At 41.5% G+C, this 69,506-nt stretch overlaps 1 protein-coding gene, 2 long non-coding RNA genes and 1 gene segment (V, D, J or C); 3 read left to right on the top strand and 1 right to left on the bottom strand.

Annotated features, from left to right (window-relative positions):
- Positions 1-4,887: 4,887 nt before the first annotated feature.
- Positions 4,888-22,260, top strand: LOC124524868 (T-cell receptor gamma chain C region DFL12-like). The segment is given in 6 exon segments: positions 4,888-4,998; positions 5,257-5,578; positions 8,721-8,794; positions 16,115-16,444; positions 19,609-19,656; positions 21,664-22,260. Coding segments are annotated over 6 exon segments (1,012 nt in total).
- A 13,390-nt stretch (positions 22,261-35,650) lies between these two features.
- On the bottom strand, positions 35,651-40,064 carry LOC124524280 (STARD3 N-terminal-like protein). The gene is made up of 4 exons (XM_047096451.1): positions 39,906-40,064; positions 39,674-39,791; positions 37,642-37,737; positions 35,651-35,712 (listed from the first exon to the last, which is right to left on the bottom strand). The coding sequence occupies exons 1-4, from the start codon at positions 39,996-39,998 to the stop codon at positions 35,666-35,668; spliced, it is 354 nt and encodes a 117-aa protein (XP_046952407.1). The 5' UTR covers positions 39,999-40,064; the 3' UTR covers positions 35,651-35,665.
- Positions 40,065-47,526: 7,462 nt separating this feature from the next.
- Positions 47,527-50,011, top strand: LOC124524031 (uncharacterized). Its single transcript, XR_006965151.1, has 2 exons — positions 47,527-47,684; positions 48,916-50,011. It is a non-coding gene; the product is annotated as an uncharacterized LOC124524031 (long non-coding RNA).
- Positions 50,012-57,671: 7,660 nt separating this feature from the next.
- Positions 57,672-68,032, top strand: LOC124524028 (uncharacterized). Of its 2 annotated transcripts, none has more exons than XR_006965149.1 (2): positions 57,672-58,060; positions 67,742-68,032. It is a non-coding gene; the product is annotated as an uncharacterized LOC124524028 (long non-coding RNA). The 2 variants fall into 2 exon arrangements; XR_006965148.1 differs by lacking the exon at positions 57,672-58,060 and adding an exon at positions 60,354-60,414.
- The last annotated feature ends 1,474 nt before the right edge of the window (positions 68,033-69,506 follow it).

The raw sequence follows: 69,506 nt of genomic DNA, 5'->3' as shown, positions 1-69,506 counted from the left end.
TACAGTGGTGACGGGAGGGAAAGAGGCCATCATCTATGAGACCTTGAAGTGACAAAATATTATGGAGCCATTAAAAACATGTTTTTTGGATCAACTATAAGAACCTGGAACATATTCACCACATATTCAAGGAAAAGGTTAAACACAGAACTGGTTTATGTAATATGCTTTCAAATACATAAAAAGAACTAACGCAAAGGAATTCTTCAAAGTTTAAAGAGTGGATGTCTCTGGAAAGAGAGGTGCTTTTAATTCTTCTTGGTACATTTAAAGACTTTTTAAAATTTAATAAAAATCTATTATGTATACATAATCCTCAATATTTTATTGATCTATACATTTAATAATGACATTGTGTATATAATAATATAGAATATAGCTATATATACATATGACACACTTAAAATTGTTATATATTTTTCATTTTCTGTGTAATAATATTACTACTCTGTATCTTCCATAAAAAATACAAACTAAGACACTACAATTAGCCATAATGGTTGCCATGGAACAGGAAGTCAGCAAACTATATTCATACCCAGCAGCCCCTAGTTTTGTAATAAAGTTTTACTGAAACACCACCTTGTCCATATGTTCATAAATTGTCTATAGTGACTTTTGCACTAAATGCCAGACTTGAATGGTTGCAACAGAGACCCCAAAACCCTAAAATGTTATCGTGTGGCCCTACACAGAAGTAGTTCGTCAATCACCTCCATAGAATGATACACTGAGAGTGACATTTATTGTTACTATAGGTTTCCCTATTTCTTAGTGTTTCTTCAAAGACCCTTCATTACATAGCCACTCTCCCCATTTATGAACTTATTCTGAATAAATTGTATAACATATCTCTGACTTATTTTCCTTATTTTAAAATGGAAACATGTTAACCTGAAAGGAGGTCCTGAGAGAAGTAACGTCAATAATGCGTATAAAGTTCTCACGACGCTTGGAGCATGCCTCATGCTCAATATATTGGGGCATTGCAACGATTATATGGGTTATTATTGCCTATTTGAAAATGAAATCATTTGGATGTGTATTCTAACTTTTTGGTGCCCAACATTTGATTCGTGGACCATCAGCCTCCACTTCACCTAGGAGCTTGTTACAAATGCAGAAAATCAAACCTCAGCCAGGCCTCCTGAATGCCGATCTCGTTTCACAAGGTTCCTGCAGGCTCCCTGCGTACTTCACAGTCGGAGAAGTCAGGATCTAAAAGTACAGGGTCATTTATGAGTAATACAAAAGGGTTGAAGCTGTATCAGCTTCTCATTACCCTCCCGGGGGTGTCCATGGTGGGAAAACGGTGAAGTTAATTCATGTTGCACCCAAAATATGCGACACTAGGTGTCTACCAAAAATAGGGACTTTAAGGAATAAGGCTGAAAATACTAGCTTGAGGGGCGCCTGGGTGGCTCAATCGGTTGAGCATCCGACTTCGGCTCAGGTCATGATCTCACGGTTGGTGGGTTCGAGCCCTGCGTCAGGCTCTGTGCTGACAGCTCAGAGCCTGGAGCTGCTGTGGATTCTGTGTGTGTGTGTGTGTGTGTCTCTCTCTGCCCCTCCCCCCACTCGTGTTCTGTCTCTTTCTCTCTCTCTCTCTCAAAAATAAATAAACCTTAAAAATATTAAAAAAAGAGAAAATACTAGCTTGAAAATATTGAGAAAAATAAAAGAATAAAGAACTGCATATGTGATCAGCTCACAGATATGTGAATGATATGTTAATAAAATCAAGGTAAATTTAAGAGTTTTAAGAGTGGTAAAGCCTGTTGTGGATAATATTTATTTTTATTTTTTGCACTTCTTCTGATTTTTAAAAGGTTTACAATGATTTTATATATAATTTCTTATGAAACATACACTGTAAGATGTGTACAAGGGTATACTTAATTATTTATAAATTTCAGCTATAAAAACAATAAGTTCAAAATAAAGCTAAATCGTATAAAGTCTAAGTAAATGACCACTTAAATTATATATATGTATGTGTACATATAATTTAAATTTATATAGGTGTATAATTAGTTTTTTGAATATAATCATATAATTTTATGTGTGTCTGTATATGTATATGCTGTGGAAGAAAAACCATAAATAAATGTACCGCACTGAATATGGTGTTTGCCCTACAGTGGTATAGTCATGGGAGACCTATGTTGTTATCATTGTGTTTTCCCTTTTTCCACAGGAGTTTTTCACTGAGTTCCCAGGGTCCCGCAGATACCAGCTTTGTGACTCTGGATACATGAGTTAATATCTGTTTGGTGCATTTTCTACATCTGTACAACAGACTATAAGGTCTTCAGACCTTTGAGAGGAGAAAATGAGATAACATACATAAGGCACAGCGCCTAAAAGATAGCAGATGCTCAAAAAATAGTACTATTAATGTTATTCCATACCAAAATTACTTCTAGAAGATCTAGGTATTGACATATTCATGAGAGAGGCTACAAGGTCTAGGCAGACTTCAAGCCATGACCCAGTCTACACTCTAGTCTATCTGGTGTTGTCCCAAACAAGTGAATGATAGGACATTGAAATTAGGATTTTCTGACATTGCATCTGTACTGTGGGGGACAAATTAAGTTTTTAAATGCATTCTACTGCTCACGCCTTTGGAATTATTGTGGCATCCAAACAATATCAATAGGGATCTCAGTATTGGATATAGTTATTGGAAATTGCTGCACTGTTTCACATCACTCCGCCCTGAAACCAGAAGGTGAAAGGTTTCATACTGAACACAAAAGGCGTCTTTTCCTATGTACTGTATGCAACCCTGGGAGGGGCACAGGGTGTGCGAAGGAAATAAGGCAATCTCATCATCCCCAAACCAGCACACAATCAAGGCTGTCTCCCCTGATTTTCCACGCACCCCCGGGGTGTCCTATCTGGTGTGCAGCCAGCACGGGGTGGCCTGTAGAGACCATGTGACCCACCTGGGTCAGATCACACCCTTCCCCCCCCCCGACTGAACCATCTGGTCATCAAGCTTTTGTTTTCCTGCCTCCTCAGCAAGATGTCAGTGTTGGAAGTACTGATGTTCTCCTCCATCTGAGCTCAGACCAGCTCCTCACTCGTTTCAACTTTTGGTGGGAGAGCAAAGACATGATTTAATGGTGCATCTTTAAAAAGCAGGTGTTCAGAACTCTTTGTTGAGCCCAGTTTGTGTTTGACAGTTTAAGTTGGAGCGATCTGAAATGCTAATCTTTCTGAGAAATATAGAAAAAGTCCAAAGACTGCCTAAGATGATATCCAGCCACTCGTACTGGTTGAAGAATAGCCTGACAGATTTTTATCAACCATGAGGCTCTGTCGCCAAAAACAGTGTTCCCGGGTCCATTTTGACCTTGAGAATAAATCCGCAAGAAAAGGAAATGTGGGTATTTACTACTGTGTCAGCTGGACACATAGGTCAAGAGGTGCCCGGACAACCCACACGGAACCTCTTCTCAGGTCTGTGTCTACCCACATCCTTCCCTATGTGAGCACCGTGGCCAGCTTCTTGGCTTGTGCTCAGGGCTGGCCTCCACTTCCCAGGACGTCTTCCTCAACCTCTGAAAACTCAGACTATGTTCAACATCTGGACCAAGTCAGATAACTGTCTGGAGATTACCCGAAAGTTTATGTTGCTCAAATCCAAAGAAGAAATCACTGAGTGCCAGGAAACATGTTGCCGATATCACATATATATTATATTATGTATATTATGTATACATATTACATATATATATATACATATATATATAATGATCACAACATTTTTGCAATGTAATATTCATTTTGTCCACTTTATTTTTTAATTTTTTGTTTATTTAGTTTTTAGACAGAGAGACAGAGCATGAGCAGGGGAGGGGAGGGGCAGGGCAGAGAAAGAGAGACAGAAACATAGAATCTGAAGCAGGCTCCAGGCTCTGAGCTGTCAGCACAGAGTCGGATGCAGGACTCAAACCCACGAACCGTGAGATCATGACCTGAGCCGAAGTTGGACGCTTAACCGACTGAGCCACCCAGGCACCCCAAGGTGTGTTCGTTTTCAAACACAAAACATATTTATCTCAGTATCTACTCTACCACACAACGTGGCCAGCTTCCAGCCAGACACCCAGAGGCGTAGAGCAAGTCAAGAGGAAACACAGTGTGAGGACCCAGACCAGTCACCAGAACCAGACTGAGACATGACAGAAGATGTTGGAACCATCAGGGAACTTAAAATAATTTTGATGAACGCTTTAAAGGATCTAATCTAATAGGAAAAGTAAACAAGATGCAAGATCAGGCAAATCATTTCATTAGAGAGATGGAAAGAATCAAAGGAAATGCAAGGAAATAAATCAAGGAATCAAGGAAATAAATGCATAGGATGCATAAAATGCAAGGAAATAAATCAAAGAATCAAGGAAATAAAAAACACAGTGACAGATATGAAGAATGCCCTGAAAGGCTCATCAGTGGATTTAAGAGAAATAAGGAAAGACTATGGGCCACTAGATATTACCCAAATGACAATGGAAAGATATGAGAGAGAAAGAAAGAATGACAGAGAGAGAGAGAGAGAGAGAGAGAAAGAGAGTGACAGACATAGAGACAGAGAGAGGAAGCAGATAATTCATAACTCATAGAAGAAGAGAACTGTAAGAATTACCCCCCACCTCCCACTCTCTGATTTGAACTGGTGAAGGACAATAGTCCTTTACCAGGAAAATGGCTTCTTTACATTAATATCATTGGATAACAAATGCACAGTAATGAGAGAAATCTGCTGATAAAGCAGGTTAGTAGCCTTATTTGCAGGATGATTTGGGGTAAATTCTGTCGGTCTCTTCCTCTGGTTCTTAGCTGTGTGCTCAGAGCACCACTTCCTCTTACGGCAACAGCCACCAGATCTGCGCTGTGATCAGCCCCGTATTCAACCACCTCTCCTGACAAGTGCTGGCAGAATGTGGCTCCTGTCCTGGCTGGTCCTGGTGGCCTCCCTTTGCAGCTGTGAGTGGCTCTACCCACGGGGCATTTCATTCAGTGAAGAAAGGTGATATTAAGCATCGACAATGTAGTGGCCCATGTGGGCAGAAGGCCACCCACATGGTCATTCAAAGTAAACTACAAATTTCACCATGACCTTGAATTCTTCCGGAAGAAAATGTTGACCCCCTGACCCCAAGCTTTTCATTAATGGGGAAGAAAGGTGTATTATTTCAATGAATGTCTAAATTTTGCTAATTGTTGCTTTGGTTTTTCTTTCAGATACAAATGGAGGCATTTTCATAACACAATTCATACCATCCATTACCAAGAAAAAAGGAAACACAGCATTTTTAGAATGCCAAGTAAAAACGGGTGTCTTAAAGAAAAACGTAAATATACACTGGTATCGACAGAGGCCAGACCAGCCTCTAAAACGCATTCTGTATATTTCCTCAAATGAAAATGTGGTCCACGAACAAGGTATTAGTGAGGAAAAATATGAAGCCAGGAAACGACAGAGGGATTTGCCAGCGAGCCTGAGGATACACAAAATTAGTGAGGACGATGCTGGGCTGTATTACTGCGCCTGCTGGGATCCACTGTATGGAAATGCGCCAGTAACACTGAACAAAAACCCTCCCATGACCCCACACCCCTGCAAACACATACACACGCCTTTCTGCCTCCCACAGGGACCTGGCCACTGTCTCTACAGGACTTGTCTCCTGCACCTGTGTCCTTAGCAAGGTCTGTGCTAGGAGCCCAAGGATGTAATCTGATGTTTCTTCTAGTTAGGTCACTTTATCGTCTATTCTTATCACTCCTGGGGACTGGATGGCTTTTGTAAGTGTCCTGAATTTTCCACTTCTCCGTCTATGAGAAGCTTCCTGGGAAGGAAGCCATATCCAATGTGCAAAATGGTTTGCTGGTTTTAAATGAATAATGAATGAATGAATGAATGAATAGGAGAATGATGAAAACCACAAGGACTTTGTTGTTTTTCTTTGTTTGAGAGAGAGAGAGAGAGAGAGATAGCATGAGCAGGGGAAGGACAGAGAGAGAAGGAGACACAGGACCCAAAGCACACTCCAGGCTCCTAGCTGTCAGCACAGAGCCTGATGCGGGGCTCGAACTCATGAACCTAGAGATCATGACCTGAGCTGAAGTCAGATGCTTAACCAACTGAGCCACCCAGGGGCCCCCATAAGGCCTTTGGAGTGATAAAAACCTGGATTTGAATTCCCGCTCAGCCACTTAACTGACAGCACGATCCAGGAACGTTACCAGATCTTTCTCATAGGGTTGCTGGGGACTGAAGGAGGTTCCACACAGGACAGTTCGAGCACAGGGTCAGCACATCACAGTGTCAGTTCCCATTACAACCGAGCTTCTTCCCTGAGCCATCTCAGCTAACAAAGGAGCTCAGGGGCTCTTTAAAAGTCACATCTTACATCGTCCTCCAAACAACAGTAAAGTCTGCTTTATTTTGAAAAGTTAAGAATTGTGAATTCTTCCTCCAAGATTTTTCTTCATTCACAGCAGAGTATAGAAACGTCATATAATCTAAAGCAATAACTACATTAATTATTAAATTTCAACAAGCTTTGGGAACTTTCTACAAACTAATGATCTATAAGATGTCCATGTAAATGTACATACTTCTGCATAATGTTTTGAGGTTATTATCTCATTTCTTATTATACAGTAGTAAGAGTTTTCTTCCAATTCTCATGATAGCTATATAGCTGCCACACTCGTGAAATTTGGTGAAAAATCTATAACTCAGGGATGAAAAAGAGCTCAAGGGTACGTGTGTTTGAAGCAAAACCTAAAGGAAAATTGTGGAGGTATTGCCCCCAAAAGGAAGATAACATTGAATTATTATTACATAGTTGTCTTGGTGAGGTGCTGGGATCTGTTGGTTCTTTATACCAGGGACATAATAAAATAACATTGAGACAGGTCTTACAGAGAAGCTCTTTCATTGGTTCTAAAACAAACTTTCCTTTCACGTCCTGGCCTCTGAAGAATGAGGCCTGGCTCTGCCTTCCCAGTCCTGATTCATGCCCCCCTCTTAGAGTCCATTCTGACCAACCACTGGCAATGCCAACCAAATGGATTTATGTGGGTCTTTGGCTTGGGCTTGTATGTTGACTATACCCCTTGCTTATCTTCTTACTGTTTTTATGTCTACTTACAATTTATTCAACCGCCTCTGATTTTACTCCTTTGGTTCTCAAATGGAGCCACCAAAATGAGAATCTCTCAGGATCAACTCTCCTCTCCCCAAACACCAGACAGAACAGTTGACATGTGTTGCATGTACTCTGGGGATTCCCTCAAGTAGACCCACTGGTAACAACGAAAAGAAGCAGGGCCCCTGAAACGAATCCTATATCCAATCCTATTAGCCAATATTACCTGTAAGACTAGTCCAATTCTGGCTTGGACACAGATAAGAAAGAAAATGGAGGCTTTTACCTGATAATCAAAAATGTCCTGAAGTCCGATAAGGCCACCTAATATGGTGCCCACTGGGATCTCACAATATCACAGAGTCAGAAGGACCTGTAAGAAAACCTTCTCTATTACTAACTCTCAACTTCTTTCTCACTTGAGCAACCACAGCCCAACCTTTCCTGTCCTTAGTCACAGATTATGAGCTGTTAGAACAGCAAGGGCCCTTTGGACATACAGAGTCCAATGCCCACACAACCAATGGGGATGCAGAGACCCAGTGATGGCAAAAGCTCGGCCAGAGCTAGTTAACCACAGAGAGACAGCTACAAGTGCATTTCTGAAGCTCACAGAATCACTTCTTTTTTTCAACATATCAGAGAACTGGATTTTGTTTTCAAATTATGGTTTAAATAGGAATCTAGTATTTCATGGAAGAAAGACTTCTACAGATTTCTTCTTTTATTTCGGGGGGGGGGCGGGGAATGCCATTACACAAATTATTTCTCATTTTGCATTGTGTGGTAGAGAATCATGTTGTCAAATGGTAAAAGTAGATGATTTAAAACTAGAGACCACTGTTCACATTTCTCAAGTATATTTCTGTTGGTACTTTTGTATTTTTGGTTACTAAAGAGTTTCCTCCTTTAGAAATACAATCCCAGATTGCTAACAGAGCCAGTCTGGTGTTTCTGAGAAGAGAAGGGCTTTTCCTTTGATGTGATCTCTGAGTAGTTTCACACACTTGAACACCTGGAAATCAAAACATCTTAATTGACTGAACACTTTTCCTGGTAATTTAATTTTTTTTAATGTTTATTTTTGTTTTTGAGAAAGAGAGAGGGAGAGACAGAATCTGAAACAGGCTCCAGACTCTGAGCCATCAGCACAGAGCCCGACATGGGACTGGAACTTGGCAAAGGCAAGATCATGACCTAGGCCAAAGTCGGACACTCAACCGACTGAGCCACCCAGGTGTCCCTCCTGGTAATTTAAATGAATAGTTGGATGACAAGTTACTCCCAATCTCTCTCTCTCTCTCTCTCCTCTTTTTACTTGTGCTCTAATTGTTTCCATTTTCTATCAGCACTTTCTGTAATTACTGCCTCCTTGGAAAACAGAGATTTTTATCAACTAATCTGAGAAAAACTTATAAAATGTCAGACGCCATGAAGCCTATATTCAAGGACTTCCAAGGGAGTCCAGAAGATCAAATTGCCAGGACAAGGTTTCTACTTGCTGGTCATGCCATGAGGCTCAGGACAAGGCTGACGTTTTTGTAGAAGCTCTAACCAGTGTGATGAATCAGGCTGGATCAAGATATTTGCAGAAGGAACTAAGCTCATAGTAACTCCCCCGGGTAAGTAACTTTGTTCTACTTTGATCGTGTGAATAAAAAACCAAGAGATGCTTTTTAGAGAAAACAAATGATCTATATGATCAAGTCAGCATACAGAGAGCCATTTTGCAGCTACTGGAAACTCTGTATGGAAATGAATTACTTTGAAAATGGCTTATTTACTTACCTGCTTGCAAGTAAACTGAAATTCTATGTTTTGACAATACGCACATGCACAAATAGACCAAGGCTTGAAATTAAAATTATTTTTAGGATGGTGTCTTTAAACCCTTGGTGTGAGTTACGGGTTCAAGATGCTCTTCTTATAGATGGTCTCTTTAAGAGAAACACTTTGATTAAGTACCTCTAGTATGAATTCTTAATGAGTAGTGCTTCTTTCTCTAATAACCTGCAAAATCTGTGATTGCTTTGGATCTCACCCTTAATGCAGTGCAAAAATTTTTACTCTTATAGTAATTGACCATAAAATATCAACAACCCTTCTTATTTTATTACTCTGGCTTCTTAGAGGGCAGGGTAAGACTATTAAAAATCCGTGCCATTGCGAGTCTTGTGATATTTCTTAAAGATGGTCCAGTTGAATGGAACTATGAACTCAACAAATCATTTTAGCTCCACAGTCCGTGAAAAGAGTCTGTCTGCAGGGCTTTACATTTTCATTTGTTCATTTGTTGTCTCAGCAAACACTTATTGAACACAGTTTCTATGCTGGATGCCAGAAAAGGGGTAAAGAAGACACAACCCCCAAACTCGAAAAGCTTCTAGTCTACAGGACAACTATTCTAGATTGTGCCATCATTGGGCCCTATGTGTTTCGGTGTGTGGCTGTAGGAGACACAAAACGTCTTGGAATTATGAGCTCTCTTGCTTTTTTAATTTATAATACCTATTGCTTACAAAATCCATACATTTCGTTTTGTGGAATAATTTGATAAAATGGCCTGAAACCATCCCATTAAAGAGAATAATAATATTAGCTAAGATTCACTGAGGGCCAGATACCATGCTGACCAGTTTCAGCGCCTTATCTCATTCATTCCTCAACAGCCCTATACAGAAAATCGTCTTTTTCCAAATTTGCAGATGGAGAAATTAAGGCTTGAAGAAGTTCAGTTATTTGCCTTAACTCACATGGCTTATTACTATGTCATAGAGGGGGATCCGATAGAGACTTGTCCATTCCAAAATGCATGGTCTGGACCATGATGTGATATTAGAAACATGAAGCCATGTTTTTATAATCTGATATTTACTCATCTGAAGCCTGACTTTTTAAATAGATTCTTTAGTTGAATGCTTAATTAGTAATAGCTCAATTTGTATTACTCCTCATGCAGAAAATGATGCTTTTGCTTCTAATCATGGCATTATAATCGCCTCTCTCCTCCACAAATTTTCAAATAAGTCACGTTGAATACACGTTCAAAAATTGGATTTTCAAAATGTGATTCTTAGGGTATTGCTATAAAATGACAAGTCCTTTCCACACCATCACATTCAGTCTTCTTTCCACATCGGCATCAAGTGTGCCGGAAACACTGACTGGGGCAGGAGAGCTGGAGCAGGTGACCTACACGCAGGACTCGGCTGCATGACCCAAAGCTGCCTTTCCGCTCAGGCTGGGACAGCGGCAGAAAGACCAGACCAGACAGGATCCTCTGATGAACAGCTCAGGATTTTAGATGAGTTCCCTGGAAACTCTTGGGGTAATTTCAAGTTCAAATAGGTAGTCCTTCAGGAATAAGTAAGTTATTATTATAATATTTCATTATTAATATTTCAGACTCTGTAACAACTCATCTGGTCTACTATCAGGGGCGACAGGATTCTGGAAAGAACTTTACAATCAAACAAGATAACTACCCCCTCAATATGTAGAAATTTTAAAAAAACTATAAAAATATTGAACACTCATTTATTAAATACTTTTTGGTTCCTCTTTGAAAACAAAAGAAATGATAACCGCAAGTTATACTCCGGTAAAAGAAGGGATATCATACAAGAAAACCTTTTAAGGGAAGAGATTTGAGCATCAGGAAAATAGTAAGAAAAGGTAAAATCATACTTTTCCAACTTGTGTGACTGAGATGGAAAGACAGAACCAAGCTGACCAGGCAGACAGAGGTCAGTTCCTCAATTCTCGACTGTGTTCATATCTAATGTGATTTTGTTTGAGTTTCATGTTTGTTTAATGGTAGTGGGGCCCATTTTTATGTCTTTATATAAACCTTGAAAAAATATGGGCACAACCGTAAAACTGGCACAAAGGGAGATTGTATAAAAGCTCTTCAGACAGTGTGATCGGTCTGGCTATTGCGAATCCAAGTGTTCGGTCCTGGCACACTGCTCAGGGTTATAGGAACCTTTTCTTTCCATTCTTAGTAAAGTGCAGGGAGGGGAGATGGTGATGCCAGTGCTGGCTCAGAATTCTAGGATTTGGTCCCAGTATGTTCACAGATAACAGCAGGATCCTTGGAGAGTTTGGAGACTCTGCCCCGATCCTTGGGGGTAGTTGCCACCTGATCTAGCGTGGAGGACATTCACAAGGAGCTAACTGGCTAGAGCAACTGGGGGTTTCTAAGGGCGGGGGAGATGTTAGAGCCATTTGGGATTTCGGTCTTGAACGTCTTGTAAAGTTTGTGTATCTTATTTATTTAATTCCAAAAATAATCAATGGAAAAGAAGGAATAAAATATTGCTGAAATTTCATTTTGTCAAAGGATGATTACCATCAAGTATCAAAATATTTAACTGCATAAACATATGCAAGAAAGTTAAGCTCGGTTTTTCCCCTCTAAATGCAGTATACTGTATTTGTTCATTCTTCGTTAGCCTTAGAGGTGAAATTTTGCCTGATGAGGGAGAACATCTCACACAGATGTTTCCAGAGCACTAGGTCTCATCAAATAAAAATTTTTCAAGAATTTTCACAAAGGTGGTAAAACACTGAAAAAATGAAAGAAGTGATGTGGTTTTTTTCCACAATAGTTGTGATCGTAGGCACAAATGAATTCATAAACCGAAAAGCAAGTTTTTGGTCCTCTTTTTTCCAACTGACTACACAATCCATGTAAATTCTAGCAACCCAATTAAACAATGGTGACAGACGTATAATGCACGGAGTCCTGAAAAGTGTGTTTTAAGAGGAGTGTGGTGCAGAGAAAAATCTGGACTATGACTCTGGATCTATCACTTTCTGTATAACCATTCCTTAGCGTTTAGATTTTGATTCAGTCACTATTGCTTTCTTAAAATTATAAAAATAATACATATTCATTATGAAAATAAGAACAGAGAAAAAAATAATGAAAACATTAAAAATGTTTAGTGACACTTATTACTGCTAATATTTGCTGTATTTCCATCCATTGATTCTGTCCCTGTAAATGAAACAAACCCTAACGCACAAATCATTTCTCATTTATTTCAACTGCCTATTTCCAAAATCTATTTGAGAAGGCCTAAAATAGAATACACAAGTACAGTGAGGCCATGGAATAAAAAGAGAGGATCAAAAGCACTATGGAGAGCAGACGAAAAAGGTCTGGGATTTCCTAACAGAAAGTACAGGGTAAAATTTAATGTTCAAAAGTAGGGAAAAATGTGGTGGAGTCCATACTTTATATTATCTGATAAAATGAAGATCACCAAATTTTCGTATTTGTTATGTGTTTCCCGCCATAAAATGAGAAAAGGACTTCAACGCGTGAGTCCTTTAGGAGGAATGTGAAGTGAAATAGCGGACATTACTTTCCAGGTCCATCTTCTAAAATGAAGAAATGGTCTTTAAACAAAAGCATTTCATGCTACCGCTGCATCATTACTGTGGGCACCATGACATTGAATGTCATTCACAGATGGTGACCTTCAACAGACACACTCAGGCACCAACAAGTTTGGCCTTCATGCTCATATTTATCAGAAAAATGTTTAAACTTTTTAAATATAGCTAGACCTTTAAATAAAGTTAGAAATGTCATACATTTGAAATACATTTTTGTCATTGACTCCGAGTCTAAAGCTCTCTCTTGGCCAGCAAGAGAGAGGACGCAGAATTAAAATGCGAGAGATGGCTCATGTCCGGGAAAAGACATGAGCCCCGAATAAGGATCCTTGCCCTGTATTTATTAAGATCAGAAGGCTTACAAACATGATGGATGTGCACAAAGAGACAATGAAACTGTGAACCTTAACTCGTGGCCATGAGGGAAAGGGGGTTTTGAAGACATATGGGGTTTGGGGTTTGGGTCAATATAAAGCAAAATCCTGGCACTGGGCAGATGGGCAGATGGTTGTTAACGGCAGACAGGAGGCGCTATGTCTGCTTATCTTAGCTACCCTAGGGGCTAAGACAGAGCATGTAACCTCAGGGTTAACAAGGCACCTTTTCTTTTGCTAATCAGCTCTGCCCTGGGCAGCATCACCTCCAACACACCAGTCTATAGTCCTCTGTACAGTTTTACCTAATTTGGTCCTTCCCTCCTGTGAAAGCAGCTTTCTGCGATAGTACTAAATTGGGGGGCATTTTGGTCCTGAATACCTAATCTTGCTTATCTCATATACCTTTGTATTGGGGGCCTTTGCCCCCCTCTCTATCCTGGGGGCCTTGGCCCTGCCCTACTTTATTCTGGGGGCCTAATCTTATCTACCCAAGCTTGGGTGTGAGTAACCTATGGCTTTGTAATTCTTTATGCCTTGTTAACCCATTGGTGGTTAACCCATTAGGGAATTCCTAAACTTATTCCCCACACATTTTAAATATGAAATAGCTATAATTATTTGTTTAATAAAGGAAAAATTAAAAAAAGAACAGAATTAGATCAACATCAATATGCAGGTTCGAAGTATCACCCTTGCAAATTGAAAATGTAGTTGACACTTTAAAATTTATTTTAAATTTAATAAATTTAATTTATTATTTAATTAAATATATATTATTAGATATAAATTTAATAAATTTAATTTATTATTAAGTTTAATTTAATTTAATAAAATTAATTTATTTAAATTTATTTAAAATTCATATGGATGCATCTTAAAATATAAATAACTCAGGCTACTTAACTCAAATGTATTTTATGGTTATGAAAATAAATGTATATAAATCTACCAGACAGGCTTATTTATTTTAGAATCTGGTTTCTATTTTTGCATCATAAAAATGATCTTCATCATAAAAATCACTGTTAACAGGTTTAAAAAAGAATGTTGAAGGAAAAACTATGTAAGATAATTACCCAAAATACAGGCATGAGCCATATATAATCAAATGGATGCTTTAATGCTCAGTTAATTATTCCATTGAGAAAATTGTGGAAGTTCAAGATTCATTTTATCTTGAAAACAGCAAAACATCAAGAATTTGGTTAAGGAAAAGGGACAGAGGGTAAAAACAGTATGCTACCGTCCAGAAATTTATCAAGTTCATCATTTGATTTTTGAGTTCTTCACTATAGTGAATCAGAAGCGGTCCAATAAAAAACCCCACAAATTTTCAAAAATGAAAATTAGTTTCTTTAATATATTGACTAGAGGCTAAAGTCATTTAAATATCATGTACAATTGAAAAATTAATCTTGTCTATCTAACATGCTTTTTACACTAAAAACAAAGTATGTGGTTGGCAAAATATACGATGTCTTACTGTTATAATCAATAAAATACATATGCACTACAAGCAAGATGTGTAAACTTAAAAGAAGCACATTATAGGGGTGCCTGGGTGGCTCCGTCAGTTAAGCATCCGACTTCAGCTCAGGTCATGATCTTGCAATCCATGAGCTCGAGCCCCACGCCGGGCTCTGTGCTGACAGCTCAGAGCCTGCAGCCTATGTCAGCTTCTGTGTCCTCTCTCTCTGCCCCCAACTCACTCGCATTCTGTCTCTGTCTCTCTCAAAACTAAATAAACATTAAAAAAAAAAAAAGAGCACATTATGACCTAATTCTACCTACAGCCTAAATAAGAACTCATCGTTTGCTTACTGAGTTAGTATAAAAATTAGGAGCTTAGCTACACAGGCAGAAATTCTCAAGAATCTTTTTTTCAAAAAAAAAAAAAATAGAAAATGAAGAAAAAAAAAGAGAGTATATTAAGAACCCCCTGAAAAGAATTTTTTTTTCTGTTCTTCTCAGATGAACTCTTTTCTTAAGAAATTGCCCATTGAATTATTAAACTAATACCAAACTAGCCCAAAAAGAATATCAGTAAAGCACCTGCATTTCCGTTGGAAATCAATTTTAAAATGGTTCCAACATTTATAATTATAACCATTAAATCAGCAGTAAATGTATCAAGTAACGCACCAACATTCAAATGACATGTCCCTGAATACTATGATTTTTGTTATATGTTTTGACATTATGTATGCAGGAAACTCTGGAATCATAACAGGTAACATTACACCAGTTACATATTATTCAGCAAGTGAAATCACCAAATATTGTGAGTTACAAGTTCAGCAGCTTTCTAGGACAGATTCAACTTAGAAGGGAGACTCCGAGAGTCAAAATACGGTGTTCTCTTGGTCATATATAAACTTCAGATGAAATGCTAATAGGAAATATGCTTTCAGTGAACATTTTCCACAGCAAAACAAAAGTTCTGATAAGGGTGTTACTTGATAAGGCTTTAATATAAAAGCATTTCTGAAAAGAATCAGTTTTGAAATAGCACTTTTGGATATATTGCGACTTTGTTTCTAAATTCAAGGTGTTGTAAATAATTTGGAAGTGCAGCTTTAAACATTGCCCTACACGAAGTCCTGACATGGTTCAGACGTGAAAGTGAGATGTTCTATAATTTTTTTTAATGTGTATTTATTTTTGAGAGAGAGACTGAGTGCAAGCAGGGAAGGGGCAGAGAGAGAGGGAGACACAGAATTCGAAACGGGCTCCAGGGTCTCCACAGAGTCCCACTCTGGGCTCGAACTCAAGAACTGCGAGATCACGACCCAAGCTGAAGTCCGATGCTTAACTGACTGAGCCACCCAGGGTCAACTTGATAGGTTGTCAAGTATGCCTGGAAATATTTCCCATTCAAACAAGCGATTGTGTATTGTTTAAAAAAATTCCATGTTTTAATCCCGACTCTGCCACTTAGTAGCTGTGACTTTGGGCAAGTTATGTAACCTCTTGACCCTCTTTTTCTCATGGAAACTAAGAAGCTAAGCAACTCAGAACCATTGTGGAGGAAAGGCCACCATAAGCACTAATTCTATGGCAACTTTTCCTTTCTTTTACTATGTTCCAGGTGGTTCCAACCACACAATGTTTCCATTTCTCTAACAATAGCTTTAATTGCTATTCCATTTTCTCCAACAGATAAAAGCCCTGATGAAGACACTTCCCCCAAGCCCACGGTTTTTCTTCCTTCACCTGCTGAAAGAACACTCCATAAGACTGGAACATATCTTTGTCTTCTTGAGGATTTTTTCCCTGATGTTATCAAGGTAGATTGGAAAGAGAAAAATGGCAAAACAATTCTGAAATCCCAGCAGGGAAACACCGTGAAGACTAAGGACACATACATGAAATACACCTGGCTGACTGTGACAGAAAAGTCAATGGGTAAAGAACACAAATGTATTGTCAAACACGAGAAGAATAAAGGAGGGGTTGATCAAGAGATTCTGTTTCCTTCAATAAACACAGGTATGTGTGTATATACCAGTAACCCTTTTGTCAAAGGAAATATCCCACCTTTGCTGTCAAATATTAATGAAAAGAAACAAATAGAAATCTTTCTTAAATGTTACTTTTAATGGTAGCATAAACGTCCTGCTATTTCCCCATAGAACTAAAATAGTATTGACTTTGTAACATACAAAGAAAAAAAACAAGAAAAATTCATTTAGCCTTTCTGACCTCAGTTTCATAAACCAAAATGTTAAGGTTACAGTGATATTTTTAGCGTCATTATATGAATTACATGAAACAGTACATGCAAAAGCACCTAGCATCCTCCCAAACAATAAACGCTCGAAAGAGAGTCCACTTTTAAGGATTGTACTTGATGAGGAAATTAGAACAATTATACATCTTTAGGAATGTTCTACTCAGCAAAGTCCCTCTCACTTTAATCTTGCTCTACTCAAAGTATAACCCATAAACAATGAGTCATAGGCGACAAAATGCTGTTCATTTTGTGGAGACAGATCGCGCTCAACAAAAATAGTAAATTGGTTGCTGAGGTTTTAGTATGGTCTTCTGTTTCTCATATTTGAATTTTACATACCACTCTAAGGTGAAATTTGGTAAGTAAAGACTGTGTGAGGCTAATGTATACAAATATTCTTCCATTCTACACAATGGATGTATTTCTACCCCTGGGAAATGCTGCCCAGCAAACATTGCAGAACGAGTGTGTGCCAGGCCTGGAAAGGATGCAGGATGGACCACTGTCCCCAGGAGGATCACTACAGTAGAGTGAATACACGTTTCCTAATCACTCACGGTCACTTGTGATTCAGCCATGGTGTCCCGTAGGATCACCATTGGTACAAATGCTGATCATTTTTCGATAGCGTGGGCACCCGGCTGTGATCCAATAACCATTAGACTCAGAAGTCAAGTCCTGAGCCTTGACATAACAGACCAAGGCCCCAGAGGGCCCACTGGACAGAACCAGTTTGTACCTTTCCCTATGGTTACCAAGCCCTTTGGAAGCAGGGGGAACACGCACGTAACTAAATGTGCAAAGACCTTTGCTGTGTACCGCTTGAAATTGTTGAAATGAATCTTTATCTTCTTGGATCCTTAGTGTTTCCAATGATCAAATTAGGGTTGAACATTTATCTCTGCTTTCTCCCTGGCTGTGATGAAGAAGAAATACAATCATGTCAGTGAAAATGCTTGCTTTTGAAAATATAACATGAATGCATTTATTCATGTGCTTCTTGTATTTATGTGCATCCTCTCCTAAAACTAACTGAGGTAAGAGTGCAAACAGCCCTAATTTTTTTAAATTTCTACAGCTAAGAAACAGAGGAGGCAAATGAGCAAAGCACAAGTTTAATGTAACCACTGTAATCCTTTAGATGTTGGTTTTTATAGTGATCAAAGTAAAGTAGAGTAAGTTCCATGGTGATGATTATCGAAAAGGGAGAAGTTCCTATTTGTGAGATGTGTTTTACTTGGCACTTAATTTTGGAAATGCATGTCTCCCAAGGTCTTCTCAATGGAACAGAGCTAATCAGGGTATTTCTGTTAATGCCATTCTACAGCAAATTTTTAATGCTGATTCTAGTAAGGTTTTTTTGTTGTTTTTGTTTTTGATGAAAGCTAAAAATATATAGAACATGGAAACATGAATCCATGAAATGATTTGGAAGAGATAAAACTATATGGTCTAAGTTTTCAACCAACCTTGATTGAGAAAGTGAACCTAGGGTACACACACACAGATTTTACTTTGGAAAATTGTTACCTTAATGTTTCTACCTCAATCAATTCATGGTGATAAGAGATTTTTCTTTTTCTTTTAATGAGTAGAGCTACTGTATGGAAAAGAAAGAGACTTTTAAGACACTTTAAAGTCCATTTTTGAGGGTATTTTAACATGTAAACATGATTACACAAACATTTTTATTCCTGTGATTTACCCCAAAGCCTATAGCTCAATTTAGAATGTAAGAGCGCCCAAAACAAGATGGTGTGGAGTGAGTAATTTGCATGCCAGAACCGTATCTGTATGGACAAGGACTCATCAAGCAGAAAAAGGATAAACCAAAACATGTTAGGGCTGTCTGTCCGTCCAGCCAACAGTCGATGATCTTTTTAAGGGATTTTGTCTATGTAACTTCAGTTTTTTTTGTTTGTTTGTTTGTTTGTTTTTTTGTTTTTTTGTTTTGTTTTGTTTTGTTTTTTTTTTACACAGTAGAGAAATACAACCCTCCCCTCAGGTTTTATCTATTCAGAAAACTATGATTACTTGGCCAATCTTTCAGCGCGCACTGAAACGCTGAGCTTTTGCTTTAGCTCATCTAACCCCCCACAACTGCCGTTTGAGTGCTGGCTCAGCCAGTTACTGGCATGGCTCTGGTCAAGTTACTTAGACTCTCTAAACCTTATTTCCTGTTGTGTAACATGGAGTCCTCCAAATTCAGCTCACATCGGTGTGACTGGGGGATCAGATGAGATAATGCATGTGAACCTTTCACACAGTGCCTGGCACAGTTGTAATCACTCGATAGGTACCGGCTTTCATTAGCATTGCTGTCACACCCACGCATACCACGGGGGTGTGCATGGTTTGGAAAGGGAGGGCCTCTTGCCTTTACTTAGGTGAATTTACCTCAACCAGACTCCTTCCAACATGTAAAATTCTCCTGTGGAGTCTAGGGTTAGATGAATTCATTTTGTAGCAACTCCGCATGTCTGCCGTGGGTGCTGAGGATTGCCCAGTATTCACTATTTCCGGTTATTTTTCCAGTCAACAAATACTTATAGAACACCTACGTTGAGGCAGGCTCTGTGCTAGGAGCGGTGAGCGCAGAAGGAAAACAAGATAGTCTCAGACATTACCTTCTAGTTGTGAGAAAAAAAAAATGCATCATTCATGAACTTCAACATCTTCATGTGCGGAAATAGAATATGTGAATCGATCTACTGAATTACATAGTAACGGAGCAATCATTCCAGAAATTGTGGGGATCATATATGTCTAGGCTCTCTCCTCTTGGTTGCCAAATTGTATGTATGTATGTTTGTATGTGTGTATGTCTGGAAGTATCTATCTATCCATCCACCCACAACTCAGACACATGTCAAATAATGGATATGAACAATTGAATAATACCTTCTCTATTTTCTTTTAGAACTCCCTGCTATTAATTCTACAGAAGCTTCGCTGAAAGATGAAAATGGTAAGTTTTTGTATGTGTGTGCCTTTATGTTATGCTATAGCATTTTTTCCTCCCAATCAACTTAACTGTTGAACTTCCTGGACTTCAGGTAGAAATCTCACAATGGCAGGATCTTGCAAAATAGACTGACTGATAATTTAAGTCAGTCCATCGTTTCCCAGGAGCCATCTTCACATCTTTGTGGGTTTGGGATTGAGAGGACTATATAACTTAGGGGTGCAGTGAGGGGCTCCGAAGTCTTTCAGCAACAGATTTCACTCATTTCTGTGGTCCTTGTTTCTACTGTCTGAGGAAAACAGGATATTGAGTTGCTTTTTTTTTTAAGTCTTTGTTTTTGTTCATAGTTAATAACATGAACTGATATTAAGAGGTTCTTGTACAGAAGGCATTGTGTTACTGTGAGTGCATTTTGTTTAATTCTCCTAATACTCACTATGAAGGATTTCATTCACATTTTACGCATGAGGGCAATGAGCTAAAATGAACTAAGTCCCTTGCACCACACCGCACAACGGGATCTGAGGCCTCAATATGGACCATCTCAGTCAACAATTGATATGCTTACTTAGTTTGCTATTCTACCTGTAAGATGTAGTCACAGAGCAAGAAATCCCAAAGCCAGGCACCCTTGGGGATGGGTGTGAGTGCAGGGCTTCAAGGGCCACAGACTGGACTTTAACCCCAGTCTTTTAATTATTTGTGCATGAATATGGGTACATTACTTGCATTTTCTGAGCCAACCGGGAATAACACGAACAACACCTCAGTTATGAAAGACATAGGGTCACATGTGGCAAATGTCTAGCATAGGGTATCTCATTTACCTGACGCATGGTAAGTACTGGTTTCTGGCCCTTTCTCCCATGTATGTATAAGAAAGTGATGAGGAGCATTGTCTCCAGCCCTGCCGATCTGCCTTCCATGTCCAATATCGAGGGGCCTCTGGACCTTAGGTAACATATTACCTGACCAAAGGCATGGAGCTATGAACACATCATCTCTCAGGGTCCCTTTCCACACACCAAGGCCTAACTTGGTTCTTACCACACCAAGGTTCTTACTCTTTGGAGACTACTTTTTTCCACTTTATTTCATATTATTATTATTTTTAAAAAATTTTTATTTAAGTTCGAGTTAGTTGACATACAGGGTAAGAGTAGTTTCCGGTGCACAATATAGTGAGTGGTTCAACACGTCCATACATTACCCGGTGCTCATCACAGCCAACACCCTCCACTAAAACCTCCCTTCCAACCTGCTATGAACACAACCAAATTTCCATGGACTGTACCGTTAGTAGGAACTTCATTAATGAACAATGTGTGATGACTAAGGTGCTTCTAAATCAGCAATTTATCTTTGCACATATTCTTAACTGTTTGTTGGGGGTATTTGTAACCTGTGGAGGTGCAGAATCAGAGTAGGTAAGAATGTGTTCTCGAACATTATGTTGCTGGGATTAAAATCTGGCTTGTATTTACTAACTGTATGACATCAGACAAATTCCTTCTCTGTCTTCAATTTATCTGTCAAATGGGAATGAAAATAATAATCTCTTAGGTTATTGAAAACTTAAGTAAGATTAAAGCTTTACCCTAAAAACTCTCAAATCAAATGTTTGGCATTTAGTTAGTGGTTAATGCATATTAGCTATTATGGTAACTTATAGACAAGGTGGGGGTGAAGAAATGGCAAAAGCTACTGATCACAAATGCTTTTTGCAGGGTGACTCATTCATCTAAAACATAACCTTGCTTTTTAAGACTTTGGAATGTACTAAGTGAATTTCACAGAAGTTGTTGATTCACTTGACCCGCAAGCTGGATTCTGGGTTGTCTTGGTGGTGGTGGTAGGGGTGACAGTGGTATAGACGTTTACTGTTGGGTTGGGTTGGTGCAGGAAAGTCACTTCCACCCAGGTCATCAGAATTGCATAATACGACCTACCTCCCATTAATAAGTCCTAGCCTTTCAAAACAACAGGTGAAACTAAAATAGCTTCTTTTAGACCCCCTACAGCTGCAGCTTGTGACCAGCTCTGCCTACTACACCTACGTCATCCTCCTCGTCAAAAGCGTGGTCTACACCATCATCATCGCCTACCGTCTGCTTGGGAGACCAGCACTCTGCCGCAATGAGAAGAGTTCCTAACCCATGGTGGCCCAAGGCTCCACTTTTCTTTACTGGCTACTGTCGCTAGCGGTGTCTGCTGAGGCTCTAGCAGGGCTTTCTTTCTGGGTTTGGGTTATTTCAGTTCACATGTCTTTTTCTATGTGTCATCATTGCAGAACAGGCTTACAAACCGCCGGGCAAACAGGAAATGTCACTCTGCACCAAGAACAGACTCTGCCATGAGTCAGGGGCGGGGCCGGGGGGCACACATGGGGGCTTCAGCACCGCTCTCTCCTTCACGCCCACCAGCCCGTCAGCCACCCAGCACCCTCGCCTCTGAGTACAGCCGGCGTGCAGCTTCCATCGCGGCCCCTGGGGCTCTGTATGCAGATAACTGCCTGGAGGCCTTTTATTTTACATACATGGAAGCCTTCATCCTTGCTGCCTGAACTTTGTGCTGTTTTTCATAATAGGCACAATAAAAACAATCAAAAGCCTGCATTTGCCTCTGTGTGTTTTCATTCGGTGAAATATTGCTGAGAGTCCAAGGCCATGGACAGCATGGCAACTGAGCCTTCACATTCAGCATTGATGTAATCATGGTCAATTCCACATTTCTAACTCTTTCCCTGAGAGAGTCCTTGTGATGCCTTCTTTGGGGGCACTGGCCCCAGGGGAGCCACAGCCAGCGAAGGTGCCAGGTTATTTCTCCTTCCAAGGGCAGCAGATTCAGACTCACTTGGTTTAAGACATTCTGGTGGTGACAGTATCATATGTCATGTGACTGGCGGGTGTGTCAGACCTGGACCCGTGTCATACGTGCACCATGTTTCCTGATGTCACAAGAACCGCATGAGAGCTGCACTAACATGGGAAGGGAGGGTGCTGGAGGGGTTAAGTGCTTGGACTCTGGACCCCAAGTGCCTGGGTTTAAATCTTGGGTCTATAGCTATTTGAATTCCCTGTGCCTAATTTTCTCATTTGTTAAATGGACTTACAGTGACACGTCTCCTGGGGTTGTGTGGATGCGATGAGTTAATTGTGCTGGGCACACACAAGTCCTCAAAAGCATTAGCATCTACTGTTAGTAGCTCTAGTTTAGAAATAATAGAGAACACATCCTCACATACACACACACACACACACACACACACGCAAATTATGTGCTGAGATTTACATGCAATACCATAGTGCCATTTACACCCATCCCAAATGAACTCAAATGCCCAATAAGAAAGCAAAAAAATAAACTAAATGATGTTGTATGATGGATTATTATGCATTTACCAAAAAGTGTATATTGGTAAAGAAATGGAAAATTAATCAGAGACTGTCACCGAAGGGGCGGCTGGCTGGCTCAGTCTTGATCTTGGGGTCATGAGCTGGAGCCCCACATTGGGTGTAGAGATTACTTAAATAAATAAAAACTTAAAAAAAAAAAGAAAGTGCTGTTGAAGAAGTATTCATGGCAGGACCATACTAAAATTGTTAGATACCTTCACATGGTTCCAAAAACCAAAACACTTTAAACATCAAACTAGGAAATCTTGCTTCAACCACTGTCTCTACCTCCTCACCTCTTTCAGGGTCACAGTTTTGTTTCTTGGGCATCTTTCCAGTTTTAATGTATACAAATATGAATTTACATACAAAATTAATAAATGCATACAGATCTAATGTTCTTCCTTCTAACACACAGGCAGAACACAACTTACATTATTCTGCACTTCTCACTTATACATCCTTGGGCCCTTTCTATGTCAGTATACAGGGACACTTAGCGGCACAGTATTTCGCTAGTGAATGTTTACCTTATAAAATACTTTCTAAGATCAGTACCCTGTGATCGACCAATGGATTATTTCCTACCATTTGCTATTTTAAAATATGCTAAATTGGGGCGCCTCAGTGGTTCAGTCCATTGAGGTCTGAATTCCGCCCAGGTCATGATCTCACGGTTCCTGGGTTCGAGCCCCGTGGCGGGCTCTGTGCTTACAGCTCAGAGCCTGGAGCCTGCTTAGGATTCTGTGTGTGTGTGTGTGTGTGTGTGTGTGTGTCTCAAAAATAAATAATAAAAAAATTAAAATATGCTGAAATTATAATATTGTTTTATGTCACTTTGGACATGTGTACTGGTCATTTTGATAGTTATTGGTGTCTTGCCATCATGTGAGTACCACAGTGTAGATGAATGTTGGAACAGTACAGTCAAACATCAGGATTTTGCTAATCTGACAGGTGAAAAATAGTATTGCATCATGGTTTTGTTTTTCTGTCATGAGTATAGCCATCTTTTCATATATTGAGTTTATTTACATTTCTTTTTTTGTGTGCAATATTTGCCCACTCCTTGACTATGGTTTTTACTGAGTAATAACACTAAGAAATATGACACTCATTTATATTTGTGTGTTTATTTCTACAAACATGAGTGTAAAACAAAATGTTCAATGTATGGTAGGTGGGTGAAGAAATAAGTGATTGTTCATTTTTTCCCTTTTCTAGTGAATCCTTTTAAAGTAAAAGTTTTGACATATTAGAATAAAACAATGTCTCATTTAAAATCGGGAAGGATTTTGTGTTTATTTACAATCAGCTTCAGTTTCTGTGAAACAGGTGCTTTTGGAGACCAAGTAGAGGTGGAAACAGCACAAGACCCACCAAATACAAAAAAGAAGGAAATTTAATTTTCATCCATTCCTTCATTTTCAGGGATTTCAGTAGGCCTCTTTAGACCAAATACCTGGGCCTTTACTTAGAGATCTGGAACTGATCTGCAACTGTTTCTGTGTGTGGAAAGCACAGAGACAAAGGGGAAACTAGTAAATGACCCAGAGCCGTGTGGGTTGATTTCAGGGCCGGGTACTCCTAGCCAGTGTCCCCTGTGGCTTCCAATCCCCTCCCTTCCCCAACCTGACCTGGGCAGCCCTGGAGTGCAGACAGGGGGAGGGCCGTGGTGCAGGGGACAGTGTGGGGGGCAGGAGGGCGCTGGTGCGGTGGTGGGGTTTTCTTTTCTCAGGCTTTTCTTGTCTATTTGCTCTGTCAAATGTGGTTGATTCGTGGAAAATGCTCGAAGTCAAACCGGCCCCTACTGGTTGGGGCTGTGCAAGGGGTAGTAGGTTTTGTCAGATAAAATAAGGGCAGTTAGACCACAGCCAAGTTTGCTCTTTTCCACAAGGCCACGGCTAATGAAAAGAAAATATCCATCTGCACAAACGTAGGACTGCTGTCAAACATACTCCTAGGCTGTGGTCGAGGGGTTCCCCTGTTTTATATCAAGTTCATTCCAAGTAGCTGCTTCATGAGTTGGGAATCGTATGACCAGGACTGTTGAGACGCTGCACCTTCAGTCCAGTCTGATGCCTCTGTTCTGCGGGGAGCAGCCCGCAGACTTCTAGTATCCCGAGCTCCTGTTTTATATCAAGTTCATTCCAGGTATCTGCTTTCTGAGTAGGGAATTGTATGGCCAGGACTGTTGAGATGCTGTTCCTTCAGTGGTGCAGTAGGTTAAACGTCAGACTCTTGATCTTGCTCAGGTCATGATCTCAAGGTTTATAAGTTCTAGCCCCGCACTGGGCTGGGCGCTGATGGTGTGGATCTTTCATGGGATTCTGTCTCTCCTCCTCTCTGGTCCTCCCCATGTGCTTGTGCTCTCTCTCTCTCTCTCTCTGTCTCTCTGTCTCTCTCTCTTTCAAAATAAATAAATAGACTTAAAATTTTTTAAACCATTTTAAGACCTCCAGAGATACACGTCTTTAATTGACAAGAGTTCAGGTTCACAAAACTGTAATTGTAAAGTCAAGTTTTACTTTTACTTCTTGTAGGAGGAAGACCTTTGGTTAACTTGTGGTAACCTATCAAAATGGATGTCCCTTCTGTACTACTGAAAAATTGTATGCAGACTAAGAATTATTATCTACTGCTCCTCTTCCTCCACCTCTTTGCTAAGAAGTTGGCATGTATTTTTTTCAACCGCAAATAACTGTGAGCTTTGGCACAGTCTAATGTACCTAATTTTAAAAATCGCTGTACCCAGTGAATGAGACCGGTGGGGACTTCTTAATGTCAAAGATTCCAGATGGTCATTGTTGTGTGCACAGTGGCCAGAGAGTGCTGCTATAACCACTGTGGGTCATGCCTCATGAGTCTTATATTAATCATACATGTGACTCTGACATTTCACTCTATAATGGTTTCTTTATGAAATATCTCTGAGGAAATAATAAATAATACTTGCTTTCCATTATGTACCTTTCCCCCCTAAAAATAAGGGCAAAGTCTAAATGTCTGAGAGTAGAAGAAAAAATTAAATAAGTGTTATATTTCCACAAAGTATGTTGCATCCACTAAAATTATATTTATATAGTTTAGAACAGCATAGGAAATGCAAATTTTATAGAATAAAGGCAAATATGTAATGAAAAAATGATATAGCATAGAATCATACTTATGATACTAAATACAGTAAACACATATATGAAGATCAGAAAGATGAGAAGAAAATAATAACCAGATGACTTAAATTGGTTCTGGATATTCTAAAATACGTACAAAAAACTGACTTTATAATTTTTAAATTATAATTATTAAGACAGGGTGGAAATAATATTGGCAGTATGGCCACAATGATGTGAAATTTCACACAGAAAACTAGCAGGAGACAAACTGAACTGTCAATACTAATGTGGCTATGGAATTTGAAGGACATGTTCTTTGCTGTTCTGCGTACAGTTATTTTTTTTTATTTTTTAATATTTATTCATTTTTGAGAAACAGAGGGTGAGTGGGGGGTGGGGGGCAGAGGGAGAGGGAGACACAGAATCCCAAGCAGGGTCCAGGCTCTGAGCCATCAGCACAGAGCCTGAGGCGGAGCTCAAACTCACGAACCACGAGATCATGACTGAGCCGAAGTCACTTAACCGACTGAGCCACCCAGGCGCCCCTGTGTAGTTTTATATAAAGCATGCATTACTTTCACAATCAGGGAAGGGACAATGAAAGCGAGCAGTAGGAAGGGAAGGTAGCAGGTTAGGGATAGAACTTACTCACACGCAAAAGAAACTGCTTGCCTCACTTTTGCTTTACTTTTTCCAGATAATACACCTCAAACAGGACGTTTCTTCTCCTGAGAATGTCTGCCTGCATTGTAGCCAGGAGCAAATCTGATGCAGGAGCATGAATAGCAGACAAGATTATGTTCCACTTCTTAACCTCATAAATGTCACACATTTGAGGTTAAAGTTGTGGCAAAATAAATAGATCAAGGTATAGCCGTCGGGAGGTTTCAGTTTCCAGCATATTAAACTGCCGTAAATCTTAGAGACACTGAGGCAGATTAAATGCCTTCTCAATTTGAAATGAGTCTCAGGAGGATGGTCATACCAAGTCTTCCTGTTTCTGGGGTTCCTTTCCACATGTCAGGCTAATGGCATTTGAGCCACATGCCCTGTAATTATTTGGGTGTCCTAATTGAAGACAAACTTTTATTTTTTTATTTTTAAATTTTTATTCGAGAGAGAGAGAAAAAGAGAGAATGTGAGGAGGGGAGAGGAGAAGAGGCAGGGAAAGAGAGAGAGAATCCTAAGCAGACTCCATGCTCAGCACAGAGCCTGACATGGGGCTCGATCCCACGACCCTGGGATCATGACCTGAGCTGAAATCAAGAGTCAGATGTTCAACCGGCTGAGCTGCCCAGGTGCCCCGAAGACAAACTTTTCATCAAAATATAATAATATGTATGCCTTGCATAATTTAAAAGTGAGATCTAGCAAGGGCTTCTGGCTCTGATCAAGTGAGGTTAACAAATCTTCTCCCTGAAAATCAATATAAAACTGTAGTAAACCAATTAAACCAGCCCTTTCACCCTCAAGAAGTGTCCAAAGGCAGACAATAATCTGAGAAGTGTTTAGTTTTGAAAAGCTACAGAGTGCAGGGAACCACAGTCGTGCTCTGGCCTGGAGTGGATCCCATTCTTCCCCCGCCTCCCAATACCCAGCTCTCTGAGCATGAAGATTCTTCTAGTTGGGACAGGCCATGAGGACTGGCAGCAAAATTACACAGTGTAAGGGAGCTTGGGTAGTCTGGGGTGGCGAGTGATTTGAGGGTGAACTGACAGACTCAGTGGTGTGCAAGGATGAAGGTCTAGAGGCTCTCCTGGTTTGAGATTATGGTCATGGCTGAGGCAATCACGTGCTTGGTTGAAGCTGCGTGCGCGCTTAGTGGAGACTCAAAGCCAGCCCAATACTCCTGGTTGACCCTGAGGCCATAGGCATATGCCGAGGCAATGTGAAGAGACTCAGCAAAGTGTATAAGCTGGGTAAGACTCAAAATTGCCTAAAGTATGAAGGGGCTACCCAATACGTACAACATAAAGATTTGGCAGGGGATGGAAGTCTTCTTCAAAGTGCTTGACCACAACCCCTACCTGATCTTGGTTACCACTAGGCTATGTAGACACAGGGGTGATCTCCAGGAAGCTAAGCTTAGAAAGAAAATAACTTACAAAAGGAAACTGAGGAGAGTCATGAGCAGACACATGCCAGTTTGAGAGAGAAAGGATCAAGGTGCTGCAGAAGGGAGGGAGCCCCAGTTGTGGGGGAAGGTGAGAGAGAGCCGAACACCAGGGGAATGCCCAGGAGAACACTTCCCCAAAGCTGGAATGTTTATTGGCTGGGAAAATGAGAAGTGATTTTCATTTTTGCAATCAGTGGGGTTTAAAGACTGGAGGTTTACAGGTCCCGGGGCTTGGCTGGGATAGAACCCTGAGGGCATTGCCCTGCTCTTGGAGAGAAGGCAGGCAAACAATTCTGGGGCAGATGGTGCAATTCAAAGATCACCTAAGGCACATGGGGAGAGACAGTTGCTCTTCTTGGAGCACATCTGTGAGAGGTGGCATTTGCAGAGACACCTCTCTGGGGACAAAAGAGCCCGTGGGCACCATTTCCCTCTCCTGCCTCTTGGCATAGGTGCAGAGACACCTGCTGGACACTGGCTGTTTAGCTTGCCGTGCTCCAAATCTTACCCCTCTGCGACTGCCCTCATGAATCAACCCTAAATCAGGCCCAGCCAGCACGGTGAGACTGTTTCCTAAGAACCAGTGCAAGCCCCCGCCACACCAGGTTTCCTAAGTTTGGAGTCTTAAAAGTCAGCAGGATTGGGTGGGATAGAGCCCAAAGTGCACTGCACTGCTCCAAGCAGGCAAGCAAACTGGAGGCAGACATCATTAAAAAAAAAAGCAATCTGAAAACCACCCGGGATGCAGGAAGGGAAATTATTTGCTCTTCTGGGAGTATTTCTCTAAGAGCAAGCAAGCATGGAGACCCTTCTCTGAGGAAAATGGAGCTGGCTGCCACAATTTTCCTCCCCCACCCCTCAGCATAAACCAACTTCAGTAAAGAGCACAGCCCCAAAACTGGCACATGGAACATTATCCAGAATAGATCACATACTAAGTCACAAATCAGGCCTAAACAACTACAAAAAGATTGAGATCATGCCATGCATATTTTTCTGACCACAACACTGTGAAATTGAAGTCAACCACAAGACAAAATTTGGAAAGACCACAAATGCATGAAGGTTTAGCAACATGCAACTAAAGGATGAATGGGTCAACCAGAAAATCAAAGAAGAAATAAAAAATATGTGGAAACAAATGAAAATGAAAACACAATGGTCTGAAACCTTTGGGATGCAGTAAAAGCAGTTCTAAGGGGGAAGTTTATAGCAATACAGGTCTATCTCAAGAAGCAAGAACAATCTCAAATAAACAACCTAAACTTTCTAAAGGAGCTCTAAGAAGAACAACAAATGAAACCTACAGCCAGCACAAGAAGGGGGAATAATAATGATTAGAGCAGAAATATATGGTATAGCAACTAAACAAAACCAGTAGAATAGGTCAATGAAACCAAGAGCTGGTTCTTTGAAAAAATTAATAAAATTGATAAAGCCCTAGTCACACTTGTCAAAAAGTAAAAAGAAAGCACCCAAATAAATTAAAATCACAAATGAGAGAGAAGAATAAAAAAACTACCACCACAAAAATACAAATTTTAAGAGGATATTATGAGCAATTATATGCCAACAAACTGGGCAACTGGGAAGAAATGAATAAATTCCTAGAAACATATAAACTACCAAAGCTGAAACAGAAAGATATAGAAAACTTGAACAGACTGACAACCAAAAAAGAAATTGAATCAGTAGTCAGAAAACTCCTACCAAACAAAAGTCCAGGACCAGGCAAATTCTACAAAACATTTAAAGAAGAGTTCATACCTATTCTTCTCAAATATTCCAAAAAGTAGAGATGGAAGGAAAACTTCCAAATTCATTTTACAAGGCCATTATAACCCTGATTCCAAAACCAGACAAAGACTCCACTAAAAAAAGAAAACTACAGGTTTTCTTTCTACACCTGCTGAACATGGATGAAAAATTCTCAAGAAAACTATCAAATTGAATCCAACAGTACGTCAAAAGAATCATTCACCACAATCAAGTGGGATTTATTCCTGGGCTACAAGGGTGGTTCAATATTTATAAATAAATTAACGTGATACACCACTTTAATAAAAGAAAGGATCATAACCAAAGGATCATTTCAGTAGATGCGGTAAAAGCATTTGACAAAGTACAACACATCATTCATGATTAAACCCTCAACAAAGTAGGGATAGAGGGAACATATCCAACATTACAAAGGCTGCATATGAAAAACCCATAGCTAATATCATCCTGAATGGGGACAAACTGAGAGATTCATGTATGGTCAGGAAGAGAGGGATGTCCACCCTTACCACTGTTATTTAACATAGTATTGGAAATCCTGGCCTCAGCAATCAGACAACAAAAAGAAATAAAAGGCATCCAAATCAGCAAAAAAGAAGTCAAACTTTCACTGTTTGCAGACTACATGATACTCTATATAGAAAACCCAAAGACTCCACCAAAAAGTTGCTAGAACTGTTACACAAATTCAGCAAAGTTGCGGGATACAAAATTAATCTACAGAAATCTGTTACATTTTTATATATCAGTAATGAAGCAGAAGAAAGTGAAATAAAAGAAGCAATCCCATTTATAAATGCACCAAAACCATAAAATATCTAGGAGTAACCTAAACAAACAAGTCAAGGAACTGTACTCTGAAAACTATAAAACACCGATGAAAGAAATTGAATAGGATGCAAAGAAATGGAAAAACATTCCATGCTTACAGATTGGAAGAACAAATATTGTTAAAATGTCTATACTACCCACAGCAATCTATACATTTAATACAATCCTATCAAAATATCACCAGCATTTTTCACAGAGCTAGAACAAAGAATCCTAAATTGTATGGAACCGCAAAAGGCCCCAAATTGCCAAAGCCATCTTGAAAAAGAAAAGCAAAGCTGGAGGCATTACGATTCTGGACTTCGAGTTATATTACAAAATTATAATCATCAAGACAGTATGGTACTGGCACAAAAACAGACACTTAAGTCAGTAGAACAGAATAGAGAACCCAGAAATTGACCCACAATTGTATGGTCAACTAATCTTCAACAAAGCAGGAAAGAACATCCAATGGAAAACAGAAATTCTCTTCAACAAATGGTGTTCAGAAAACTGGACAGCACCATGCTAATAAATGAACCTGGACCACTTTCTTACACCATACACAATAATAAAATCAAAATGGATGAAAGACCTAAATGTGAGACAGGAAACCATCAAAATCTGAGAGGAGAACACCAGCAGTAACCTCTTTGACATCAGACATTGCTTTGACATAGCAACTTCTTACTAGATATGTCTTCTGAGGCAAGAGAAACAAAGCAAAAATAAATTATTGGGACTTCCTCAAAATAAAAGCCTTCTGCAGAGCAAAGGAAACAATCAACAAAACTAAAAGGCAGCCTTTGGCATGGGAGAAGTTATATGCAAATGACATATCTGATAAAGGATTAGTATTCAAAATACATAAAGAGCTTATAAAATTGAACACCCCCAAAAATGTTCCAGTTAAAAGTTGGGTAGAAAACACGAATAGATATTTTTCCAAAGAAGACATCCAGATGTCTAACAGACACATGAAACGTGTTCCACATCACTCATCATCAGGGAAATACAAATCAAAACCACACTGAGATACCACCTCACACCTGTCAGAGTGGGTAAAATTAACAACACAGGAAACAACAGGTGTTGGTGAGGATGTGGAGAAAGAGAAACCCTCTTACACTGTTGGTGGAAATGCAAACTGATGCAGCCGCTCTCAAGAACAGTGTGGAGATTCCTCACAAAATTAAAAATAGAACTACCCTACAACCCAGAAATTGTATTACTAGGCATTTACCAAAAGGATACGAAAATACTGATTTGAAGGGACACATGCACCCTGATGTTTATAGCAGCAGTATCAACAATAGCCAAATTATATAAAGAGCCCAAAAGTCCATCGATTGATGAATGGATGAAGAAGATGTGGTATATATAAACAATGGAATACTACTCAGCTATAAAAAAATAATGAAATCTTGTCATTTGCAAGGACCTGGATGGGGCTGGAGAGTATTACGCTGAGTAAAAGAAGTCAGTCAGAGAAAAACAAATACCATATGATTTCACTCATATGTGGAATTTAAGAAACAAAACTGAGGAACATAGGGGGAAAAAAAGAAGACAGAGGAGCAAACTGGAAAACAGACTCCTAACTATAGAGAGAAAACTGAGGGTTACTGCAGGGGAGGTAGACAGGGGGATGGGTTAAATAGGTGATGGGGACTAAGGAGGGCACTTGTTGTGAGCACTGAATGTTGTATGTAAGTGATGAAAACACCTAATATTACACCTGAAACTAATATTACACTGCCTGTTAAGTAACTGGAATTTAAATAAAAATTTGGAGAAAGAAAAAAAGTAAAGAAAAGTATGACAACAATAAATTAACAAATAGCGATCTAAAAAAGGAGACAGAAATTACAAAAAAAGAACAGATATTTTTAAATCTGAAATGGAAAAGCGCTATAGTCAAAGTGAAATATTCACTAGGGGGCTTTAAAAGAATAATGCAGTCAGCAGAAGAAACAATCTTAATATCAGGGAACTTCCTCAACCTGATAAAGGGCATCTGTGAAAACCCATAGCTAACATCATACGTAATGTGGAAAGACTGAACACTTTTCCCCAAAGACCAGAAACAAGACAAAGATGTCTACTCTTGACACTTCTATTCAACATGGTATTAAAGGTAGACAGTGCACGTAGGAAAAAGGTAAAGATATCTAACAGATTGCAAAGGAGAAGTTAAAATGTCTTTATCCACAGATAACATGCTTCTGTACATGGATAATCCCCCTAGAATCTACATGCACGCACACACACACACACACACACACCCCAAAAGTAGAACTAATCAGCAAGGTTAGCATTGTCACATGGTACACATTCAATTTAAAAACATCAGTTGTATTTCTATATACCAGCATGAAAAACTTGAAAATGAAATTAAGGAAACAGTTCCATTTACAATAGAACCGAAAAGAATAAGACATTTAGGAATTATTTCGACACAAGAAGAACAACACTCCTAGGCTAACAAGTTACAAAACAATGCAGGTAACAATGAAAGAATATCTAAATAAATGCAGAGAAGGCCCATGTTCATGGATTAGGAGATTTAATATTGTCATGATGGCAATTCTTTCCAAGTTCATTAAAGCTTTGTGGGCACAAATTAACAGGCTCGCCCTGAAATTACATGACACCCAATGGACTTTGGATACCCAAAATCATTTTGGAAAAAAAAACAACCACAGTTGCAGGACAGTTATATGGTCACCCTGCAGAAGCAGTGGGAGGGAGGGGCACACCCAAAATTTGACTTGCATGTTGAGAATGATGAAGCCACACACACACACACACACACACACACACACACACACACACACACACACGGTGTGAAAAGGTTTATTACTCTTGGTCCTTGGGACAGCAGCACGGACCTTTCAACGTTTTTTATTTATTTTTGGGAGAGAGAGAGACAGAGCATGAACGGGGGAGGGGCAGAGAGAGAGGGAGACACAGAATCGGAAACAGGCTCCAGGCTCCGAGCCATCCGCCCAGAGCCTGACGCGGGGCTCGAACTCACGGACCGCGAGATCGTGACCTGGCTGAAGTCGGACGCTTAATCGACTGCACCACCCAGGCGCCCCAGCAGCACGGACCTTTCAAGCAAGGCCTTATAGCACCTGATTTCAGAGCTCACAGAAGAATTAAGTTACCTACTTAAGCCAGCATGGTCCTGGTGCAGGGAGAGCATACAGGTCACTAGAAGAGAATGGAGAGTCCAGAAATAAACCCTTAAAATGGTACAGCAACTTTGGGGAACTCTTCGGCAATAACTTAAAAAGTCAAACAGAACCTTGCCAAAACACCCAGCGAATCCTCTCTGAGGAATCTAAGGAAAACAACCCATTTGTTCCCACAAGGACATGTATGTAAGCGTTCACATCAGGATTATTCATAATATCCAATAATTGGCAACAATTCAAACATCCATCCACTGAGGAATAAACAAAACAATATACATGCATAAAATGGAATAGTATGAGCCATATAAAGGAAGAGATGATTTATGCATATTAGAACATGATTGATGGTCAAGAACACTACATTAAGTAAAAGAAGCCACATGCAAAAAATTACATATTCTGTGATATTTATATTAATTGTCAAAAAAGAGCAAATTTTCAAGACAGAAAGAAGAACAGTGGTTTATCTAGGATGAGAAGTAGGAGCAAAGAGTAGCTGCATATAAAGAAATATTTTTGAGTGATAAAAGTGCTCTACAATTATATTGTGATGTTGGTTTAAAAAGCATAAAGTTACTAAATATCATGCAGTTGCACATGTACAAAAGAATTCATTTTATGCTATGCAAATTATACCTCACTAACACTGTTTGCTTGTTTGTTTTCTTTTTTAATCAAGGTTAGGTAATATCCTGCACTATGATGCTTTAATACTTTTCAAAATTTTTATTAAAAAGAAGAAAAATTGTGTTTCAAGTCTATGGACCATACATAGACTCACTATATAATTGATCATCTAAGCAGGAACACTTCTGAGACATGAGAGGTGCCTGAGTGGCTCAGTCGGTTAAGCATCTGACTCTCGATTTCTGTTCAAGTCATCATCTCAGGGTTTGTGGGATCGAGCCCAGTGTCAGGCTCTGCACCGAAAGTGTGGTATGTGATTTGAGATTCTCTCTCTCTCAGCTATATTCATGTTTATAGTTAGTATATTGATACTAAAATTCAAGCCATTCCATTAAAAGGAAAAATACTAACATTTTAATTTTTGGTGACTCTGATTTCTTTCTTCCTTCTCATTCCTTCCTTCCACAGTTACAAATCTACTAAGTACTGGCACTGCCCTGGGTGCTGGGGAAGGAAAGTCAAGAGCAGGCGAGCAGCCCCAGATGCCCTCTTGTCCCCCAGGCGCCAATCAGCGCTGTGTCAGTCCCAGGGCAGCAGAAGCACAGACTCCTGTTCTGTGTAGTTTTGACCCACCGGCCTAATGAGTGAGCCCTGCTTTAGAGGAGAATCTTCTTTTCTAGACATATTAATTCCAACAATAAGTTTAATTTTAATTCTTTCCTAACTTGCATATTCAGACAATGAAAATATAATACAATAGAGTAAGTCACATTGAACCCTCCTTCTCTCCCAACTATCTACCTGCACTTTGTCTTGAACAAAGCAGCTACCTGAACACCCGGACCATGTTCCAGGTCCGCTCCATAATCCAATGAACTGGTCATGCTCCCAACCACCACTAGGTGGGGGTAAAAGTCAGAGGCAGGAAGCCAATGCATTCAGGACTGGAGGTTTGATGAAGAATGTCTAAGGTGTAACTCCTCCCATTATCATTATCCGGCTGTTCTGAACTTCTAATTGGGTAAAGATATTAGCACCAAGAACTTTTATGAGTCCTAGAAAAATAAAAGCTAGATAAAAGCATGAACAACAATGCGAACTCCCTTTTTTCAGAAGAATGACTCCTATGACATAAAAAAACCTCAATGAGATAACCCTCATAGCGAGGTAATGAAAAACTGAATACTTATATTGAGTGTCTGCCGCCTGAGAAAGAGACTGGCTGCTAGTTCATATCTGTATTTCGTCTGACTCCATGCTTAGATCCAACATAGTCCAGAGAATATCAAGTTAGGGTTTCTAATTAAGTAAATACATTAGTGCTGAGAACTTTTACTAGTGTTAGAAAAATAACAGCTGTGCAAATCACGGGCTAAACTGTGAACTGCCTTTATGCTAAAAGAGCAAGTCCTACGACATACAAAATATCTCCCCGAAGTAACCCTCACACTGAGGTAATGAGAGTTTGATACTTCTTTGACCTTCTGCTGACTGAGAAGAGAAATTCTGCCAATTCACATCTGTAGTTCATCTGACCCTATGCTTTCCTGATTTAACCTGCTTTAATATCAAATACGAATAGCCCAGGATATCAAGTTACTTCGAGTTCCGATGATTCACTGTGTCACATTGCTGGGCCTTTGATCTTTCACATGCCTCTTTCTGCCTGGAATCTGCTTTACTATCCTATGCGTGTGTGTGTTTCAAATAGTTACTAAGCTCAATGCAGGGAATGAAATAACGCATTCTCTCTAACTCAGGTTTCCACCCCAGTGACACAACGAGGCCAGGGCATGGCTGAAGGCAGTGCAGCCCGCACAGGTGGGAGAAATGTCCTAGGAAATGCAGAGAATGTTCTCCCAGGAGCCAGAGGGTGGGGGTGCGGTGGGACAGCTTTCTCTCCCGTGCGTGGAAAGCAGGCCTGCAGAGGGACAGTGTGACAAACAGAAAAAGCAAGCTGCCCGATGGCTTGATGGCTTGGGCTCACAACGTTTTCAGCAAAGCTAAGAAGAGAACACACGGAGACGGTACCAGGAGGTCGGACAACTGGGTAATGAGGTCAAAATGGTGCTTTCTGCCAGGCTCAGGACCCAGGACTTCCTTAATCCTTTCTGCCACTGAAGGCTTCTGGGCAGGGGAAGAGGTGGTCAATGCTGCGTTTCCATTAATACTGAGAGGCCCCACATGCATCAGCTGTGAGTGCGGATTCCAGCACTGAGCCGGGGTTCAGATCCCACCACCTCCTACTCCTCCAGAGACCTTGCACAAATGATTCCCCTCTCTGTGCCTCAATCTGATGGTCTCTGAAATAGGGTTAATGAGACTCCCACCTCATCGAGTGGTTTGAGGAAGCCATACGACAATGCAATTGTTATATTTGACATGGCGCTCTGGCGGGGCAGGGAGAGGGTGACCGAGGCAGCAAATGGCTGCAGAAACCAAAGCAGGGAATGCTGAAGGAAAGGTGGAGAAGACAGGAAGTGGTGCAATGAATGAGGTAAAGGAGGCAGAAATAGAGAGGGTGGAAATGGCCTGGAGAAGGCAGGGATGTGAGGCCTAAGAAAGGGCCGAGTCCCCAGGGAGGCTCTGCTTTCTTCACGGGCAACAGCTCAGAGAGAGCTGCACCCTCAGACACGGGGACCCGGGAGGAAGGTCGGGCTAGGGGATGACGGGTAAGAAGAGGAGCGGACCCTTCCCCTCGTCTGCCTGTCTTCTGAGATGCACATGGCTGGTCACACAGGGTCTGTGTCCCCGGGTTACACGTATTTTACACTCTGTGCCTCCCCACTGCTCCCACATCAAGACCACGTCTCGGTTATTTCTGTCTCCTACGTGCCTGCGCTGTGAGATGTCTGCTCAGCAGCGTTCTGACAGGAGAGGGAGGGAGGGCTGAGCTTTTGAATGACGGATGAAAACACAGACGATAATCACATTTTTGTTACCTGCTTCAGATTCAGGAGGAGAATAAAACTGACCATCAGAAAGACCGCCAGGTATGAGTGCCGCCCTCTCCGAAGCATCCTGAACTATCAGGAGTCCTGGAAGGGAAGAAGTTCAGAGGCTGAGAGTGACGTCACAGTTCTGGTAGCTTCTCGGCGAGGTAAGGCACAATAAAATGGTGTCGTTGCTATGCTAAAAAAGAGAAAAACCCTTGCCAGAAAGAAAATCTTTCAAACAAAAAATAAGTTTTGTTATTACGCTATGAACCAGTGCTGTGAGGGCACGTGGCAGCAGACTTAAAAACCTGCCTGTGACTCAGGGGATTCTTTGATTCAGTATTTGTGGCCTCTTTCCCTGGAGAACACTTTCCTCCCTGCAGAAATCACCATAATCAAAACCAAAGCACAAAGCAAAACCACCTGGTAAGTCATACAAATGGCCTCCAGTACTCACTTCGTTAGGGAAATAGCAAATGTAAGGCACAAGTGGAGAGACTTGTATAAATGTGGAAAGCGTCAGTAAGATGGGGAAGAAAGATTTATTATTTAAAAAGGTCCCCCCAGAAAAGGGAATTGAACAAACACAGAAAAGGGGAGGAACTGATGTGGAAGCTCAGGACGGGCGCCCGTGAGCACAGGGAGCACTCGGCGGCGAGTCTCCTCTGGAGCTGAGCGAACACAAGAGAAGCTGGAGGAAGCCGCGGCCGAATCGCAGGTGCAGGTGTGAGCTCACTGCCTGTTCGTGACCGTGAGCGTACCCTCTGCTCCACGTTTTCATCGACGCCAGTTCTGCCCTGTTAGTGCCTTTGAACATGGTGGCATCACTCTCGCATTCAAGCCCCAGTGACACTAACAGCTGATATGCTTTCACCCAAGCTCGATTTGATGTTTATACACAAGTCCAAAAGCAACTTCCATCAGCTGTACCTGCCCTGATCCACAACAGGTTTTCATACAAGCACAGAGGACACACGACAGAAGACTTATCTAGGTCTGGTTCAGGTGTTTAAAATGCACTCTTGAATAATAATTCTGTTCTTATAGATTTCTACTCTGTCAATGAGATTACTCAAAATAAATCCATTTACATGTTTACTCATTCTCCGTTATCCCTTGAGGTTACAATCATACTTCACTTTCTCTAGGACATAGGACCTTACTTTTCCTATTTTGCAGGGCAATCTGAGCCAGACGCACGAAGGACCTAACCACGGCACGTGGTAAAAGGCCTGGGTCTCTGTACTGAGTTTCAAACATGTCACCACCAGAGGGCAGATGTGGCCCGTGGGCTTCCACTCAGGCCATCATGCAGAGAGGAATTCTAGCCCCATACTGAATCATGCAGCTCAGTCCATCACTGGGCCTTCCTGGTCAGTATCCACATGAGTCCACGCAGGAGATGACGGCCGCCCCGCAGGGCTCATGGTCACAGATCGCTAGGAGTCCCTCCGCTACTCACAGGGGGAGGTGGACCCCGAGCTGAGCACACGTGTCTGGCTGCTGTCTTCCCCCTCCCGCCCTCTGGGTTCCTCACTCACCCAGCACTCTCCCCCACCAGGCACCCCCTGTGCCAATTGGGGCCCCTTCCAGGCCACCGCCTGCTGTAAGGTAGCAACGTGAGACTTGGCAGGATCGCGGACTCTGAGACTTACTGTCTCAGCTCAGCCTATCCTGTCTGCCATCCCTGTGTCCCTAAGGAACAGTCCTCTTCAGATGCACAAAGTGCTTGGTGTCCTGGGACCGCCATCACTGGGGATAAGGAGGTGCTGGCTGTTTCTGCTGTCTGACTGTCCCTCTCACCAGGGCTCACACTTTCTTCCAGAGAAGTCTGGCCTCACAGCTCCAGAGAGGAGCCACGTGCTCTCACTGTCCTGTCCTCCGCCCTGCTCTGGATTTCTGCTGGGTCCTCTGCACGGTGGAGACCCGAGACCCGCCTACCCCACCCAGTGTGGCTCCCTTCAAATCTGACTTCCAGGCTCTTCCTTCTGGCTCGGTCCCCAGCCCATCTGAGGAGCCTAACCTGGGAGACACTTACTGTTTTCCTCTTCCGCCTCTTGAGGTAACACTTTGAAATCCAGGAACCACGTCTCAATCCAGGCAAGGAGGAACGAAATGATGGGGAGCACGTAGCCGAAAGCCCCTTGAGAGAAAAGCTGGAAGGACAGACGTGACCAGGAGAGGGAAATGCGGTTACCAGGAGCTCACACTGGAACACGAGCCTTCGCCAGTATAGACGGTAATTGTACAGAAAACGTGGGAGGCTGTACCTTTGAGAGGATCACTTTTGCAAGTAAAAAGGCACTGGTCACTGCTGTCGTCAGCTGAAAGACACATAACCCAGCACCATTCGAGTTAGACATTTTACGCTGGGAAGCCCCCTCCTCACAGAGAGACCTGTCGGCGCCAGAAGCACCTAAGGCCTGGAGCAGCTCTGCCAGCCCGGGCCCTCCCACATCACCCTGTCCCCAGCCCCTAAACGCAGACGGGGCCACAGTGGGCTTCTCCGTGGTGCCCAATCCCTGACTGGCTGCTCATGCTACCCCTCCTCCCTCGGTCTAGCAGGTCAGCGACCCTCCTCCCTCGGTCTAGCAAGCTGGTGTGCTGGGACACTCAAGTTTGTCCCCCCCAAGGTCCAACCTGCAAAGACCTCTCCCCACAGGAGGGACCCCTGGAATACAGAGCCAGGGCTCCCCCTGGTGGTTGGGGAGTCCAGAGACAATCCCACGGGTCTGGGCCTTGTCCCTCCTTCCCCCAACTAGGATCCTAGCAATGTGACAGCTGACCAGTGTGATGCCCACAGTAGCCTTGACTGACAGAATGGAGGTCAGGGGACATGGGTGTCAAGCTCAGGAAGTATTAACCAAGTGCAGGGTCAGCATTGTTAGCAAACTGTCACACACACACACACACACACCCCAGCCAGGTGAGCTCCCTGGAGGAGGAGGCATTTTAATTCTGACACTAATGAAATTTACAGTCTGACATTAAATGCAATGTAGTACTAACGTGCGTGTGTCACACGCATGACTAATGTGCGTGTGTCATCAAACATCTGACAACCTTCACAATCAGCAATGTCTTCTTACACGAGCCGCATTTTGTTACTTTTCTTACTGACATGTTTATAGTTATAGGTACATAAAACTAATAGATCATATAGAATATAAAATTCCAGTCATTGGTCTAATGTCTATACAAGAGAATTCTCAGTATTTTTCATTTTATTAACTTTTTTCCCTACATAAGTCAGTACTCAACATCAGCTCATCAGGAGTGAACATCATGACTTTTCTCCACCAGTGGCCATTCAGTTTTCTTATTGTATTCAGTGTAGAAACAGTACAACTTAGTTTGTCATTTTCCCAGTAACTGAAAACGTCTCTACCGACTTATTTCTGAATATGGTGCAGGGATCTTCTACGGAAATGCCAGGAGACGCCGAGTGATTGACGAGTTCACAGAAGTCTAGAAACACTAATGCCAGGATCAGCGTGGGTGAAAAATCTCAAACTGAATATAACAAGAAATGGTACAGGGCTTTTATATAATATTGGAGAAGACAAGTTTTTTTTTTTAATTTTTTAAAAATTTATTCACTTTTCAGAAACAGAGTGTGAGTATGGGAGGGGCAGAGAGAGAGACACACACACACAGAATCCAAAGCAGGCTCTGAGCTGGTAGCACAGAGCCGACGGGGCTTGAATCCATGAACCATGAGATCATGACCTGAGCTGAAGTCAGACACTTAACCAACTGAGCCACCCAGGCACCCCAGAAAGATAAGTTTTCTTAAGCAGGACTCCAAATATGCAATGTATGTGGTAAAAAAAAATCTGGCTACAAAATTGAGAATCTCTATTAATGAAAGTACTTTAGACAAAGTTTAGACCATTGATAGATTAGCTGAGGATAGTTGTGAAAGTTAAAACTCATAAAAGATAAATATCTAAGAGATAAATTCATTCAAATCAACAAGTAATTAATCAAGATCCCTAAAATCTTAATTAATTTTAATAATTTAACATATATAACATTTCATCTTTATTCGTATAGATGACATAGTTGTACTAACATATTATAGTAATATTTGCTTCATGTATATTTGTTTTTATAAGAATAATATATTACTGTTAATAGGAAATATAATTATAACTAACATCTTTATTTGCCTGACACTTTTCTAAGTGTTCTATCTGTATTAAATTATTTAAATTTTAGGGGCACCTGAGGGGCTCAGTTGGTTAAGCGACCAACCCTTGATTTTGGCTCAGGTCACGATTCAGGAGATTAAGCTCTGCATCAGGCTCTGCTTGGAGCCTGTTTGGGATTCTCTCTCTCCCTCTCTCTCTGCCCTGCCCCCACTTGCTCTCTGGCTCTGTCTCAAAATAAATGAATAAATGTAAAATTAAAACCAAAAAATTACTTAAATTTTATAAGCCAATAAAGTATTTGCTGATTTCCCTTTTCGCAGACAAGGAAGCTGAGATTTAGCGCAATGAGAACCGGGTCCGGTCACACGGCCAGGAAAAGTGGGCCCGGCCGTGGGCAGCCTGGCTCCTCTGGGTGCTGTAGCCTCTGCCACCGGCCTCCTTTCTGCTGCGCCCAAAGGGCACGGACGGCCAAGTGTCCGAGGGACAGACTTTAGTGGGTGCCAGGTATAAACAGAGACCCTCAGCTTCCTCATCAGCGGCCCAGGGCAATAACCTGCTGAAACAATGTGATCCTGTTTGGTGGCCATCAGGTTGGTAAAAACTATGATGTCAGATAATAAGCACAGTATTTAGAGACAAGGTGTATGTGTATTTCCTGGCAGCCGCAACCCCGGGATGACGTTCCCAGGGAAACGCGACTCCTAGCATGCAGAGACCCTGAGGTGTGGGTGCCAGCCTCGCTGGTGACAGCCAGTATGCGCAGCAGGACAAGTGCCTGTCACTGGCGGTGGAGGGATTCATGCAGTGGCTGCAACCAGTGGCAGAAGGAGCAGCACAGAGGAGCAGTGAACCTAGTGGATGGACAGATGGACAGATGGATTGACAAGAATGAGATTCCATTTGTATAGATGTAAAGATGCATTATTCGCGAGCAATTCTCTGTAGTTTTCACAGCTACATAAGACCCCAAATATACCAGTCAATCCTCTCATTCAAGGCTGGGGAAACGGGGGCCTTGCAAAGAGGAGATGCTGACCTAAACTCCCAAGCACACCTGAGTACACAATTGAAAAGCAGGTTTCCTGCCTAGGTTTTCTGGGCTCTTCCACTCACTAAGTTGAGTTATTTGCTGTAGTAGACTTCACTTACCTGGGCTCCAATGCAGAGCATAAGGTGTAGGACATACCTGCAGTGGCCAGCAGGGAGTGCTAGAAGGCAACATAAATAACATGAACTACTGTAGTGTGTAACCTCGGGAAGCACATTATAGAAAAGGAATGCGAAGTATGACAAGATGACCCTTTGCATTCACAGCAACAGCAAAATGAGGACAGAAATGAATCCCTGAAATACAAACATCCGAGTGGGTTACTTAGGTTACTCAGGGCACAGGCTTTGAGAGCCTGGCAGAACTGAAGTTCTTGCTGTGCTCTCTCTTAGCCAGGCAATCTCCAGGAAGTTACTTAACTTCCCTCATCCTCTGTTTCATCTGTAGCATGGGATGAATAACACCTACGTTACGCTTGCAACGACAGAATCAATATGTACAATGTTTGATGTTCAATAAAGGGTATTTGTTATTATTTATCAGGCCAATGATTTCTGTTATGATCTTTAAAAACAGTCTCTCACAGCAGGCAATCAACTGTTAATTCACAAGTGCTAGAGGAAATTTCTACAGGTTCTGAGGTCCAGCACTGTTAACTGAATGATTGTGCTTCAAGAACAGCTCACGCTCTTTGCTTACTGGCACGTGAGAGTTATTCCAGAGTTCTGCAATCTTCCTGAAATTTTCCTCATGATCCCTACTCTTTAGAGCTTAAAAGAAATGCTCTCTCTGTCTTTCGTTCCTCAGCCCCTCTTAAGGTAAGTTTTGCTGATTGAATAAAATCTAGTACTAATACTATGTTCGTTTCAGGGCTGTAGCTCCATCGTTTTTCTTGAACATTCTGGTGGAGGAATTTCTCTTGTTGCATTTTGTTTTAAGAATTCTCTTTCTGCTCTTGTGTGCTGGCAGATGCATACATTCTTGATTTTGAAACCATGCCCCATCTGGCCCAGCAGGGATTTTCCGGGACCACAGACACGTGTTCTTGCCTGGGACGGTCTGCTCTCAGAGCTGCTCCTGTGACAGCCTCGTGTCCCCTGCACGTGGTCTCTGAACAGAGGATGGTCAGCCAGAGTCCCTGCCCTTCCTCCCTTCCCGGCTTTGGTGATGACACCTGTTATTGTACTCTTTTTTTTGCTAATTGTCATTATTACCAGTGGGAGATGATGGCTCATTGTGGATTTGCTCGAATTTGCCTGAATTTCAGATAAACAACAAATAATTATGTAGCTTAAAAATAATTATGTGGTTTATGTCCAAATATTGCGTAGCACTTCGCACTTTTTTTTTCCATTAAATCTGGTGAATCTATGCGAGGCTACTTTTTCACTTGAGGAGCCACAAAAATCTTCTCTCAAATTAATGTGCTACACACACACACACACACACACACACACACATCCATTTACCTTGGAGGAGAGAGAGTCAAATGCAGACCAACCTAACTGATCCTAATGTTTTTCTAATAAGGTCGGTCAATGATTAGCACGTTTGCTCAGCTATTTAAAGGAGTCCAATGTGAGGAACGTCCAAGGAGCCTGACAGCCATCATTTGTAGACTGAGAACACTAATGTGTGCCACATAGAACTGTATTATTTCCAAGGATGCCGAAACCGAGGTTAACGTTTCTAAGGGGACTGGTCCCGTGCCTCACGCGTAGTGGGTGCTCTGATGTAGTTATTGGTTTTGATATGACAAAAGACAGGTCCACTCAATGAGAAGTGCCCACCGTAGAGAGGAGGGAGGGGGTGTCCGGATCCTGCCTCAGCTGCTCATGGTCCCGTGATATTGAATGGTCCACCTGCACCGGGGAGCTATTTTCTCATCTTTAATGACGAGGAACAATGAAACCTCAGGAACGAATGCTTTCTTTGGCCAGGAAGGAAGACCTTCCTCTGCCTGTTGGTCCTTCTAGCTGGACTTGGAATCAAAGTGATGAGACAGATTGATAGGAGAAAATCAAATTTAGTAGGCATAAGCATTGGGAAATTCCAAAGACAATGAGGCAACAAGAAGCTTAGGGGAGCTAAGGACAGCAGAGGACACAAAGGGGCCAGGAGCGGGAAGGTGAGAGGAGCTGTTTGGAAGAAAAAGCTTGCCCAATCATGCAGGTAAGTTCCTTAGGTAAAGGGGAGTCTCTGTTAATAGCTCTCTTGCTGGCACAGGCTCCCCTTTCCAGTGTAATTTGCTGTAGTTGAGGGCGAGGCACAGAGATTTTCCTGCATCTGGTGGGTTTTATTACCTTTAATTCAAAATCACCTTTATGGCAAAATAATATTTATGCCATCAGGGGAAGCTTGCCTTGGGCCCCTACACTATTCATCGTTAAGTGTCTAAGCTTCTGGGCTTTCATAGCAAAGTAGGACTCTCCAGCATGCTGCTCAGGGCTTGGTTTTTAAAGAGAAGTTACTCATCTTGGGGCGCCTGGGTGGCTCAGTCGGTTAAGCGTCTGACTTCAGCTCAGGTCATGATCTCACAGTCCGTGAGTTTGAGCCCCGTGTCAGGCTCTGTGCTGAGCTCAGAGCCTGGAGCCTGCTTCCGATTCTGTGTCTCCCTCTCTCTCTGCCCCTCCCCTGTGCATGCTCTGTCTCTCTCTGTCTCAAAAATAAATAAAAACATTAAAAAAAATAAAAAGAGGTTACTCACCTAAGAAAAGACGTGATTTTTTAAAAAAAATTTTATTCAACACACAGTGTTATAAAGGTATAAGTGGAAGATTGAAGAAAATATTTTATCCACAGTCCACTCATCAAAATATATCAATGTCTTTCCTCTTTTGGGCTTTCAGGTTTGTCCCGTTCACCGAAGGTTGACGTCATGTCTGCATCCATTTATTCCAGGTGACCAAGGGAAGCGGTCACACTGGACGAGATCTCAGACTCTCTGCGGGGCGGAGGGGAGCTGCCCCAGGTGAGGCGAGCACGCCAGCCTCTCAGAGGTTAACCGAGCAGGTCCAAGCTTCAGCACCTGGCCCTCTGCGCAGGGTCTGCCTGAGTCCACACCTGCTGTGACCCAGCCGCCTCTCTCCTGGGGCTGAGGTCTGGGGCCATCAGAGCATCATGCAGCAGCGGGATGACCTGGGGGGACAGGACGTCCTGCTCCCTCAAGTGCTGCCCAGTTTCTCTCTTCCTGGCGACAGCGGGGTCCTGATCAGAACCCTCCACTCTCCTCATGAGGGTTGGGTGAAAGCTTTGACTACTCTTTCTGCCCTGCTCAAGAGTTTCCCTCTATTATTTTTTAAACATGTGTCACTGTTGGAGAAATGTGATCCTTTAGTGCCACTTACAGAAGAGCACAGATGCACCACAGCAAGAAGAGAGGTAGAGGAAAGGAAAGCCATTGTCACTTGTTGACATACATTTTTGAGCCCAAGATGGAGTCCCTCCAGCACAGGGTGCCTTGTAGTCAAACCGAGACTTAGGTACCTTTCCCATCCCAGTAAATGCTACCCTTGACCAGAAACACCATTTATCCCAGCCAGCCAGTGCCCAAACACCAAGAATCGAAAATCTAAGGCTCATAAAACTCCCTCTTGCCCATAATCCCTGGGGAATCGTGCTCTGCTGTGTGTGAGGCACTGAAAGCCCCAATCCATGGATTATTCCTTTGAATAAAAGATATCACACTATACAAGATAAATTGTTTTACTTTTGTCATTTGACACATTCAGAGGAGTCCTTGTCTGGAGATTTGGGACAGGCTTTATTAAAGTGTCCTGGCCAACAGTTTTGAACCTTTAATCTTAGCAGTATTTGAATAACACTGATAACCATAATTGATAGAAACAGAGTTTTAAATGCGGACCATGTGAAATAAAATTTATTTTCATAAATCAATAGATGGTTGTGGATTTTCTCCCCCAAAGTAAGATTTCCTTACTGGTGACCATGTAAAAAATAGAGAAAGTAGGAAGAAAAGAGTTCACCTGATTTCTCCCCACCTACATTGCTTACCTAATATGGAGACTCTTACCACCTGCCATTTTGCTGTGTACGTGTCTCCCCCACTGTCACTCTCTTTTCCACTTAACATTTTTAGCACAGCTGCCCAGACACCTGCTTGAGGGTCTGAATGATGGCCCTGAAATATTCTTTTAGCAGAGTATTCTACTCAACTCTTCACCAACTCAGCACAACATTACAGCCTGCACTTGGGGACACTTGAGACTTGAATCTTGATTATAGTTGAGTATGTCTGCCTTTCAGTTTTTATCAAGAGGAGTTGCTCAGGAGCTGGGTCTGGTCATGGGTGCTGAAGGACCCAACCCTCCGGCCCAGCCAAGTGCCCTTTCTGGCCGTCCCCACTGCCCTCTCCCTCCAGGCTGTCAGCCTATAATTAGCATAACTAATTACCATAAATATATCCAGGGGGCCCTGGTATACTTGGCATAGCTGAAATGGAGCCTTGATTTCAGTAGGAAGTCAATGCTCCCTTTATTTCTTTAAATTTCATTTCAGATGCGTTCCTCAGCTGACCCTTCACAAGGCCCCGCCTTTACCATTTCTGAGGATCTGATCCTGGAACTGCAGGACCTGGTCCCGCCCCCTGGTCTGCACCGCCCCTGCTCTCTTCCCCCTCCCTCCCACTCTCTCTCCTTTCTCTCACCAGTATCTGCTGGCACCACCTGGAAGCAGCAGCTCAGACCCTCTCCTGACCTCTGCCACTCACCCAGGTGGTCTCCTCCCAGCAGGTGCAGCCACTATGTCACCCTGGGCTTCTGTCCACCTGCCAGGACTTGGAGCCAAGCCGGGTCTCCTTGCAATCCTATGCGCCCTCCTGTTTCCCGGTAAGTCTGGACTCCCTCCCCTGTACCCAGTGTGGGGGGTGGCCTGGAGCCTCAGGGGCTTCCTCCAAGCAGCCTTGTGGAGGTCAGACTGGAGCAGCCAACCTTGATCGTGGCACGCACTGGCAGCTCGGCCATCCTGTCCCGCCGGGCTAGAACCAAGTTCAGCTATATCCTGGTACTGCCACAAGGAGGGCAAGTCACAGTGACCTTAAATAATGGGACCAACATTATGTTATCAAATTAATGCTGAATAAAGTCTAAGAATATGTTCAGAATCACGATTTTCAAAGTTACAGTATCCATTACCAGTTGCCCACACATCCTAGTATTGTGGGAACATTGATGTCCATTACCTCAGAGCCACGTGGTAAAATCTCAATTCTAAAACGTTCCAGGCACGCCTGGAAATCCACGTTAACTGTTTTGTATCGGGTCTTCTTCATGTTCAGCCCCGAGAACGGGCTAAGCCCTAACTGTCTCATAGAAATCTTGTATTGCTTTTGAATTTTGTTTTAAAATGTAGTTTAAAAAGAACTCACGCATCTTAGAATGTTAATAATCACTGCGTAATATTGAACACTTACAGACAACAGGTGATGGTTAGACAATCTGATGGTTAGAAAGACCTGGAACCGGTTCTGTCTTGATCACTTTTCTCCCTTCCTCTCACACAACCTTTGTTTCTTTTACAAAACAGAACCTTTTTTTGCTCCCGATTCCCACGGACTCCATCAGCCAAGTTAGAGGAAAGGTTCATGCTTGGAGAGCTCAAAGCAGCTTCTTGGGCTGAGTGTGGCTTTTCCCCTGTGGAGGACAGACACCAAGTGCTACAGAGAGTGGCACAAATACTCAGGACTTGCTTTATGTCTCTTTTACCCAAATGCAGATGCTGGAATGAAATCCTCTGAAGCGTATTACACACAGTGATGCACACAGCTGTGATTTCATTCAGCAAATGTGGTCTGGCACTTTTACTGCCTGAAAACACGATCTGCCTCCTTCTGTGTAAGGTTGCTAGAAATTGGCTTCTCGTGATCTTCACCAGGAAACTGAGAAGATAGACTCTCACTTAAGACTTTGTGTATCCCTGTCTTTGCGGGCACTGATGTCTCTCCCGGTCAAAGAACAGGAGTGGGTGCTGAGGGGCATAAAGGGTGGACTTCGTTGAATGCCTTCTGTATTCCCCTTAGAATTGATTTTCCTCATTTCTTTACCCTGCTCTGTGCTCTAGGAGGCTAACGCCCACGGACTACACTAATGGACATCTTTGTTGTGATTTCCACTGAATGTCGGCCAGTGAGAGTTGAAGTTCAAAGGAACCATGACCTCATCATTTGACAACAATTTCCATTCCTTGGGCACTAGACTTCCAAACCTGTGGATCCAGGGCCCTGGGAGAAAAGAAACAGATTCTTTCAGTGGGTTAATTGGTATAAAAGGGAATGGCCACTCCCACCTACACCTCTTGGGTCCCGAGCACAAATTCTGTCTCTGGGGTAGAAGGCCCTGTATGTTGGCCCCAGGGGAGGATGCAGCCAACCCAAGGCCACCTGTCAGGAGGGAACACTGAGCTCACTCTGCTCCCAACTCCCAGCCTCCTCCTGATGCTTCCACTGACTGCTTCCATATAACAACCAGAGAATAAGGAAACCCATCCATGCAGTCCATGAGGGTCTACTCGTAATGCCCAGAATGAGGTAAAGAAAGATGGACAGTCCATCTGGAGGAGCAAAAGGAAGAAATCAAGCAGATGGTCACTTAAGTGGGTTATGTTTTCCACCAAATAAGTAAAATAAGCTGGGGAATAGGGGGCCACTTTGAATTTGCTTAATGTTTGTTAACTTTACAAGAATATATGTCGGCATTTGTGAGCAAATTTGGGTTGTCTCAGACCTGCTGCCCTACCCAGTGGAGCCTGGTCAGGACACTATGAGGGCCATTCATGAAGCCATGGCTAAAGGTCACAGTGGGCACGCATCTGAGTGAGTTCCTTTGTGGGCATTCTGCCCCAGGACCCTTCCTGCTAGTGGAAGGGAAAAGGCTAACAAAAATCACATATCTTCTCTGTTTAGTGAGCTAGTTTTAGCAGAAAGTATCAGGGAAAATACATGGAGAGCACTCAAAATCCCATAACCAGACTTAAATAAACACTCACAATGTGCAAAGAGGATGATGCTTTGGAAATCTGTAGCTGGCAGAGTTTTATTTTCCCATATACATCATGTCACTGGGAGCCTTTCTCAGGTTACACCAAACATTGACAGATACCATCCACAAAAGCAGGCAGTGGCCGTGCCCAGAATAAGCTCATTTTAAAAGTTAATCATGAGTTGGGGCGCCTGGGTGGCTCAGTCGGTTAAGCGTCCGACTTCGGCTCAGGTCATGATCTCGCGGTCTGTGAGTTCGAGTCCCGTGTCAGGCTCTGTGCTGACAGCTCAGAGCCTGGAGCCTGTTTCAGATTCTGTGTCTCCCTCTCTCTCTGACCCTCCCCCGTTCATGCTCTGTCTCTCTCTTTCTCAAAAATAAATAAATGTTAAAAAAAAAAAGTTAATCATGAGATAGTGAGCTTGAAAGTCAAATTTAATTGGAAAAAAAGCGATTTTCTAAATTTCCCAATCTCCTATTTGATACATTGGTATGCAAGCCTAGCAAATTAGGAACACAGAAATTCACTATTGGTGCTAGATGCAGATAAGTGGGGGTGTGGTGTCCACAAAGTTTGCACGCACCCCGAGACGAAAGGCTAGGGGTTAGCATGTGGTGTGAGATGTTGGGGAGAGAGAAAGTGAAGGTACTTTCTGGTTCCCTTGTCTCTGAGAGGCTTGCCCCGCAAAGGATAGAAACTTCTTCAACAGATACCCAAAACCCGGGGTGGGGGGGGGGGAGAACCTGAGAATATCTGCCTGATGTCAAGCTCTGGAACACGGCCCTAGAGGAACACCACCAACAGTGGAGACATCGGCACAGACCAGCCCAAACCAGCCCTGACTGTCCCTCCGGGCGGCACGGGCTGGTGACCCAGATGCTTCTTAGCATCTGTGAGAGGGTCAGGGCGCCAAGGGGACCACAGGAGGCAGCAGCCGGGATCTGGATGAGAAGCTGAGTTGGGAGCTTTGCATCCCAAGGCGTGCTGTGAGTTGGTAGGGGTGGGTTCGGGGCTGGTAACTGCACAGGACAATTCAGAGGGAGAGTCTGAATCCAGAGAGTGGGGCCAAGGGCTGGAAGAGGGCGGCAGGGAGACTGTGAGAACTAACTCTCCTCCTGGGTGCAGTGATGGCAGCAGGAGGCAGGGAGACAGAAGGATGAGGAAGGGGACAAAGGAGACAGAACTAGCCTGAAAGGGGCTGTTCTAAACCAGAGGAAACTGTCTTCAGTTGGTAAGCTTAGTGCCTCCTCCAGCATCAGAAGGAGGAAGAGATGACACGTGTGAGTTCAGCAATGACGACGCTCCCGTCCCCTGCCACGCACCAGAGATGTAGCCTGGGTTTGCTCTAACCACTGCGCCCTGCTCAAGGTGCCTGCGTGAGGGGGGAGGGGGCACCAGTGGGGACCACAATCCATCCCATGCCCACCACCGTGAGCCCATGCCCATGCCGTGAGCAGGGCTGTGTGAGCCTGGAAAAAGTGCCTTTTTCTAATTTTCTGTTCAGGTTGTGCAGTGTTTTAATTAGTAAAAGGAGACTTCTGTGCTAAGGGAGGTCCTGTTTAAAAAGCAGTAACTACACAGAGTTGTGTAGGCAAGATACAGGGTTTTTACAAACGTAATCCATGAAGCTTCCTGAGCCTAAAAAAGATAAACTAGTCTGCAAAAATAATTGTCAAAGAACTAATGAAAATAGTATTGTTTGAATCTGGTAAACCAAACTTTAAATTCCAGAGCACAGAGACAGACTGACAGTCATGAGAAATGTACTAAAACAACAACCACAAAAGCCTGCATTTGCATAGACCCTGGTAACCCAAGGGGGTGCAGTGAGAGGAGGAGGTGAGCTGGAGCTTCTCCAGAACCTTCTGTGGAGCAGAGATGCCAGCACCCACCCCAGGGATGGTGTGAGGTTATGAGATTAGAAATCCAAATGCTTAGCGTGCAGCCTGGAGGAAGGACTTGGCAGTAATTATCAGTATTTCTTGTAATTTTCACTTCTGCCTCCATTTCTTAGAAGGAAATAATTGGGACATTTACACAAAAAAACCCTTCCTTGATTGATTTTGTAATATTGCTATCTGCACAAGAGATACCTGTGTCTACATCTCTGTCTCTGTCTCCATCTCAATCTCTATCTACGTATCTCTATCTTTATCTCTATCTCTATTTTCTAATCTCAATCTCTATCTATGTCTATGTCATTATCTCTATCTCTATTTTTCTCTAGCTCTAGCTCTAGCTCCATCTCTCACCTATGTCTCTGTCCATTTACTCCTGTCTATCTATCCAGAAATGGGTTCATGGGATTGATGTTCCCACCACCTGACAAATATTCTCCAGACAAATCAGAAACCTCAGAAACTGCATGGATGATGCCCCTGCTTCCATGGCAGCCTCCTGCGCCAGCATCCCGTTGCCCGGATCGCCTCCTGATGACAGCCGCTGTCTGGGCTTGTGGAGAACAGCTGAGTGCGTCAGGGACCCTCAGCAATTCGTCCTGAGGTTTCCAGGGAGTCTGGGTGACACAGGCCGCATGACAAAGGGACTGGGATGGAGGGAGGGCAGGCGACTGCGGTCCCAGATGGGACTCGAAGGCTAGCTGCTGCGCCACACGAAGGCAGACAGAGGCTGGTGCTGCTGGGATACAAATGCCCGGAGGAGCACCCTTGTGTGTGGTTCTGTGACCTCGCCAGGGTCTGCGCGTGCCTGGTCAGTAGTTTAGCCTCGGTACCCACTCGCTGAACGGATGTGTGAATAGATGAATCTTAGGGAACAGTACTGAGCAAGCACATTCAGGGTACTTCCTGTGATGAATCCTCAACCGTGCATTCTAGAGCCTTGAGAGACATACGTACACACAGACACATACATACCTGTGTGCACATACATGTAGGCACATTATTATTACAGAGTGGTATGTAACATGTATGTTACACATACACACTATGTTATAATAAGTTTACATGGAAGAGAAAAAGTATCCTACTTAAGACCATAGGTTCCAGACATAGATCCTCTGCTGCATCCAGACATAGATTTTCTGCTGCAAATTACTATATTTTTTAATGTTTTATTTATTTTTGAGAGAGAGAGAGAGAGAGAGAGAGAAAACATGAGTGGGGGAGGGGCAGAGAGAAAGAGGGAGACATAGAATCCAAAGCAGGCTCCAGGATCTGAGCTGTCAGCACAGAACCCGATGAGGGGCTCGAACTCATGAACTGTGAGATCATGACCTGAGCCAAAGTCAGACGCTTAACCCACTGAGCCACCCAGGTGCCCCTCCCTCTCTGTTCTAAACCAGTAAAGGACTTCAGTCTTTTAACAGGAAAATGGCTTCCTTACAGTTATATCATTGGATAGTGACAATCACACAGTAATGAGAGAAATCTGCTGATGAAGTTAGTTACCAGCCCTATTTTGCAGGATGATTTGGGGTAAATACTGTGGGTCTCTTCCTCTGGTTCTTAGCTGTGTGCTCAGAGCGCCCCTTCCTCTTACGGCAACAGCCACCAGATCTGCGCTGTGATCAGCCCTGTATTCAACCACCTCTCCTGACAAGTGCTGGCAGAATGTGGTTCCTGTCCCGGCTCGTCCTGGTGGCCTCCCTTGGCAGCGTGAGTGGCTCTACCCACGGGACATTTCATTCAGTGAAGAAAGGTGATATTAAGCATCGACAATCTAGTCGTCCATGTGGGCAGAGGCTGCCCACATGGTCATTCAAACTAAGTTGACAAATTCCACCATGAGCTTGAATTCTTCAGCAAGAAAGTATGAACCTCACACCCCAAGCTTTTCATTAATGGAGAACAAATGTGTAGTATTTTAATGAGTGTCAAAATTTCACTAATTGTTGCTTTTGTTTTTTTTTTTCAGATACAAATGCAGACATTTTAATAACACGATGCGTACCATCCATTACCAAGAAAAAAAGGAAACACAGAATTTTTAGTATGGCAAATAAAAACAGGTGTCTTAAGGAAGAATGTAAATATATACTCTTATTGACAGAGGCCAGACCAGCCTCTAAACCAAATTCTATGTATTTCTTCAAATGCATATGTGACCACAGACAAAGTGTTAGTGAAGAAAGGAAATGAAGCCAGGAAAGGACAGAGGGATTTGCCAGCGAGCCTGAGGATACACCGAGTTACTGAGGCAGGTGCTGGGCTGTATGACTGCACCTGCTGGGATCCACTGTATGGAAATGCACCACTGACACTGAACAGAAGCCCTCCCACTATGCCACACCCCCGAAAACATATACACACGCCTTTCTAGCTCCCAAGGACCTGGCCACTGTCTATACAGGACTTGTCTCCTGCATCTGTGTCCTCAGCAAGGTCTGAGCTAGGAGCCCAAGGACACAATCTGTGATGTTTCTTTCAGTTAGGTCACTCGATTCTTATCACTGTTGGGGACTGAATGGCTTTTGTAAGTGTCCTGAATTTTCTACTTCTCCATTGATGAGAAGCTTCCTGGGAAGGAAGCCATGTCCAGTGTGCAAAATGGTTTGCTGGCTTTGAATGAATAATGAATGAATGAATGAATGAATGAATAAGAGAATGATGAAAACCACAAGGCCTTTGTTGTTTTCTTTGTTTGTTTGAGAATGAGAGAGAGAGAGAGAGAGAGAGAGAGAGAGCATGAGCAGGGGAAGGACAGAGAGAGAAGGAGACAAAGGACCCAAAGCACACTCCAGGCTCCTGACTGTCAGCACAGAGCCTGATGCGGGGCTCAAACTCATGAACCTCGAAATCATGACCTGAGCTGAAGTCAGATGCTTAACCAACTGAGCCACCCGGGGGCCCCCATAAGGCCTTTGGAGTGATAAAAATCTGGATTTGAATTCCTGCTCAGCCACTTAACTGACAGCACGATCCAGGAACGTTACCAGATCTTTCTCATAGGGTTGCTGGGGACTGAAGGAGGTTCCACACAGGACAGTGCGAGCACAGGGTCAGCACATCACAGTGTCAGTTCCCATTACAACTGAATGGCTTCCCTGAGCCATCTCAGCTAACACAGGAGCTCAGGAACTCTTTAAAAGTCACATCTTGGGGCGCCTGGGTATCTCAATCGGTTGAGTGTCCGACTTCGGCTCAGGTCATGATCTCGCAGTTCGTGAGTTCGAGCCCCGCGTCAGGCTCTGTGCTGAGAGCTCAGGGCCTGGAGCCTGCTTCGGATTCTGTGTCTCCCTCTCTCTCTGCCCCTCCCCCGCTCATGCTCTGTCTCTCTCTCTGTCAAAAATAAATAGGGGCGCCTGGGTGACACAGTCGGTTAAGCGTCCGACTTCAGCCAGGTCACGATCTCGCGGTCCGTGATTTCAAGCCCCTCGTCAGGCTCTGGGCTGATGGCTCAGAGCCTGGAGCCTGTTTCTGATTCTGTGTGTCTCCCTCTCTCTCTGCCCCTCCCCCGTTCATGCTCTGTCTCTCTCTGTCCCAAAAATAAATAAACGTTGAAAAAAAAAAAAAACATTAAAAAAGAAAAAACTTAAAAAAAATTAAAAAAAAAAAAAAGTCACATCTGACATCGTCCTCCAGACAACAGTAAAGTGTTGCTCTAATTCTAAAACAACTAACAATTGTGCATAGGAAAAGAGTCAAGGGTAATAAACCAAAATATGTATTTCCTCCAAGATTGTTCTTCATTCACAGCAGACTATAGTAGCGTCATGGCATCTAAACCAATAACTATAGTAATTGTTAGATTTAACCAAGCTTGGGACGTCTGGGTGGCTCAGTCGCTTAAGCGTCTGACTTTGGCTCAGGTCATGATCTCAGGGTTCACAAGATGGAGCCCTTCGTCGCGCTCTCTACTGCCAGCACAGAGCCCTCTTCAGATTCTCCGTTCCCCTCTCCCTCTGCCCTTACCCAGTTCATTATCTACCCCCCCCAACTCTTTCTCAAAAAAATAAACATTTAAAAAAATTTCACCAAGCTTTGTTAACATTCTAGAAACCACTGATCTAGAAAATGTACAAAATTTTGCATAAAGTTGTGGGGTTATTATCTCATTTGTTATTGTGCAGTAACAAGACTTTTCTTCCATTTCTCATGATAACCATATGGCTCTCACGCTCTCACAAATACAGCAAAAAATCTATAACTCAGGGAGTGAAAAAGAGTTCAAGGATAGTTGTGTTTGAAGCAAAACTTAGAGGAAAATTTTGAGTTTATTGTTTCCATGTAGAAGATAACATTGAATTATTATAACATGGGTGCTTCAGTAAGGTTCTGGGATCTGATCATTCTTTATACTGGGAACATAATAAAATAACACTGAGAAGGATCTTACTGAGAAGATCTTTCCCTGCTTCTAAAGCCAACCTTGCCTCCCCCATCCTTGCCTCCTCAGTCCTGATTCATGCCCCGCTCTTGGAGAAAAATCTGGCAATGCCATCTCATGGATTTACACGTGTCTTTCACTTCATTTTGTAGGTTGACTATCGTCCTTTCTTGCGTTTTCACTGTTTTTATGAAACTTTCACTGCTAACTTGCTCACGTGCCTCTGATTCCACTCCCTTGTTTTTCAAATGGAGACACCAAGATGAGAATCCCTCAGGATCAACTCTCCTTAATGCAATATCAGATATTGCACATATGTTGCAAACTGTCTGGAGCTTCCCTTGAGAAGATCATTGTGCATTGCTACCCCCTAAAATAAGGGGAGCTCCTGAAATAAATCCTATGTGGCTCAGCCACTATTATGTGGAAGACTACGTATTTCCAACTTGGACACAGACGAAGGAGTCTTCTACCTGATAATCAGTAAGTCTTCAGGCCTGATGAAGCCTCCTGCTATTATCCCTGCTGGGATCCCAAGATGTCACAAAGGCAGAAGGAACCTGTACGAAAACCTTCTCCATTACTAACCCTCAACTCCTTTCTCACTTGAGCAACCTGCTCTTAATCACAGGGTCATAAGCTGTTGGAACAGGAAGGGCCCTTGGACATACAGAGCCCAATGCCCGCACAACCAATGGAGATACGGGAGCCCAGAGATGGCAAAAGCTTACCCAAAGCCCGTTAACCACAGAGGTGGGGCTACGTGTGCATATGTAAATATCGTAGAACAGCCTCCAAGATGCTTCTTCTTTCAACATGTCAGAGAACTGGGTTTGTTTTCATAATAAATTGTATTTTTTAAGTTTATTTCTTTATTTTGAGAAAGAGAGAGAAAGCACAAGTGGGGAAGGGGCAGAGGGAGAGAGAGAGAGAAAGAGATAGAGAGAGAATCCCAAGCAGACTCTGCACTGTCAGTGTGCAGCCCGATGTGGGGCTTGAATTCACAAACCTCGAGATCATAACCTGAGCTGAAGTCAGGCGTTTAACCGACTGAGCCACCCAGGTGCCTTTGTTTTAATAAGGAGCTATTTTTTCCATGAGAGATAGAATCCTACAAGTTTCTTCTTTTACTCCAGGAAAATAGTGTCATCTCAGAAATTATTTTCTCATTTTGCATTGCCTGGTAAAGACTCATGTTGCAAATAGTAAAAGTGGCTGCTAAAACATGGAGACCATCGTTCACATTTCTCAAGTATATGTCTGTTGGCATGTTTGCATTTTCAGTTACTGAAGTGTAACCTCTTTCAGAAATACAATCCCAAATTGCAATGGAGCAGACCTGTGGTTGTGAGAACAGAAGGGCTTTTCCTTTGATGCGGTCTCTGAGCGGTTTCACACACTTGAACACCTGGAAATCAAAACCTCTTAATTCTCTGAACACTTTTCCTGGTAATTTAGAAAAGTCATTGGTTGACCACTTGGCCCTGATCTCTTCTTCTTTTTTTTCTTTTCTTCTTTCTCTCTTCTTTCTTCCTCCCTGTCTCCTTCCTTCCTTCCTTTCTTTCTTTCTTTCTTTCTTTCTTTCTTTCCTTTCTTTCTTTTCCTTCCTTCCTTTTTTCCTGTCTGTCTTTCTGTCTTTCCTTCCTTCCTTCTTTCCTTTTTTTTTTCCTCTTATCATTTCCATTTTCCATCAGCATTTTTCTGTGATTACTACTTCCATGGAAAACAGATATTTTTCTAAAATAATCTAAGGAAAACATAAAATATCATATGCCATGAAGACTATAATTCAAGGGCTTCCAAGAGAACTCAGAAGATCAAATTGCCAGGACAAAGTTTTTAAGCTGGTCGTGCCGTGAAGCTTAGCTGAAAATTTTGTAGAACGTCTAACCAGGCTGGATCAAGATATTTGTAGAATGAAGTAAGCTCATAGTAACTCCCACTGGTAAGTAACTTTGTTCTATTTTGATCTTGTGAATGAAAAACTTATTGATGCTTTTCAGAAGAAAACAATATGGGATCACCCCAGCATATGGACAGCAGTGTTCCAGCTCTAGATCACTTTGTATGGAAACAAAACCACTTTGAAAATGGTTTATTTGCTTAACCGGTTGGAGGCAGATTGAAATTCTACTTTTAGGAAACACACACAGAAAATAATAGACTCATATTTGAAATTCAAACATCTGTAGGACCGTGTCTGTAAACCATTGTTGTAAGTTATTGGTTCGTGCTGTTTCTCTTGTAGATGGTCTTTTAAGTGAGAAACGCTTTAAGTACCTCTAGTATTAAGAGTGCCCCTTTCTCTAATAACCTGGAAAACCTATATGATTGCTTTTGATCTCATCTTTAACCAAGTGCAAACAATTTCACTTCTACAGTAAATGACTGTAGAACATCAATAATGCCACTTCATCTTAATACTCTAGCTTCTGAGGGAGTAGGCTGCGACTAGTCAAAATTTGTCCCATCGTGACTCTTGTGATATTGCCTAGAGATGATCCAGTTTAAAGGCATTTGTGAGCTCAGTAAACCACTTCAGCTCCAGAGTCCATCAGAAGTCTGTCTGCATGGTTCATATCCTTGTTTGTTTACATTGCCTCAGCAAACATTCACTGAAGACAGTGTCTATGCTGGATGCTTGAGGTCAAAGGGGCTCGCGACACGGTCCCAACACTCAAAAAGCTAGTAGCCTAGTGGATAAGCATTCTAGATTGTGGCTTGACTGGGCCCCAAGTTTTTTAGCCTGTGGCTGACAGAGATACAGACTGTCTTGGGTTCATCGGCTCTTTTCCTTTCTTATTTTATGTAATACTTATTGCTTATAAAATCCACATGTGTCGTTTAGTGGAAAATTGGGACAGACCAGCCAAAAATTATCCCATTAAAGAGAATAATCATATTAGCTAATATTTATTGAGAGCCAGATAACCACACTGACTGGTTTCAGTGCCTTATCTCAGTCCTCAGCAGTCCTATACAGGAGGTCCTTATTCCAGTTTCACAGATGAAGGACTTGAAGCTCAAAGAAGTTGTTATTTGCCTAAAGTCACATGGCAAGTTACTGTGGCAAAGTTTGGGACCCAATAGACACTTGTCCGTGCCGAAGAGCATGGTTTAGACCGTTATGTACTATTAGAAACAGCAAGCTGTATTTTTATTTCTGATTATTTACTCTTCTGAGCCTGACCTCGTAAATTGACTCTTTAGTCGAGCGCTTAGCTAGTAATAGCTCATAATTTGTATTACTCTTCACACAGAAAACAATGTTTCTGCTTCTATCATGGCTCTAAAATTGCCTCTCTTCCCCGCCCCACCCCCCCCCACCCCCCGCCAAAGATCCAGTAGGTCATGTTGAATACACGTTCGTTAGATTTTCAAAATGTGATTCTTAGGGTATTGCTATAAAATGACAAGTCCTTTCCACACCATCGCATTCAGTCTTCTTTCTGCATCGGCATCAAGTGCGCTGGAAACACTGACTCGGGCAGGACAGATGGAGCAGGTGGCCTACACGCAGGACTCGGCCGCATGACCCACAGCTGCCTTTCCGCTCAGGCCGGGACAGCGGCAGAAAGACCAGACCAGACAGGATCCTCTGATGAGCAGCTCAGGACTTTGCATCAGTGCCCTGGAAACTCTTAGGGTAATTTCAAGTTCAAAGGAGCAGTCTTTCGGCAACAAATTAGTTAAGTGACCATCATTAAGATTTCAGACTCTGTAACAGTTCATCTGGCTACTATCATGGGAATGGGATTCTGGAAAGAACTGCTTTACAGTCAAACCAGGTCCCTACCCCTCAATACATAGAAACAAACAAACAAGAAAACCAACGTGTTAAAAAATCGAACATTCATTTATTATATATTCAAATATATTATTTCTATTTTTGTTCCTCTTTGAAAATTATAGAGGTAGTATGTGTAAATTACACTCTAGGAAAAGAGCTGATCTGATACATGAAAACCTTAAGAAAAGAGATTTAGAAGACTCAGCAAAATGTTGAGAAAAGGTAAAATCATATTCTCTGTCGTGGGTGAATAAGATGGAAAGACAGAGAGGGGTCAGTCCATCCATTCTTGACTGGGTTCATATCTAATGTGATTTTGCTTGTGATTCATCTTTGTTAATATTAGCAGGACCAATTTTTATGTGTTTAAATAGTAAAAAATATAGGTGAGATTTTAAAAGAGGCACAAAGGGAGATTTCTGTAAAAGGTTTTCAGACAGTGGGCTATTATGGATGGGGGATCTACAAAAAAAAAAATCTTCCTCCCAAACCTGAGATCTGGATTACAGGTAAATATTCTTTCATTCTTCCGTATAACATAGGGAGGGGAGGCGGGCGATGCAGGGGCAGCAGGCTAGGTTCTGGTGTCGGCTCAGCATTCTCGGATTCTCCCCCAGTTTGGTCACAAATGGCAGCAGGATCCTTGGAGAGGTAGGTGACTGTGTCCCAGTCCTTGGGGGAGTTGCCGTCTGAGCTTGCGTGGGTGACATTGACAAGGAGCTAACTTGCTAGAGCAACTGGGGGTCCCTGAGGGGTGGGGATGTTAGGTCCCTGTGGGATTTCTGTGCTGAAAGATGTGTAAAGATATTTGTATTGCTTATTTGATTCCAAAATAACCAGTAGGAAAGAATGAGCAAAAACTTGATAAACTTGTCATTTTGTCAGAAGGTGATTCTTATCCGGTACCAACACATTTACCTGTGCAGACATAATCGGGAATGTCATACGCTTTGTTTCTTTCTAAATTCAGGCTAGTAAATGTATTCATTCTTCATTAGCCTTAGAGAGGAATTTTTTTCCTGGATGAGGGAGAACATCTCACAGGGATTTTTTGAGCCTGCAGCATCTAGTCAAAAAAGTTTTCAAAGAATTTTCACAATGCTGGTAAAAGCATTGGAAAAATGAAGAAAAAATGATATATTATGGTTTCCTTAGTGGTTTTGATCACAGGCACGAATAAATTCATAAACTGAAAAAGAAATTTCCGGTCCTCTTTTTTCCAACTGACTATCTACTCGGTGTAAATTGCATCAATCCAATTAAAAAATAGTGACACAGTTATAATTCATGAGGTCCTAAAAATATGTTTTTAGGAGAGAGTGGTGCAGACAAAAATGTGAACTTTGAATCTGAATCTGTCATGTTGTGTATAATTATCCTTCAACCAATAAATTTTGTTTCACTGGTCATTGCTTTCTTAAAATTATAAAAAGAATACATGTCTAAAATGAAAAAAATTGGAAAAGAGAAAAATAAAGAAAAAATTGAAATCTCATAGCAACACTTATTACTGTTAACATTTGCTATATTTCCATTCATTCGTTCTGTCAACGTAACAACTATTTCAAGTGGATGCGGTTAGAACTAAATGAAATTAAATATGGAATTAGCTCTGTATAGGTTGGGACATGGTCAGTAATAAGAAAAAAGCCAATTCTTCAGAATTCCAATTACCACCCACTGCAGTTCTGCATAGAATCAGGAGTACAGAAAAAAATGTATTAGTTACAATCTAGTCTATAGGACACTTAAAACAAACGGTCAGATTTCCAGAATACTTTTAATTTCTAAGACTCACCGTTCAAATCATTGTAAAAATGATTAGAATGTAATAAGCATTACTTCAAATATTGCCAACTTGAGTATAAGATGATCTTTAATTTTTCAGTACAAATACCTGGATGTAAAAAGGGGGGGATTTGCAACTCGATCATACAAACTTACAATGACATAGATGAAAAATGAAATATTCATTTATAATATTTTATACCTTTATTGGGTTATACCCACAAATTAAAAAGTATATCTTTTTTATAATATGAGTTGAGAGATCTGTTTTTTGTGCCCTCACATTTCATCCAAAATTTTGTTCAAGGCCTCCACATGCATCTACTCCAGAGCAAATTTCTGAGTCATCACAGGATTGGAGTGTCTGTTTTGGGATCTCCTTATGACAATGTCACTGGATATTTTATTGGAAGAGACAATTGCCTATTTATGAAATAAAAGAAAACTATTTATTTCATTTATGCAGTCATATATTTATGCAATGTAAGCATAAAGTATAGAGACTTTAGTTCCAAGTACTATTTACCAAACCTAATAGTAAACTTCTTTATTGTCTTTTACCAGTGTTCTCTCTAAAACTAGCAGAAATTGAGTTTATTTCAGCCTGATATCTTGCCAAGTAGTACTGTTTCATCAAAGTAGACTATTGGAAGAAGCTCTTTTAATATGAGAGGTTACCCCAGACTGAAACATAAGGCAACCCCTGTTTTGTGAGGGATGATGTTGGGAATGGAAGATTCACCTTATTCTGTGGCGTCTCAGTGTGTTTGAGTATCACGTGTTTTGTGTCTCTATCACGGAGTAGGATTAGCAAACATCTTCTCCCATTTTTCATGTCACCTTCGGGTAGACCGTCCTAAACTATCAAGCTCTGGGGCAGAAGAAAAATCAAGCTCTAATGCACAAACTGTTTCTCATATACTTACTCTGGTTATTTCCAGAATCTATTTGAGAAGACCTAAAATAAAATATAGTTAGGCCATGAAATAAAAATAAAAGATCAAAAGCACTAAAGAAAACAGAGGAAAAATGGTCCATGGTTATCTAGCAAGAAACACAGGGTAAACTTTTATGTTCAAAGGTAGGAGAAAAATGTGATGGAGTACATACTTTTTATTAACTGGTAAAATGAGGCACCACAAACTTTCAAATATGTTGTGTCTTTCCACCACAAAATGAGAAAAGTACTTCAGTGCATGAGTCCTTTAGGGGGAATATGAAGTGAAATAGTGGGCATTGCTTTCCATATCCATTTTATAAAATGGAAGAAATGGTCTTCAAACAAATGCATTAGATGCTACAACTGCATCATTGCTGTGGGCGCCATGACATTTAATGTCATTCACAGATGGTGACCTTCAGCAGACATAGGCAGGTGACAGCCTAGGGATCTAACGTGACAATAGGAGGTTTGGAGGACCGGACAACCAGCCATTGATCTGGTCATTCGGCCATGAAGGCCCACTGTGGGAGATTCAAGCCAAACTTTGGGCATGATCTGGAAGGAAGTCAGTTTGAGGTAGAAATTTCTGGTGAAAGCTTGGAATGCACATAGATTATGCCAGTGGTGGGAAAAGAGTCATTTGCTTTGGACCACACAGGTGAAGCATTTCCATGAACTGACCCCGTATTACTAGGCTTTAGCCAATGTTCCCTTTGACTTTTTTAACACTGGAAATGCAGTGGACAAGACAAGTGATTGCCTATTAACTGGTGTGTCAAAGTTACATTTCCAGTGGTGATGGCTCAGTGAATTCCAGACATAGCAGAGCAACCTGGGGTGCAAATGAAGGAATGAGTCTCCATGTTTCATTGACATAGATCTAATTGGTATCCCCCAATATTGTCTTCCCATTAGTAAGGGAAGGTTTGGTCCCATGAGATTAAAATGTGTTGGAGCACACAATCAACACAAACAATTGTTATTAATAATGGTAGCAATTATAATCTCCCCGTGCCATAGCAGGTTTGATCATATCGCTTTCCAGATCTTGTTTCATATTCGACTCACTTCAGCACTTGGTGGAGTGTTGAATTGATTCACACTAACATCATCATTTTAAAATAAACAAAGTAGCAAAGATTTTAATTTACTTGATTTGTTCATCCACAGAACTTGTTATAACCAAAATGAATCAGGGGGCACCTGGGTGGTCCAGTCAGGTAAGCATCTAATTTGGCTCAGGTCATGATTTCACTGTTTGTGAGTTCAAGCCCCAAATCGAACTCTCTACTGTCAACTTGGAGCCAGCTTCGGATCCTCTGTCTCCCTCTTTCTCTGCCCCTCCCCTGTTCATGGCTCTCTTTCTCTCTCTCTTTCTCAAAAATAAATAAACATTAAAGAAACAAATAAAAAAACCCAAATGAATCAGAATCTGAATCCTGGTCTCTTCAATTGGAGGCCATCATAGTTCACTGAATTCAAAGAACTCAGAGAAGATAAATCCACTAAAGATTTGATATGGGTGGAATCACTGTGAAACTATTTTATTCTATTTTTAAGGTTTATTTATTTATTTTGAGAGAGAGTGGGGAAGGGATAGAGAGCAAGGGAGAATGAGAATCCCCAGCAGGCTCTGCACTGTCAGGGCAAAGCCCGACGTGGGGCTTAATCCCATGACCTGAATCAAAATCAAGAGTCGGACGCTTAACTGAGCTACCAGGTACCCCTATGGAATTATTTTGTAAAACTTTTTAGTGATGGAACAACATTTTTTTTCATAGGTAAGTAACAGAAGATGGCAATTTTTTCAAGATAAAAGAAAGAAGGCAAGAAACAATCAAATTGGAATAATATTTAAGAATGTTTAGAAAAAAGAGGATTGGGATGGGGCTTAGATGTGGAAATCTTAGGAGGAGAGATTTTAATATCAATTCTTATGGTAAAGGTCAGCATAGACAACACTGTGCAAATACTGTAATAGCGTCTGACTTTGTGTCCATGTGGACGATAATAAAATGCTCACATACAACATGTGTAATTGTCATGAAAGCCCATTTGGCCCAAGAATGAAGTTGATCATGTTAGGTAAGTTTTGTGAGTTGACACATTTCCTTTTCTGATGGTGAAATGTCGCTGTCGGAGAGCTTGGGCTTTGGACTCCGGCTGACCTAGAGGTCTGTTTCCACCACTTACTACATATGTGAACTTGGGTAACTATCTTCTGGCCTCAGTTTCCTAATCCATAAGATGGGATAACAATATGTATTTAGAAGGGGTAGACCAGAATTAAATGAGACTGTGAGTAAAATATTTGGCACATTGTCTGTGAGACATGTGCCAATAGGTACGAGATAGAGGTTGCCCCATTTTGAACCTAAAGGGAGAATTGTATCCAGTATGGAGGATGGTCTGTAGCCAATCATCCTGACAGAGAAGAAATTTGCCAGGGTCCCCAGCTGTACATTTTATTGCTCCAATGGAAATTTAGCTTAGCGTCCACCAATACATGAAAGACTTGAATTTAGAGGTGTTTGTGTCTTTTTAGTGGACTTTTTCCTCTTTTAGCAACAAAAATGAAATTAAGACGTATTTTTTTTGTATTTTTGTAGTTGTTCTATATACATTAAAATTTACCCTTTACCTTAATTGGTATCATCTCTAACACAAACAAGTGTGGGCCTCATGCTTGTATTTATTAGAAAAACAATTAAAGATTGAAAACTATTAAATTAAAAAATTAAAATTAAAAAAATTAAAAACTATTAAATTAAAAAATTAAAAAACTATTAAATTAAAAAAAATAATTAGAATGTACTGAGAAATAGAGTTACAGTATGTACTTCTTTTTTCCAATATATGAAATTTATTGTCAAATTGGTTTCCATACAACACCCAGTGCTCATCCCAAAAGGTGACCTCCTCAATACCCATCACCCACCCTCCCCTCCCTCCCACCCCCCATCAACCCACAATTTGTTCTCAGTTTTTAAGAGTCTCTTATGCTTTGGCTCTCTCTACAGTTTGTACTTTTAAATACTTAGAAATGTCATCAATTTGAAATTCATATTTGCATATGAAATACGTATAATTATTTAATAAAAGAATAATGAGAAGACTAAAATAGAGAAAGTTTGAATCAATATTAATATAAAGGTTTGAAATAACACACTGATATGTGGTGGGTATTTGGTAAATTTATATAGAATTCGTATAGCTTCATCTTCACAAAATACATACAACATAGGCAACTCACCTGAACTCTTTTGATTATGAATGTATATAAATGTATTGGACAAGTTTATTTATTGTGCAAACTAGTTTCTATTTTATGCATCGTGACAATGATTTTGGCCACAAAAAAACACTGTTAGTAAGTTTAAAAAAGAATGTTGAAAGAAAAGACATGTCATATAATTATGGAAAATATGAGCACTAACCATATATAATCAAGTACACTACTTAAGGCTCAATTAACTATCACATTGATAACGTTATGGAAGTTCACGATTCCTTATATCCTGAAAAGAATGAAACTTCAAGAATCTAGCTCAGGAAAAGGGAAAGGAGGTAAGCGTCATGTCTTACCATCCAGAAATTTTCTTAACTATGATTATCAGAAGCATTCCTAAAGAGCCCAAACTTTCTATTATGAAAACTGGAATCTTTAATGTACTGACTGAAGGCGAAAATCATGACAATATCATGTACAATTAGAAATTAATCTTTTTTAGATTCAAAGGGGCACATGCACCCCAATGTTTATAGCATCATTACTGACAATAGCTTTTAAACTATGGAGAGAGCCCAAAAGTCCATTGACTGATGAAAAATAAAGATGTGGTGTGTATATATATATATATATATATATATATATATATATAGTAATAATATAATTTTTTCTAAATATCCTTAAATATCGTTCATATATATATATATATATATATATATATAAAATCAAATATCACTCAGCCATCAAAAACAATGAAATCTTTCTATTTGCAATGAAGTGGATGGAACTAGAATATATTCTGCTAAGCGAAATAAGTCAATCAGAGGAGGACAAATACCATATGATTTCATGCATATGTGGAATTTAAGAAACAAAACAGATGAACATATGGGAAGGGGGTAGAGAAAGAGGGAAACAAACCACAAAAGACTCAATGATAGAGAACAAAATGCAAGTTGATGGAGGGAGGTGGGTGGGAGATGGGCTAGATATGCCCTTGAGAACTATGATGTTTTGTTATATGTTTTGACATCATGTCTGCAGGAAACTCTGGAACCATATCTGTTAACATTACACCAGTCACATATAACTGTATTCAGCAGGTGAAATCAAAGAAAATTGTGGGTATGACAAGTTCAGCAGGTTTGTAGGACAGATCCAAATTTGGGGTAGATGCTAAGCATTGAAGTATGGTGTCTTTTTAGTCATGTGTCAACTTCTAATGAAATTCCAATATAAAATGTGCCTTTAGTGAACATTTTCTAAAGCAAAACAAAATCGAGACCATCACATTACTTGATAAGGTTAGTATAAGACCATTTCTGAAAATAATAATTTTTTAATAGAAGTTTTGGGAATAGTGCCACATTGTTTCTAAATTCAAGGCACTGTAAATAATTTGGTAGTGCAGCTTTAAACATTGTCCTACTCAAAATCTTGGATTGGTTCAAACGTTAAGAGCAAGATGATCTACAAAATCAGAAATCAAGGAGAAGAACTTCAGTATCAGAAGTGGGTATGGGATCTGATTTGAAGCTAAAAGTTCAACTTGATAGATTGTGAAGTATGCATGAAAATGGATTCTCATTCAAACAAATGACAGTGTATTGTTTTTAAAAAATTCCAAGTTTTAAACCAGGCTATGCCACTTAGTAGTTACGACTTTGGGCAAGTTACATGACTGCTTGAACCTCTTTTCCCATGGAAAGTAAGAAAATAAGTACCTCATAACCCATTGTGAATGAAAAGCCCTGGTAAGCACTAATCCTATGGCAACTTTCCTTTCCTTATACTCTGTTCAGGGCTGCTTCCAAACCACGCAATATTTGCATTTCTCTAATAATAGTTTTCGTTGCTATTCCATTTTCCTCCACAGATGAACGTCCTGTTGAGAACATTTCCCCAAAGCCTACAATTTTTCTTCCTTCAATTGCTGAAAGAAAACTCCATAAGACTGGAACATATCTTTGTCTTCTTGAGGATTTTTTCCCTGGTGTTATCGAGATATATTGGAAAGAAAAGAATGGCAAAACAATTCTGGAATCCCAGCAGGGAAACACCATGAAAACTAAGGACACATATATGAAATACACCTGGCTGACCGTGAGTGAAGAGTCAATGGGTAAAGAACACAAATGTGTTGTCAAACATGATAGTAATAAAGGAGGGGTCGATCAAGAGATTCTTTTTCCTTCAATAGACAAAGGTATGTACATATAAACGTGAATATAACCTCCCAGAACCCCCTTTTTAAAATGAGAATAGCCCACCTTTTCTGTCAAGTCTTAATGGGAAATAAACAAAAAGAAATGTTTCTTTAATATTGTTGCCTTTAACGGAGGCACAAATATTTCGCTATTACCCCGTAGAATTAAAATAGTATGGGCTTTGGAACATACAAAGAAAAAGAAAAATTCACTTAGCCTTTCTTGCCTCACTTTCATCATCTGAAATATGAAGGTCATAATGATGTTTCTGAGGATCACTCTATGGATTAAATGAAACAGTACACATGAAACCACCTAACAACATTGCCCACCATAAATACTCAAAAGGAGAGTCCACTTTAGAAAATCTTACTTGATAAGTAAATAAGAACAATTATACATCTTTCAGGAATGTTCTACTCAGTAGTCAAAGTCCCTCTCACTTCAATCTGATCTACTCAAAGTATAACCCAGAAACGTGAGTTATAGGTGACAAAATGCTTGCTGTTCATTTGACAAAGCCAGATCGCAGCTCAACAAATAATAGTAATTTGGCTGCTGAGGTTTTAGTATGGTCTTGGGATTTTTAGATTTGAATTTTATATCCCACCATTAGGTGAAACTTGGAAAGTAAGATTGGGTGAAGCTAACGCGTACAAACATTCTCCCATTGTCCACAATGGATGTATTTCTACCACTGGGAAATGCTGCCCAGCAAACACTTCCTGCCGTCCGAGCGTGTGCCAGGCCTGGGAGGGAGGCGGGACGGACCACTGTCCCCAGGAGGACCACTACGTTAAAGTGAATATCCAGGGTCACTCGTGATTCAGTCATGGTATCTCAAAGGAGTCCCATTTTCCAGAAGCTGGACATATTTAGACAGTGTGGGCAGAGCTGAATGTGCTCTGGCCCAGCTGTGATCCAGTAACTCTGTAGACTCAGAAGTCAAGTCCTGAGCATGGGCATGACAGACCAGAGCCCCAAAAAGGAACCAGTTTGTGCTTTCCCTGTGGTTAGGCAGGCACTTTTTCAGCAGTGGGGAACAAGCACATAACAGGACATGTGAGGAGCTTTCTGTATACAAGTCTCAATTTCTGAAGTCAGTCTTCATCTTCTTGGGTCTGTTGAAAAGAAAACCACAGACCCCAAATGGTAACACTTAGCTTAAGGCCCCAAATCACTAAAACAAGACTTCATACCTAACCCAAGTGCAGTCTCAACCCCCAGAGCAGTAACATTTAATCAGTGAACATGGGAATTTCCCGGTCAGCACTATGAAGGTTTCCAGTTGACCCGTTTTCCCCTTAGGAGAGTTACATTGCCTAGAAAAATGGATTCCTTGCTAATATTTTCCTTTTCTGCACTCCCTGCGCTATTGTTAAAATCTTTTATTCCCTGTGGTCCTTTGGAGCTCTCCTCTACTTGCTAGATCAG

The sequence above is a fragment of the Lynx rufus genome, unplaced genomic scaffold (genome assembly GCF_022079265.1).
Source record: "Lynx rufus isolate CCGP_SWC_20201006 ecotype Redwood Valley unplaced genomic scaffold, mLynRuf1.p SCAF_4, whole genome shotgun sequence".
NCBI lineage: Eukaryota > Metazoa > Chordata > Mammalia > Carnivora > Felidae > Lynx > Lynx rufus.
Note: the sequence above shows the minus strand (reverse complement) of the source record. Positions and strands in the feature narration are given on the sequence as shown.

What these genes read in the sequence shown, in the direction of transcription:
- LOC124524280 (XM_047096451.1), bottom strand. Translation starts at nt 39,998, where the DNA reads ATGTCTAACTCGAATGGTGCTGGGTTATGTGTCTTTCAGCTGACGACA. An exon ending in CAAAAGTGATCCTCTCAAAG is followed by an intron (nt 39,792 to 39,905) that starts GTACAGCCTCCC and finishes CTGTCCTTCCAG; the next exon opens with CTTTTCTCTCAAGGGGCTTT. An exon ending in AGAGGCGGAAGAGGAAAACA is followed by an intron (nt 37,738 to 39,673) that starts GTAAGTGTCTCC and finishes CTTCCCTTCCAG; the next exon opens with GACTCCTGATAGTTCAGGAT.